The 60,948-nt window shown below is 39.0% G+C and overlaps 1 protein-coding gene and 2 non-coding genes across 4 annotated transcripts; 2 read left to right on the top strand and 1 right to left on the bottom strand.

Annotated features, from left to right (window-relative positions):
- The first annotated feature begins 623 nt into the window (after window positions 1-623).
- trnas-aga lies at window positions 624-705 on the top strand. Its single transcript has one exon. It is a non-coding gene; the product is annotated as a tRNA-Ser (tRNA).
- Window positions 706-818: 113 nt separating this feature from the next.
- trnag-ucc lies at window positions 819-890 on the top strand. The gene has a single exon. It is a non-coding gene; the product is annotated as a tRNA-Gly (tRNA).
- Window positions 891-33,903: 33,013 nt separating this feature from the next.
- jcada (junctional cadherin 5 associated a) lies at window positions 33,904-59,883 on the bottom strand. Of its 2 annotated transcripts, none has more exons than XM_042510384.1 (5): window positions 59,669-59,883; window positions 45,792-46,327; window positions 41,912-42,850; window positions 37,540-41,129; window positions 33,904-36,164 (listed from the first exon to the last, which is right to left on the bottom strand). In XM_042510384.1, the coding sequence occupies exons 2-5, from the start codon at window positions 46,160-46,162 to the stop codon at window positions 36,130-36,132; spliced, it is 4,935 nt and encodes a 1,644-aa protein (XP_042366318.1). In that variant the 5' UTR covers window positions 46,163-46,327; window positions 59,669-59,883; the 3' UTR covers window positions 33,904-36,129. The 2 variants fall into 2 exon arrangements, with proteins under 2 accessions (XP_042366318.1, XP_042366319.1); XM_042510385.1 differs by lacking the exon at window positions 59,669-59,883 and adding an exon at window positions 59,388-59,482.
- Window positions 59,884-60,948: the final 1,065 nt, after the last annotated feature.

Genomic DNA, 60,948 nt, shown 5'->3' on the forward strand with positions numbered 1-60,948 from the left:
GACTCTGTTAAAGCATGCCCTACAGAACAAAAAGTGGGCTTGCAACAAAGCCACTATGTGGCATTGATGTGCACTTAATAAGAGTCTGTTTTCTCTCAGCCGTGGAGGAAAGTTCTAAACATTTTGGAAAGTTGCTCTCTGGCCATGCTTTTGGTTGTGGCTAAGGCAATGGATTGGAAAACCCTTGTTTCCCTGCGAAGGTTTGAATCCTGCTGACAATGGGCCTTACTGCTGAGCTGTGGGAGCCCCCCAGTGATACATTTGGAGACCAATGCACGTACTGACGCATTTAAGGTGCAACTTATGGGTCTGAAAACGAACAAAGTGATGCTACAGAATCCTCAACTAGAATAAAATCTGCACCTCCGACTGGCTGTCTCTGGATGAGAAGCTGATCTGTTGGTGCGGCAGCTTTGCTGATTCATGTGACTTAGGCTATAAAACAGGGGTCTTCTGCCATTTGAAAAAACCCCAGACTCCCCTGGCTGCAGTTGTGCACAGTGTCACCCACAACACCGGTGCGGTGGACCATCAGTTTTTTGCATGTACTGCTGACTATGCAGTACATGGCTTTGTGCACAGCTGTGGTGGTCTCGGAGGATGGTCAGAAAGCATGTTTTTAGGTTGTCGTGGCCGAGTGGTTAAGGCGATGGACTAGAAATCCATTGGGGTCTCCCCGCGCAGGTTCGAATCCTGCCGACAACGTGAGGCACTTTTGAGCAGTAGGTGCCCGGCGGCAACATTCTCCTTTAAGCCGCTTTTCAGCTTCACTGTCCAGATAAATTTCGAAATTTTCAATGAAAATGAGATTTTGTGTGGCGATGGTGGTATAGTGGTAAGCATAGCTGCCTTCCAAGCAGTTGACCCGGGTTCGATTCCCGGCCATCGCAGTTCTTGTTTCAAGTGGAAGCACACTGATCTGCCTTTTATATGCAGTAAGGCAGCAAATGCCCTACTCTTCTAGAAATCCATTGGGGTCTCCCCACGCAGGTTCGAATCCTGCCGATAACGAGAGGCACTTTTGAGCATTGGGTGCCCAGCAGCGACGTTCTCCTTTAAGCCTCTTTTCAGTTGACAGTGGAAGAGTGCATGCTTTGCATGTATGAGGCCCTGGGTTCAATCCCTGGCATCTCCAATAGGTATTATGGAACGACCAAGGCAAGGCACTCCTAGAAAAGAAGTGAGACAATCAGTCTGTCGAGGGAAGCCCTACAGAGGGCTTGCAACAAAGCCAGTGTGTGACATCGATGCGCACTTAATAAGAGGCTGTTTTCTCTCAGCCATGGATTTGTGTGGGTTTTTTTTGTATGTGCTGTCAAGTTTTATGTTTTTTTGTTTATTTTTGTATACTTTGTTTCTGGGATTTTCTGGTTGTGTTTTCCTTGACTATTTTTTCCAATGTTCTCTTTCCCTTTTTATTTTGTATTTTCAGTCCTCATGTCTTATGTCTGATTCTTACCTCCTGTCTTTGTGTGTTTCCTTGATTTGTTTCACCTGTCTCCTATCAGCCTGGTCTGTCTTTCCTTTTTAGCCTTTCCTGCAAACCTGTTTTGTTTCAGTATTTTTTACTCCAGCTTTTTGTTTCCTGCCTCACTTTCATTTGTTGGCCAATCCCTGTTTCCAACCTTTTCCCTGTGTCCACCTACCCCAGCATCGTCTTGATTCGTGCCTTTTGTGAAAATATATATAAATTCCCAGCGTTCTTTTGGTTCTGGTTTATTTCAGTTTGGTTTTGATTTATCTTTTATTTGTACTTGTACTCTTTTAGGTTAACTGTTTGTATTTTTGGCTATTCATAATCAGCATTAAATGCTGACTTTTGTTTGTATTCCTGGCTGCATCTTTTAGTTCTGCGTTTGGGTCCACATTAAACCTCGTCCTGACATGTGTTGCAGACAATACAAAGACAGGTAAACCTGATGAATATGGACAGATATCATATGTCAGTATGCCCAGGGGAAAAACAGCTTCACAGTTAAAACAATGGGAGTGAGGAAGTTGAAGGTTGCCTTGCTGAGCATTGATGGCTGTCATTTGACCCGTTTTTAACCAAAAATTCAGTGACTATGACATTTTTGGGAAGAAAATTCCCTGCAAATGTAGATACCACAAAGTATGTGATATGCATGTTAGATAATTAAGTTAAATTAAACATGTGCTGGTGGTGGTTGCCATAAACCATTGCATATTAACTTCTCCAACAGCTAATTTAATCATCTGAATAGTAAAATGCATTCATTCCGTATTACCTGTGCTTGCTTCAAAACTGTTAACAATGAAGTTAAAAACTTATTTTCACATCTATGGTAAAAAAATAAACTCTTTCACAGTCAGCAGAGGGATTATCGGACCCCCCATAGCAGCAGCTCGACAGCAGTACAACAGGAGACAGACACTGCCACACCTAGCAGCTCATGCAGTCAAACTGAGCAGTTATTGTGCTCTTTGTAAGGAGTACATTGCTGTTGACAGCTTTTCAAAACATCTTGCTGACTTCCATGCAGAAGAGTATTGTAAGCAGTGTGGGAAGGAGGGCAGAGGTGCAGTTGGGACGTTGGGATCCACCACCTCCCGCGCCACCACAACAAATCCCTCCACCAACACAACAATCTCTACTGCCACGACAAACACTTTTACCTCCTCCTCCACATGCTCTCCACCTGAAGTAGCTGCTGGTGAACTGGATGAGTTTTTTGCCTAAATTTTGTGGGTCATCACACCAGATGATCAGGAATTAATTGCACAGTGTCTGTATGAGCACACAGGACAGATGAAGCAATAACTGTCCTAGTTCCATCCACCCAGCCCACTGAAGCTCACCAATGCACCACCGGATCCAATGATATACTTCAGGCAGCGGATGTTTCTGTGGGCACTGATACAATTCCACTGAAAGGCCGTCAGTGCAACAGCAAGATGCAGGTAAACCCGATTTGTCTAAAAATCAGGCTTAACTTTAAAACTGATCTTGAAAGGTCTAAAAAAACTGTGCTGATACCTGCAGACACTTTGGTTTATGTTGTAATGTATTATTTGTTACAGGTACGAAAGTAAAAGCATTTACTTCTCGCTCACTTGCTCTCACTTTTCTGATCAGTCATTCACAGCAAAAACCAACCAAGATCTTATGTCATGCATCTTCCCACAGGAGCACAAGCTCAGCCAGCATAAACTCCACCAAAACATTATCAGAGAAGAACGTGTGGAGCTTAGGAGATCCGTTGCCTTATTCAGAGACTGCTGCAGTCCATGTGGGAGCTAACTGACACCTCAGGATTAAGACTTATCAACCCTGACAGCATGGAATGTGTATCGGAAGTGCAACAGAAACATCAGGCCAGTACTTAAGATCCTCCTGGTGTTGAGCTATACACCGAGCTCAGTGCAGGGTTACAAAAGGGAAACAAGGTCCTGGATGCATTTAGATGTGGTAGGGGGTCGTCATCTCTGGAGAGCCCTCCTTGCCACCAGTGTACCTGTATCCCAGGTAAGCAGAAATATAGAGTCAGAAGAACAATAGGGCAATATTTATGCCTTAGTTTTTGGTTGTATATACCTTCTTTTTTAAAAGGTAATTTGATTTTTCGTTTGTTTTATTTTTGCACTTTAAAACCCAGAGGAAGGTAATATCGCATGTAAATGCACTAAATTTGTTTAGATGGATATAATGCCTTTTGCATTCATTCAAAAATAGCATTCAAATGTTATTTTTCACTGTTGTTAATCACAGTAACATAGTAGGGTAGCACCCTGGATAAGACCTTTTTTTCCCCTCTCTCCAGTCTTTATTGTCTGCCTGGTTAGTCTCACCTGTCCCTCATGAGTGTGCTGTCACCTGACCTCCTGGTCACCTGTTTGCACTTGCCAATCAGTCACTCCCTGCGTACAGCAGACAAGTTCTTTTGCTCTTTGTCAGTTCATTGTGTGTGTGTGTGTGTGTGTGTGTGTGTGTGTGTCTTTCAGTGAGTAGTATTAAGATCTACCTGTTACATGCCTGCCTTGGAGCTGCTGCTAGTAAGCCCCTTTTTCTATTTAAATTTATCAGTTCTAAAATCATCCTAAAACAGGGAGATATTAACACAGCAACCAAGTTTACATTTGCCTGATGTTAGCATGTGGCTTTATGCAGCAGTGTAGCCTTATGTCAGCATAACTGGAGCATGTAATCCAATCCAACGTCATCATGGAGCCAAAGTACAGTAAAATAATTGGAAACAGCATTAAAGTCAATTTGAAACCTGTGTTTTTTGCTCACAGGGATTACTGTACTTTTACATATCACTATTTTATTTTAAAATTTGACCATGCATACAGTAAACATCGATCACTGCAATATCATATGACACAAAATAAAGAGAGGCATAATGGGTCCTGTAAAAAGACTAGGATTTTATATTAACAGTACATTATCTGAATCAAGAAAACATGCATTAATGCACTAGATAGTAGATTTAGGAAACGTTAATGATGGTGATAGCAATAATGCTATTGGTCAGGAGTCATGAGGACCAATGATGTTACAGGTGGAGAAGCAGGGATGCACGCTGGGTGCTGGCTTCCTTTGCAGTGTCCATGGGATCCAACAGCACCTTTAGAGCCGTTGGAGTTTGCTAAATGTTGAAGATTGGCTACTGGTGTTCCTTTTAATCTTTGTAGTATGGCTCTTGCTTCCAAGATGGCCATCTTTTAAGTGTTTTTTTTTTCTTTCTTTTTTTGCCTCAATTTTTAATCTCAGTCATATGAACGCTCTAAGACACTCACTGCAAGGGGAGCTCCATGAGAAGATACTAGTCCTAAATAATTGCTCGGTTTGATGAATATCTTTACATTATTAAGAGGGAAAAGAAAGAGCACTTCCTCTGAACTCTTTCAAGTTCATTTAGAATATGTTTACTCTAGCAGGACTGTCATCGGGCTCACTTGCAGTTTTGCATTTTTCACTGGCAAACCTCATGACTTTGTCGATAATGTAGCCTGCAATATGGAAGACAACACATTTCTCCGTTTTTGTGAGGTCAGGTGCTGCTCTGTTCACGGCTATCATCTGTTCCAGTCTGACCAACAGAGTGATTAATTGCTCCACTGTGTCCAGGAAGTCTGCCAAAAAGCTAGTGTCATCTTCGGTAGCTTCCAGACTTGATGCTGATGAGGAACAGCTTCACAGATTTAATTCTCAGTGCATGATGTATTTCCACTGGAGTTGGAGCAGCATTTTAGCACCTCACACAGCTGAAAGCATTGTCAAATTGCTCTTTTGTGAACCTCAATGTTAACACAAACCTCTGTCCTTGTGTCAGCATCTCATTCTGTATGACCAAAATTGAAGATGTCATTATCACCTCTGTCTGCTCTTGCTCTTGTGCCTGTGCGTTCAGTGTAGTTTAACTAATAAATGTTTATTCCGAGCATAAAGACGCACGCCAGGGATGGTTTTGCACTTTTACACATCAGTCATAACTCCCACAGCAAGTGTGTTTTAATTTTAAAACGACATCCAATAGTTGACAAGATTATTATAAGATAGTGACCATATTTTACCAAAGATTAATTTCAGGATCAATTTCATTTCAGGATGGATTTGTGGTAACTGATGTGGTGATTATTACGCCATGTTAGTTTCCTTCAGCTTTTAATAACTTTAAGGGGCGATGTTAATATATGTGGAGATCCTACTGTTCAGAAACAGGAAAAAAATGCAAAGCTTAAAAGGAAATGAGAGTGTCCATCACAGACTGTGCTCCTTCATGTGAGTGTTTTAGATTGAAAAGAAGCAGTAAGTTCTCCCATGTTTCCAGCAGATGGCTCTCTTACTCTGTCACATTATTGGAAAATGAAATGACAAGGCTGCCTGCACTGCATAAACATTCAAAATCAGACTCAACACCTGCTCAACACAAGTTTCTTGTATAAAGAGGGGGACAAAGCTTGAGCAGAGAAACACCTCACACATTTTACACATTTTGGTTTCACAGATGAATAACTAAAAGTTTTATATATATATGTATATATGTGTGTGTGTGTGTGTATGTTTATTAAAATGACTTTTTTTTCCCCTTTTCATTTAAGCCTATAGGGACATTCAAGTGCTGCACAAAAAGTGCTGGAATACAGCAAGGAGCCACAGAAGACGCCCTGAAGGTATGTCATAAAGAAATTTATGAAAATGTCATGTCATCCAAAAACATCATAGAAACATCATCTTAAAAGTGAGATCATTCAAAAACTCATAAAACATCATGGTTTGGTATGTCATTAATTTGTGAAAATGTGACAGTATAGTATGTTGATTAAAAATCCTGAAAAAAAGTTATGGTTTCCTACATCATAGTATGTTGTTGTCAGAGTATGTTGCCAAAAAAAGTATACAGTACAGTATATAGATTATAAAACAATCATAAAAGTGTAATAATATAAAAAAGTCACAATATACTATGTTGTGAAAAAAAAGATTAAAATGTCATAATAAAGTGTGATATTTAAAAAATCATTGAAAAACTCATGGTCTAATATATAATTTTAAAAAAGTAAAAAAAAATGTCATTCAAAAAATCATTGAAAATACGCAATAGTATACTGTGTCACCCAAAAAATGTAAAACACGTTATGGGAAAGTATTTCGACAAAAATCATAATTAATCAACAAAGTATATTGTGTTAAACAAAAATCATTTTTAAAAAGCTGATAACAGGATGTTATGTGCTCAAAAAAATCTTTAAAAAAATATAATTGGATACAATCTTGTGAAAAAGTCATTTAAAAAAAACCCATAATATAGCATGTCGTCCAAAACCCACAAAAATGACATACTACAATATGTCATCAAAAATTATTAAAAGCATTATAGTATAGTATGCTATCACAAAATCATAAACAAATGCCTTAGTAAGAATAAGTCATTCGAAACTGTGTGTTAGAACAGTGTGTCTATAATTAAAAGAAAATGTCAAAATATATTATATCCTCCAAAATAAATAAAAAATCATGGCACAGTATGTCTTTCAGAAACCATAAAACACTTAATATTTAAATATGTGGTCCAAAACTAATAAAGTAATAATAGTATAGTATGTTCTTTAAAAAAATAATGAAAAGATGTCATAGGATAGTATGTTGTGCAAAATTCGGAAAATACTGCCACATTGTTGTATGTCGTCCAAAAATCATGAAAAATACCATAATATATTTTGTTAATCAAAAGTTAATAAAACTCAGGTTCCCAAGATGGCGGCGTGTGGGAAGGTTACGTTTGGGAGAGCTGGTGTGCTAAATTGCTAATATTTTTCATTTTACCCAACCAAATACTTTTACATGCCTGGTTACTTCTCAACTCAAAATGAGTCTAAATACCTACTTTTTGAGACAGTCCGACAACATGCCTCGCAGAAAAACTCAAGTCTCTGAAGCTTGGGACGGACAGACCAGCGAGGCACAAGTCTGGCAAAGGTAGGAAGCAAAAGATTTCAAAGACTCTGGAAAGAAAACTTGTGAGATATATGTCTAAAGACCTTAGAACAACTACCAAAACTCTAGTTAATGACTTAACCAAGTCAAGAATAGTAGTGTCAAAGAAGACAGTCACTAGAGCCCTGCACAGGAATGGACTGCGAGGATGCAGGCCAAGAAAAACTCCACTTTTACAGAAGAGACACCTTCAAGCCAGACTGAAGTATGCTAAGGACAATCTGGAGAAGGATTATGCATACTGAAAACATGTCCTTTGGTCAGATGAGACCAAACTAGCTCTTTGGCCATGGAGACATTGCTTATGTTAGAAAAAAGAAGGGAGAGGCGTATAACCCAAAGAACACCATTCCCACAGTTCAGCATGGTGGTGGGAGTATTATGCTGTGGGGATGCTTCAGTGCGTCTGGAACTGGGAATCTCATCAAGGTTGAAGGAATCATGGAGAAAGAAGGATATTTCAAGATTTTGAAAGAAAACCTCAAGCAGTCAGCAGCAAAACTGGGTCTGGGTCGTCGCTTTGTCTTCCAACATGACAATGACCCAAAACATATGGTGAAGAACTACCTCCAGAAGACCAAAGTGAACGTTATTGACTGGCTTACACAAAGCCCTGACTTGAATCCCACTGAAAATCTGTGGGGTGGACTGAAGACCAGGGTCCATGCCAGAAGACCATCTTGAAAGATTTGCCAAAGAAGAATGGGCTGGGATTCCTCAGGAGATGTGTCAGAGACTTGTTACAATCTACAACAAACAACTGCATGCTGTTATCCAGCAAAAAGGACACACAATTGACTATTAGCATCAGGTGGGCTAATAATTTTGACCCTGGTAGTTTTTGGGTTTTGTGAAATAATTTTGGTGCTGTGTGCAAAGTAAAATGATGCAAGCGTACAAAATAAAACTAGGATGTTGGGAAAAACTGTTAAAAATTTCTTGATCTGGTTAACAACACCAATTTTGAAAAAAAAACTCATTGGGGGGGCTAATAATTTTGTCCTCAACTGTACATATAACACCAACTTTTGGACAGATGTACAAGGCAAACTTTATCACCCTGTTTGAGTTCATTAAACTAGACTTGGAAAGATGGAGTGCCCTGCCAGTCTCTTGGTTAGGTCGTGTTGCCCTCTTAAAAATGAACATCCTCCCTAGACTACTTTACCCAATACAAATGTTTCCGTTTTGGTTCCCCAGCTTTGCCACACTTTGTCTCTCGTCCTTAGAAGGTGGTCTCGACCTCCCAGACATTTGAAAATAGCAGCTCAGTGCCCTTCTACGGATAATAGCTGACTGGGTACACAATACTTGCAACTTCATCCCTTTGGTTTGATATAGAAAGCTCAATGTCCACATACCCCTTCCTTAAAAAAACTGCTATTTTTTAAAAAGTCTAGACTCTTAAAGTCAGCCTACCAACCCTATTACGTGGGTATGCTGTCAGAAAACTGGATGGTAGATTTACAACCACATCTATCTTTACAATATGCGACAATCTGGATTTCCCACCTGGAATAATAGACAGTAATTTTCGTTTTTGGACAAATAAAGGAACATTTCATTTATATAAATTATAGAAGGCTGCATCTTGATGTGTTTTACTCATCTAAGGGAAAAATAATATTCAACAACAGGATTTTTTCCAGTATTTACAGAGGAGGGATTTTTTTAGAAAGGACACGACAATATTTGAGTGTCAAAACATTTCAAACAGCGAGAGGCAGCTGTTCTTAAAACATAGCAGCTCTATCAGCTGTTTTTATAATATACTTTAGACACAACAAACACTAACGGCATGTGGGAAAAAAAAACTCAATGTTAAGATTGCAGATGTTGGAATGATGCATGGAGAAGTGCAAAAACATTAAGTGTATGTAATAGAGTGAGAGTCATCCAGCTTAAGATTTTACACAGAGCCCACATCTCTCCCTCCCAACGTCATAAATTAATTAACCCCAATTCATCCCCACAATGTCCCAAGTGCAAAACAGAAATGGGTAGTCTCACGCACTGCTTGTGGTCCTGCAGAAAAACTCAGCAATTCTGGCAGATCATAGAGTAAGAAATTAATAAGATCCTGTGTACAAACACAAAACTCTTATAACTGACAAACGTAAAAGAAACATTTATAAAATATTAACCTTTTGTGCCAGAAAGTGTATACTTCTGAACTAGATTACAGATAGTTCCAGATAGAAGTTCCATCTAAAATACGATGGTAGAGAGTCATACTTGAATATGTCTCACTAAACTATTTAACCTGTAGACTACACTGCAAAGATGATATTTTTCACAAAACATGGGAACCCTTTCTGATGTACATTCGTTTGAATGTTTCCACTATCCTCACAAGAGGTTTTGTATTGTACATTTGAGAACTTGACCAAGGAAGGAGGAGAGGGAAAAAGTCAGTCTATACTTACTCTGAATTGACCTATGTTCTTTTTTTTCTCCTTTCTATTATTATTATAATTATTATTTTTGTATGTGTGTGTATGTATGTATATACAGTATGTATGTGTGTATGTATGTATGTATGTATCTGTGTGTATGTATATGTGTGTTATATATATATATATTCTTTTTTATTATTATTATTATTGTTGTTTATTATTTTATTAATATTTAATTTATCATTATTATTATTATGATTATTATTTATATGTTTTTTCTCACTTATTTATTTTTGCATTGTCTACTTATCTTTGACCTTTTTTACCTTTTTTTTCTCCACTTCCTTTAAAGATGTACTCCCTAATATACTTGTACAATGTTAATCCTGAACCAGTCACCTATATGAACTTGAATGTGTATGTGAGCCTATTATGTGAGCCTATTATATATATATATATATATATATATAGATAGAATATTTGTTTGTGTGTTGTGTTCCTTTTTATACCTGTTAAAAACTCAACTAAAAATCCTTATGCTGTAGTGTGTAACCATAACAAACTCTAAACAAGTCATAGTATGATATGTTTCCAACAATCATGAAAAGAGTCATAGTTTAGTATGTCAACAAACAAATCATAAAAACTATCATAGTATATTATGTTGTTCACAAATTATGAAAAACATCATAGTATGTCATGTCATCCAAAAATCATTCAGAAAATATCATGTGATAGTATGTTGTCCAAAAATCCTTAAAAACGTCATAGACTAGCATCTTGTCTAAAATCATAAAAAACGTCATGGTATAATGTGTTGTCTAAAACTCATTAAACACGTTATAGTATAGGATGTTGTCCAAAAATCCTTTAAAACACCATACTATAGTATGTCAATATGAAAAAGTTAGACTATGGTATGTCATCCAAAAATCATGAACATCATACTAAAGTAAATCGACGAAATCACACTTAAGTATGTTGACCAAAAGTCATTAAAAATGCCAATGCAGAATGTCCCCCCAAAATGATAAAAAAAAATGCCATACTATAGCAGGGGTATTCAATTAAAATTCAAAGGGGTCCAGTTGCTAAAATTCCCTCCCAGCAAAGGTCCAAACCTCATACCTAAAATCAGAATCACAATTAATTGAACATTTTTACCTCAATTAAGATTAATGAACGATTATTCTGCTTTTTTGTGGTTTGTTTTTTTCCCTCATAGTTCACTGGCACAGTTTCATGTGAACATGGTGTGTTGGAGTGTAATAAACATATGATTCATTATTATTTGTTAAACTGTACAGCATTATATGAAAATTAAAAGCCTCATCTTAAACAAACTTTTGGAAAATTTAAGCACATTGTGCTGATAATAAGCCAACCTCTCCTGACTGCAGGACTCTGACTTCAACTTCTGTGAAACTTCTTTGCTATTAATCATTTTACTCAGGAGTAAAAACTTTTGAGTAGGCCAACTTCTCCTATAGCTGCCGACAGCCTGCCAACATTCCCAGTTACAGAGAGGGTGAAAATAAGGTCATGTGCTTGAGGCCCCAGGCCCCCAAAACATTACATCTGCCCCTGGTAATAATAAGGAGAGCTCAGCGCCAGCAGCTGGATAAGACATGGAACTATGTGTCCTGCTGTTTCTAAGTAATTCATTCAAAGTCTGATTAAACCTGAGAGTAACACAAAGTAATCTGTAGAAGTCTAGAGAAGTCACTTTCCACCTCTGCAAATTTGGCTGTTTCAGACACTTTGGTGCTTTGAGGAGAAGCTGTGCTCTGTTTGTCTGTCTCACTGCACTGCTGTGAGACGCAGCTGTTTGATCCATGATGATGAAATGCTGTGGCTGTCAAACACTCAGCTGTTCTAGAGTCAAAGTCGTTCACTTTTTTACATGATTGTTCAACACTTCTGCTCTTGCTGTTTTTTGGCGTGAAATTTTCCTCGGTGTCATGAGAGCGTGAGACAGAGCCCAAAAGCGTGAGATGCACAGCAGATGCATGGGAGGTGGCAGCCCCTGTGAGGAAATGGTTAACAGAATTAAAAAAAAAAACGAAATACCCAACATGGGCAAGATTATATCAGTTAGAATTTCTGAATGTTGGTTTCGATTATTTTTTGATTAATTGCTCAGCACTACTACTTAAAAGATGTTGTTCTCATTCTTACATTTTATTACAACTTGGCCACGGGTCCGGATAGGACGAAGTTTTGTTATAAACAATGTTATACTTTAGTTTGACAACCAAAAATCATAAGAAACATCGTACTAATGTATGTGGACCAAAAGTCATTAACAATGCCGTAGTATAGTATGTGACAAAAACAAATGTAAAAATGTCCTACAATAGTAAAATGCCATAGTGTAGTATGTGGAAAAACACTGGATTTTGACATGTGGAGACACGTCATAGTATACAATGTCAAAAAAGGGCCAAAAACATCATAATTTAGCATTGCGAAAAGATGGCCAAACAAACACTATAGTGTAGTATGTTAAAAAAAGGTCAAATTTTGACATGTCAAAAAAAATGGCTGAAACAAACATATTATGGCTTGTACAGGCATGTCATGTATACAATGTCGAAAAAAGACCAAAAACATCACAAGTTAGGGTTTTTTTTTGCAATATTTTATGCTATGATATGTCTCAGCATGCTATTTTATACTATAGAAATGGCATTTTCGGTCGTTTTTTTGGCCAAAAATACCATACACACTTGAAAAAAACAACCAGAAATGCAGGCAGAAAGCAAAAAATACAGCAGAAAATGCATGCGAAAAATGTCAAAATATGACATTTCCAAAAAAGGTTGAAAACTCAAAACAGCATAGAATAGCATGCCAAGAGATACATCCATAGCATAGAATGTTGCAAAAATGACCAAAATCACCATAATAAAGTATGTTGATAAAATGATTTGACAAGGCTATAGTAAGGGCAAAAATGTCAAAATGTGACCTGTCCCGAAAACAGCTGAAAACACCTCAAAAGCATAAAAAACGGTGTGCCAAGACATGCCATATCATTGAATGTTGCAAAAACAGCCCAAAACACCATAATAATGCATGTTGAAAAAATGACCGAAAAGGCAAGGCTATAGTATGGAAAAAATTTCAAAATATGACATGTCCCAAAAACACTGAAAACACCTCAAAACAGCATAGAATAGTGTGAAAGAACACGCCATAGCATAGAATGGTGCAAAAACAGCCAAAAACACCATAATAATACATGTTGAAAAAATGACAGAAAAGGCAAGGCTATAGTATGGAAAAAATTTCAAAATATGACATGTCCTAAAAAACAGCTGAAAACACCTCAAAACATCATAAAATAGCGTGAAGAGACATGCCATAGCATAGAATGGTGCAAAAACAGCCAAAAACACAATAATAATGCATGTTGAAAAAATGACCGAAAAGGCAAGGCTATAGTATGGAAAAAATGTCAAAATATGACATGTCCCAAAAACAGCTGAAAACACCTCAAAACAGCATAAAATAGTGTGAAGAAACACGCCATAGCATAGAATGGTGCAAAAACAGCCAAAAACACCATAATAATGCATGTTGAAAAAAATGACCGAAAAGGCAAGGCTATAGTATGGAAAAAATTTCAAAATATGACATGTCCCAAAAACAGCTGAAAACACCTCAAAACAGCATAAAATAGCGTGAAGAGACATGCCCATAGCATAGAATGGTGCAAAAACAGCCAAAAACACCATAATAAATGTTGAAAAAAAAAATGACCGAAAAGGCAAGGCTATAGTATGGAAAAAAATTTCAAAATATGACATGTCCTAAAAACAGCTGAAAACACCTCAAAACAGCATAAAATAGCGTGCAGAGACACGCCATAGCATAGAATGGTGCAAAAACAGCCAAAAACACAATAATAATGCATGTTGAAAAAATGACCGAAAAGGCAAGGCTATAGTATGGAAAAAATTCAAAATATGACATCCCCAAAAAACAGCTGAAAACACCTCAAAACAGCATAATAGCGTGCAGAGACACGCCATAGCATAGAATGGTGCAAAAACAGCAGCCAAAAACACCATAATAATGCATGTTGAAAAAATGACCGAAAAGGCAAGGCTATAGTATGGCAAAAAATTCAAAATATGACATGTCCCAAAAACAGCTGAAAACACCTCAAAACAGCATAAAATAGTGTGCAAGAGAACGCCATAGCATAGAATGGTGCAAAAACAGCCAAAAACACCATAATAATACATGTTGAAAAAATGACCGAAAAGGCAAGGCTATAGTATGGAAAAAATGTCAAAATATGACATGTCCCAAAAACAGCTGAAAACACCTCAAAACAGCATAAAATAGTGTGCAGAGAGACGCCATAGCATAGAATGGTGCAAAAACAGCCAAAAACACAATAATAATGCATGTTGAAAAAATGACCGAAAAGGCAAGGCTATAGTATGGAAAAAATTTCAAAATATGACATGTCCTAAAAACAGCTGAAAACACCTCAAAACAGCATAAAATAGTGTGCAGAGACACGCCATAGCATAGAATGGTGCAAAAACAGCCAAAAACACCATAATAATGCATGTTGAAAAAATGACCGAAAAGGCAAGGCTATAGTAGTATGGAAAAATGTCAAAATATGACATGTCCCAAAAACAGCTAAAAACACCTCAAAACAGCATAAAATAGTGTGAAGAAACACGCCATAGCATAAAATGGTGCAAAAACGGCCAAAAACAAAACACCATAATAAATGCATGTTGAAAAAATGACCGAAAAGGCAAGGCTATAGTATGGAAAAATGTCAAAATATGACATGTCCCAAAAACAGCTAAAAACACCTCCAAACAGCATAAAAAATAGTGTGAAGAAACACGCCATAGCATAAAATGCTGCAAAAACAGCCAAAAACACCATAATAATACATGTTGAAAAAATGACCGAAAAGGCAAGGCTATAGTATGGAAAAAATTTCAAAATATGACATGTCCCAAAACAGCTGAAAACACCTCAAAACAGCATAAAATAGCATGTGCCAAGACACGCCATAGCATAAAATGTTGCAAAAATGGCCAAAAACACCATAATAATGCATGTTGAAAAAATGACCGAAAAGGCAAGGCTATAGTATGGAAAAAAATTCAAAATATGACATGTCCCAAAAAACAGCTGAAAACACCTCAAAACAGCATAAAATAGTGTGCAGAGACATGCCATAGCATAGAATGGTGCAAAAACAGCCAAAAACACCATAATAATAATGCATGTTGAAAAAATGACCGAAAAGGCAAGGCTATAGTATGGAAAAATGTCAAAATATGACATGTCCCAAAAACAGCTGAAAACACACCTCCAAACAGCATAAAAAAGTGTGCAGAAACACGCCATAGCATAGAATGGTGCAAAAACGGCCAAAAAAAACACATAAAAATGACATGTTGAAAAAATGACAGAAAAGGCAAGGCTATAGTATGGAAAAGGCTATAGTATGGAAAAAATGACCGAAAAGGCAAGGCAAAATATGTCAAAATATGACATGTCCTAAAAACAGCTGAAAAACACCTCAAACAGCATAAAATAGTGTGCAGAGACACGCCATAGCATAGAATGGTGCAAAAACAGCCAAAAACACCATAATAAATGCATGTTGAAAAAATGACCGAAAAGGCAAGGCTATAGTATGGAAAAATGTCAAAATATGACATGTCCCAAAAACAGCTGAAAACACTCAAAACAGCATAAAATAGTGTGCAAGACACGCCATAGCATAGAATGGTGCAAAAACAGCCAAAAACACCATAATAATGCATGTTGAAAAAATGACCGAAAAGGCAAGGCTATAGTATGGAAAAATGTCAAAATATGACATGTCCCAAAAACAGCTGAAAACACCTCAAAACAGCATAAAATAGTGTGCAGAGAGACGCCATAGCATAGAATGGTGCAAAAAAAGCCCAAAAACACCATAATAATGCATGTTGAAAAAATGACCGAAAAGGCAAGGCTATAGTATGGAAAAATGTCAAAATATGACATGTCCCAAAAACAGCTGAAAACACCTCAAAACAGCATTAAAATAGTGTGCAGAGAGACGCCATAGCATAGAATGGTGCAAAAACAGCCAAAAACACCATAATAAATGCATGTTGAAAAAAATGACCGAAAAGGCAAGGCTATAGTATGGAAAAAATTTCAAAATATGACATGTCCCAAAAACAGCTAAAAACCTCCAAACAGCATAAAATAGTGTGCAGAGAGACGCCATAGCATAGAATGGTGCAAAAACAGCCCAAAAACACCATAATAATACATGTTGAAAAAATGACCGAAAAGGCAAGGCTATAGTATGGAAAAAAAATCAAAATATGACATGTCCCAAAAACAGCTAAAAACACCTCCAAAACAGCATAAAATAGTGTGCAGAAACACGCCATAGCATAGAATGGTGCAAAAACAGCCAAAAACACCATAATAATGCATGTTGAAAAAATGACCGAAAAAAAAAACAGCAAGGCAAGGCTATAGTATGGAAAAAATTTCAAAATATGACATGTCCCAAAAACAGCTGAAAACCTCCAAAACAAACAGCATAAAATAGTGTGAAGAAACACGCCATAGCATAGAATGGTGCAAAAACAGCCAAAAACACCATAATAATAATGCATGTTGAAAAAATGACCGAAAAGGCAAGGCTATAGTATGGAAAAAATTTCAAAATATGACATGTCCCAAAAACAGCTGAAAACACCTCAAAAACAGCATAAAATAGTGTGCAAGACACACGCCATAGCATAGAATGGTGCAAAAACAGCCCAAAAACACCATAATAATGCATGTTGAAAAAATGACCGAAAAGGCAAGGCTATAGTATGGAAAAATTTCAAAATATGACATGTCCCAAAAACAGCTGAAAACACCTCAAAACAGCATTTAAAATAGCGTGCAAACACGCCATAGCATAGAATGGTGCAAAAAAAACAGCCAAAAAACACATAATAATGCATGTTGAAAAAATGACCGAAAAGGCAAGGCTATAGTATGGAAAAATGTCAAAATATGACATGTCCCAAAAACAGCTGAAAAAACACCTCAAAACAGCATAAAATAGTGTGCAGAGACACGCCATAGCATAGAATGGTGCAAAAAAAACGACCAAAAACACCATAATAATGCATGTTGAAAAAATGACCGAAAAGGCAAGGCTATAGTATGGCAAAAAATGTCAAAATATGACATGTCCCAAAAACAGCTGAAAAAACACCTCAAAAGCATAAAATAGTGTGAAGAAACACGACACGCCATAGCATAGAATGGTGCAAAAACAGCCAAAAACACCATAATAATGCATGTTGAAAAAATGACCGAAAAGGCAAGGCTATAGTATGGAAAAAATGTCAAAATATGACATGTCCCAAAAAAAAGCTGAAAACACCTCAAAACAGCATAAAAATAGTGTGCAGAGACACGCCATAGCATAGAATGGTGCAAAAACAGCCAAAAACACCATAATAATGCATGTTGAAAAAATGACCGAAAAAAGGCAAGGCTATAGTATGGAAAAAATTTCAAAATATGACATGTCCCAAAAAACAGCTGAAAACACCTCAAAACAGCATAAAATAGTGTGCAGAAACACGCCATAGCATAGAATGGTGCAAAAACAGCCAAAAACACCATAATAATGCATGTTGAAAAAATGACCGAAAAGGCAAGGCTATAGTATGGAAAAAATGTCAAAATATGACATGTCCCAAAAAAACAGCTGAAAACACCTCAAAACAGCATAAAATAGTGTGAAGAAACACGCCATAGCATAGAATGGTGCAAAAACAGCCAAAAACACCATAATAATGCATGTTGAAAAAATGACCGAAAAGGCAAGGCTATAGTATGGAAAAAATGTCAAAATATGACATGTCCCAAAAACAGCTGAAAACACCTCAAAACAGCATAAAATAGTGTGCAGAAACACGCCATAGCATAGAATGGTGCAAAAACAGCCCAAAAACACCATAATAATGCATGTTGAAAAAATGACCGAAAAGGCAAGGCTATAGTATGGAAAAAATTTCAAAATATGACATGTCCCAAAAACAGCTGAAAACACCTCAAAACAGCATAAAATAGTGTGAAAAAACACGCCATAGCATAGAATGGTGCAAAAAAAGCCCAAAAACACCATAATAATGCATGTTGAAAAAATGACCGAAAAGGCAAGGCTATAGTATGGAAAAAATGTCAAAATATGACATGTCCCAAAAACAGCTGAAAACACCTCAAAACAGCATAAAATAGTGTGCAGAAACACGCCATAGCATAGAATGGTGCAAAAAACAGGCCAAAACACCATAATAATGCATGTTGAAAAAATGACCGAAAAGGCAAGGCTATAGTATGGCAAAAAATTCAAAATATGACATCCCAAAAACAGCTGAAAAAACACCTCAAAACAGCATAAAATAGTGTGCAGAGACACGCCATAGCATAGAATGGTGCAAAAAAACAGCCAAAAACACCATAATAATGCATGTTGAAAAAATGACCGAAAAGGCAAGGCTATAGTATGGAAAAATGTCAAAATATGACATGTCCCAAAAACAGCTGAAAACACCTCAAAACAGCATAAAATAGTGTGCAGAGACACGCCATAGCATAGAATGGTGCAAAAACAGCCAAAAACACAATAATAATGCATGTTGAAAAAATGACCGAAAAGGCAAGGCTATAGTATGGCAAAAAATGTCAAAATATGACATGTCCCAAAAAAAAACAGCTGAAAAACACCTCAAAACAGCATAAAATAGTGTGCAGAGAGACGCCATAGCATAGAATGGTGCAAAAACAGCCAAAAACACCATAAATAATGCATGTTGAAAAAATGACCGAAAAGGCAAGGCTATAGTATGGAAAAAATGTCAAAATATGACATGTCCCAAAAACAGCTGAAAACACCTCAAAACAGCATAAAATAGTGTGCAGAAACACGCCATAGCATAGAATGGTGCAAAAAAAAACAGCCCAAAAACACCATAATAATGCATGTTGAAAAAATGACCGAAAAGGCAAGGCTATAGTATGGAAAAAATGTCAAAATATGACATGTCCCAAAAACAGCTGAAAACACCTCAAAACAGCTAAAACAGCATAAAATAGTGTGCAGAGACACGCCATAGCATAGAATGGTGCAAAAACAGCCAAAAACACCATAATAATGCATGTTGAAAAAATGACCGAAAAGGCAAGGCTATAGTATGGAAAAAATGTCAAAATATGACATGTCCCAAAAACAGCTGAAAAACACCTCAAAACAGCATAAAAAAATAGTGTGCAGAAACACGCCATAGCATAGAATGGTGCAAAAAACAGCCCAAAACACCATAATAATGCATGTTGAAAAAAAATGACCGAAAAAGGCAAGGCTATAGTATGGAAAAAATGTCAAAATATGACATGTCCCAAAAACAGCTGAAAAACACCTCCAAACAGCATAAAATAGTGTGCAGAGACACGCCATAGCATAGATAGAATGGTGCAAAAACAGCCAAAAACACCATAATAATGCATGTTGAAAAAATGACCGAAAAGGCAAGGCTATAGTATGGAAAAAAATTCAAAATATGACATGTCCCAAAAACAGCTGAAAACACCTCAAAAACAGCAAAATAAAATAGTGTGCAGAGACACGCCATAGCATAGAATGGTGCAAAAACAGCCAAAAACACCATAATAATGCATGTTGAAAAAATGACCGAAAAAGGCAAGGCTATAGTATGGAAAAATGTCAAAATATGACATGTCCCAAAAACAGCTGAAAACACCTCAAAACAGCATAAAATAGTGTGCAAGAAACACGCCATAGCATAGAATGGTGCAAAAAACAGCCAAAAACACCATAATAATGCATGTTGAAAAAAAAAAACCGAAAAGGCAAGGCTATAGTATGGAAAAAATGTCAAAATATGACATGTCCCAAAAACAGCTGAAAACACCTCAAAACAGCATAAAATAGTGTGCAGAGAGACACCCATAGCATAGAATGGTGCAAAAACAGCCAAAAACATAATAATAATGCATGTTGAAAAAATGACCGAAAAGGCAAGGCTATAGTATGGAAAAAATGTCAAAATATGACATGTCCCAAAAACAGCTGAAAAACACCTCAAAACAGCATAAAATAGTGTGAAGAAACACGCCATAGCATAGAATGGTGCAAAAACAGCCAAAAAAACACCAATAATAATGCATGTTGAAAAAATGACCGAAAAGGCAAGGCTATAGTATGGAAAAAATTTCAAAATATGACATGTCCCAAAAACAGCTGAAAACACCTCAAAACAGCATAAAATAGTGTGCAGAAACACGCCATAGCATAGAATGGTGCAAAAAAAAACAGCCCAAAAACACCATAATAATGCATGTTGAAAAAATGACCGAAAAGGCAAGGCTATAGTATGGAAAAATGTCAAAATATGACATGTCCCAAAAACAGCTGAAAACACCTCAAAACAGCATAAAATAGTGTGCAGAAACACGCCATAGCATAGAATGGTGCAAAAACAGCCAAAAAACCATAATAATGCATGTTGAAAAAATGACCGAAAAGGCAAGGCTATAGTATGGAAAAAATGTCAAAATATGACATGTCCCAAAAACAGCTGAAAAAACACTCAAAACAGCATAAAATAGTGTGCAAACACGCCATAGCATAGAATGGTGCAAAAAACAGCCAAAAAACACCATAATAATGCATGTTGAAAAAAAAATGACCGAAAAGGCAAGGCTATAGTATGGAAAAAATGTCAAAATATGACATGTCCCAAAAACAGCTGAAACACCTCAAAACAGCATAAAATAGTGTGCAGAGACACGCCATAGCATAGAATGGTGCAAAAAAAACAGCCAAAACACCATAATAATGCATGTTGAAAAAATGACCGAAAAGGCAAGGCTATAGTATGGAAAAAAATTCAAAATATGACATGTCCCAAAAAAAAGCTGAAAACACCTCAAAACAGCATAAAATAGTGTGCAGAAACACGCCATAGCATAGAATGGTGCAAAAACGGCCAAAAACACCATAATAATGCATGTTGAAAAAATGACCGAAAAGGCAAGGCTATAGTATGGAAAAAATGTCAAAATACATGTCCCAAAAACAGCTGAAAACACCTCAAAACAGCATAAAATAGTGTGCAGAGACACGCCACGCCATAGCATAGAATGGTGCAAAAAAAACAGCCAAAAAACACCATAATAATGCATGTTGAAAAAATGACCGAAAAAAAGGCAAGGCTATAGTATGGAAAAATGTCAAAATATGACATGTCCCAAAAAAAAACAGCTGAAAAACACCTCAAAACAGCATAAAATAGTGTGCAGAAACACACCCATAGCATAGAATGGTGCAAAAACAGCCAAAAACACCATAATAATGCATGTTGAAAAAATGACCGAAAAGGCAAGCTATAGTATGGAAAAAATGTCAAAATATGACATGTCCCAAAAACAGCTGAAAACACCTCAAAACAGCATAAAATAGTGTGAAGAACACGCCATAGCATAGAATGGTGCAAAAAAAACAGCCAAAAACATAAATAATGCATGTTGAAAAAATGACCGAAAAGGCAAGGCTATAGTATGGAAAAAATGTCAAAATATGACATGTCCCAAAAACAGCTGAAAAACACACCTCAAAACAGCATAAAATAGTGTGCAGAAAACACGCCATAGCATAGAATGGTGCAAAAACAGCCAAAAACACCATAATAATGCATGTTGAAAAAATGACCGAAAGGGCAAGGCTATAGTATATGGAAAAAATTCAAAATATGACATGTCCCAAAAACAGCTGAAAACACCTCAAAACAGCATAAAATAGCGTGCAAGAAACACGCCATAGCATAGAATGGTGCAAAAACAGCCAAAAACACCATAATAATGCATGTTGAAAAAATGACCGAAAAGGCAAGGCTATAGTATGGAAAAAATGTCAAAATATGACATGTCCCAAAAACAGCTGAAAAACACCTCAAAACAGCATAAAATAGTGTGCAAAAACACGCCATAGCATAGAATGGTGCAAAAACAGCCAAAAACACCATAATAATGCATGTTGAAAAAATGACCGAAAAGGCAAGGCTATAGTATGGCAAAAAATTCAAAATATGACATGTCCCAAAAACAGCTGAAAACACCTCAAAACAGCATAAAATAGTGTGCAAGAAACACGCCATAGCATAGAATGGTGCAAAAACAGCCAAAAACACCATAATAATGCATGTTGAAAAAAAAATGACAAAAAGGCAAGGCTATAGTATGGAAAAAATGTCAAAATATGACATGTCCCAAAAACAGCTGAAAACACCTCAAAACAGCATAAAATAGTGTGCAGAGACACGCCATAGCATAGAATAAAATGTGCAAAAAAACACCAAAAACACCATAATAATGCATGTTGAAAAAATGACCGAAAAGGCAAGGCTATAGTATGGAAAAATGTCAAAATATGACATGTCCCAAAAACAGCTGAAAAACACTCAAAACAGCATAAAATAGTGTGCAAAACACGCCATAGCATAGAATGGTGCAAAAACAGCCAAAAAAACCATAATAAATGCATGTTGAAAAAATGACCGAAAAGGCAAGGCTATAGTATGGAAAAAAAAATGTCAAAATATGACATGTCCCAAAAACAGCTGAAAAACACCTCAAAACAGCATAAAATAGTGTGCAGAAACACGCCATAGCATAGAATGGTGCAAAAACAGCCAAAAAACATAAAATAATGCATGTTGAAAAAATGACCGAAAAGGCAAGGCTATAGTATGGAAAAAATTCAAAATATGACATGTCCCAAAAACAGCTGAAAAAACACCTCAAAACAGCATAAAAGTAGTGTGCAGAGACACGCCATAGCATAGAATGGTGCAAAAACAGCCAAAAACACCATAATAATGCATGTTGAAAAAATGACCGAAAAGGCAAGGCTATAGTATGGAAAAAATGTCAAAATATGACATGTCCCAAAAAAACAGCTGAAAAACAAAACCTCAAAACAGCATAAAATAGTGTGCAAAAAACGCCATAGCATAGAATGGTGCAAAAACGGCCAAAAACACCATAATAATGCATGTTGAAAAAAATGACCGAAAAGGCAAGGCTATAGTATGGAAAAAATGTCAAAATATGACATGTCCCAAAAACAGCTGAAAAACACCTCAAACAGCATAAAATAGTGTGCAAGACACGCCATAGCATAGAATGGTGCAAAAACAGCCAAAAACACCATAATAATGCATGTTGAAAAAATGACCGAAAAAGGCAAGGCTATAGTATGGAAAAAATGTCAAAAATATGACATGTCCCAAAAACAGCTGAAAACACCTCAAAACAGCATAAAAATAGTGTGCAGAGACACGCCCATAGCATAGAATGGTGCAAAAACAAAAAACAAAAAAACACAATAATAATGCATGTTGAAAAAATGACCGAAAAGGCAAGGCTATAGTATGGAAAAAAATTTCAAAATATGACATGTCCCAAAAACAGCTGAAAAAACACCTCAAAACAGCATAAAATAGTGTGCAGAGACACGCCATAGCATAGAATGGTGCAAAAACAGCCAAAAACACCATAATAATGCATGTTGAAAAAATGACCGAAAAGGCAAGGCTATAGTATGGAAAAAATGTCAAAATATGACATGTCCCAAAAACAGCTGAAAACACACTCAAACAGCATAAAATAGTGTGCAGAGACACGCCATAGCATAGAATGGTGCAAAAACAGCCAAAAACACCATAATAATGCATGTTGAAAAAATGACCGAAAAGGCAAGGCTATAGTATGGAAAAATGTCAAAATATGACATGTCCCAAAAACAGCTGAAAACACCTCAAAACAGCATAAAAATAGTGTGCAGAAACACGCCATAGCATAGAATGGTGCAAAAACAGCCCAAAAACACCATAATAATGCATGTTGAAAAAATGACCGAAAAGGCAAGGCTATAGTATGGAAAAAAATTCAAAATATGACATGTCCCAAAAACAGCTGAAAACACCTCAAAACAGCATAAAATAGTGTGCAGAGACACGCCATAGCATAGAATGGTGCAAAAACAGCCAAAAACACCATAATAATGCATGTTGAAAAAATGACCGAAAAGGCAAGGCTATAGTATATGGAAAAAATGTCAAAATATGACATGTCCCAAAAACAGCTGAAAACACCTCAAAACAGCATAAAATAGTGTGCAAACACACCATAGCATAGAATGGTGCAAAAACAGCCAAAAACACCATAATAATGCATGTTGAAAAAATGACCGAAAAGGCAAGGCTATAGTATGGAAAAAATTCAAAATATGACATGTCCCAAAAACAGCTGAAAACACCTCAAAACAGCATAAAAAAAATAGTGTGCAGAAGACGCCCATAGCATAGAATGGTGCAAAAAAAACAGCCAAAAACACCAAAAACAATAATAATGCATGTTGAAAAAATGACCGAAAAGGCAAGGCTATAGTATGGAAAAAATGTCAAAATATGACATGTCCCAAAAACAGCTGAAAACACCTCAAAACAGCATAAAATAGTGTGCAGAGACACGCCATAGCATAGAATGGTGCAAAAACAGCCAAAAAACACCATAATAATGCATGTTGAAAAAAATGACCGAAAAGGCAAGGCTATAGTATGGAAAAATGTCAAAATATGACATGTCCCAAAAACAGCTGAAAACACCTCAAAACAGCATAAAATAGTGTGCAAGAGACACGCCATAGCATAGAATGGTGCAAAAACAGCCCAAAAACACCATAATAATGCATGTTGAAAAAATGACCGAAAAGGCAAGGCTATAGTATGGAAAAAATTTCAAAATATGACATGTCCCAAAAACAGCTGAAAACACCTCAAAACAGCATAAAATAGTGTGCAAGAGAGACGCCATAGCATAGAATGGTGCAAAAAAACAGCCAAAAAACACCATAATAATGCATGTTGAAAAAATGACCGAAAAGGCAAGGCTATAGTATGGAAAAAATTGTCAAAATATGACATGTCCCAAAAACAGCTGAAAACACCTCAAAACAGCATAAAATAGTGTGCAAGAAACACGCCATAGCATAGAATGGTGCAAAAAACAGCCCAAAAACACCATAATAAATGCATGTTGAAAAAATGACCGAAAAGGCAAGGCTATAGTATGGAAAAAATGTCAAAATATGACATGTCCCAAAAACAGCTGAAAACACACCTCAAAACAGCATAAAATAGTGTGCAGAAACACGCCATAGCATAGAATGGTGCAAAAACAGCCAAAAACACCATAATAATGCATGTTGAAAAAATGACCGAAAAGGCAAGGCTATAGTATGGAAAAATGTCAAAATATGACATGTCCCAAAAACAGCTGAAAAACACCTCAAAACAGCATAAAATAGTGTGCAAGAAACACGCCATAGCATAGAATGGTGCAAAAAAAACATGGCCAAAAACACCATAATAAATGCATGTTGAAAAAATGACCGAAAAGGCAAGGCTATAGTATGGAAAAAATGTCAAAATATGACATGTCCCAAAAACAGCTGAAAACACCTCAAAACAGCATAAAATAGTGTGCAAGAAACACGCCATAGCATAGAATGGTGCAAAAAAAACCAAAACACCATAATAATGCATGTTGAAAAAATGACCGAAAAGGCAAGGCTATAGTATGGAAAAAATGTCAAAATATGACATGTCCCAAAAACAGCTGAAAAACACCTCAAAACAGCATAAAATAGTGTGCAGAGACACGCCATAGCATAGAATGGTGCAAAAAACAGCCAAAAACACCATAATAATGCATGTTGAAAAAATGACCGAAAAGGCAAGGCTATAGTATGGAAAAAATGTCAAAATATGACATGTCCCAAAAACAGCTGAAAACAAAACAGCTCAAAAAGCATAAAATAGTGTGAAGAAACACGCCATAGCATAAAATGGTGCAAAAACAACATAAAAAATAGTGTGCAGAAACACGCCATAGCATAGAATGGTGCAAAAACAGGCCAAAAACACCATAATAATGCATGTTGAAAAAATGACCGAAAAGGCAAGGCTATAGTATGGAAAAAATGTCAAAATATGACATGTCCCAAAAAAAAACAGCTGAAAACACCTCAAAACAGCATAAAATAGTGTGCAAGAGACACGCCATAGCATAGAATGGTGCAAAAACAGCCAAAAACACCATAATAATGCATGTTGAAAAAATGACCGAAAAGGCAAGGCTATAGTATGGAAAAAATGTCAAAATATGACATGTCCCAAAAACAGCTGAAAACACCTCAAAACAGCATAAAATAGTGTGAAGAAACACGCCATAGCATAGAATGGTGCAAAAACAGCCCAAAAACACCATAATAAATGCATGTTGAAAAAATGACCGAAAAGGCAAGGCTATAGTATGGAAAAAAATGTCAAAATATGACATCCCCCAAAAAACAGCTGAAAACACCTCCAAACAGCATAAAAATAGTGTGCAGAGACACGCCATAGCATAGAATGGTGCAAAAAACAGCCAAAAACACCATAATAATGCATGTTGAAAAAATGACCGAAAAGGCAAGGCTATAGTATGGAAAAAATGTCAAAATATGACATGTCCCAAAAACAGCTGAAAACACCTCAAAACAGCATAAAATAGTGTGCAGAGAACACGCCATAGCATAGAATGGTGCAAAAACAGCCAAAAAACACCATAATAATGCATGTTGAAAAAATGACCGAAAAGGCAAGGCTATAGTATGGAAAAATGTCAAAATATGACATGTCCCAAAAACAGCTGAAAACACCTCAAAACAGCATAAAAATAGTGTGCAAGAAACACGCCATAGCATAGAATGGTGCAAAAACAGCCAAAAACACCATAATAATGCATGTTGAAAAAAATGACCGAAAAGGCAAGGCTATAGTATGGCAAAAATGTCAAAATATGACATGTCCCAAAAACAGCTGAAAACACCTCAAAACAGCATAAAATAGTGTGCAGAAACACGCCATATAGCATAGAAATGGTGCAAAAAAAAAAACAACCAAAAAACACCATAATAATGCATGTTGAAAAAATGACCGAAAAGGCAAGGCTATAGTATGGCAAAAAATGTCAAAATATGACATGTCCCAAAAACAGCTGAAAAACACCTCAAAACAGCATAAAAATAGTGTGAAGAAACACGCCATAGCATAGAATGGTGCAAAAACAGCCAAAAACACCATAATAATGCATGTTGAAAAAATGACCGAAAAGGCAAGGCTATAGTATGGCAAAAATGTCAAAATATGACATGTCCCAAAAACAGCTGAAAACACCTCAAAACAGCATAAAATAGCTGTGCAGAAACACGCCATAGCATAGAATGGTGCAAAAACAGCCCAAAACACCATAATAATGCATGTTGAAAAAATGACCGAAAAGGCAAGGCTATAGTATGGCAAAAATGTCAAAATATGACATGTCCCAAAAACAGCTGAAAACACCTCAAAACAGCATAAAATAATGTGCAAAGACACGCCATAGCATAGAATGGTGCAAAAACATCCAAAAAAAACACCATAATAATGCATGTTGAAAAAATGACCGAAAAGGCAAGGCTATAGTATGGCAAAAAATGTCAAAATATGACATGTCCCAAAAACAGCTGAAAAACACCTCAAAACAGCATAAAATAGTGTGCAAGAAACGCCATAGCATAGAATGGTGCAAAAAAACAGCCAAAAACACCATAATAATGCATGTTGAAAAAATGACCGAAAAGGCAAGGCTATAGTATGGAAAAAATGTCAAAATATGACATGTCCCAAAAAACAGCTGAAAACACCTCAAAAAACAGCATAAAATAGTGTGCAGAAACACGCCATAGCATAGAATGGTGCAAAAACAGCCAAAAACACCATAATAATGCATGTTGAAAAAATGACCGAAAAGGCAAGGCTATAGTATGGAAAAAATGTCAAAATATGACATGTCCCAAAAACAGCTGAAAACACACCTCAAAACAGCATAAAATAGTGTGCAAAGAAACACGCCATAGCATAGAATGGTGCAAAAAACATCCAAAAACACCATAATAATGCATGTTGAAAAAATGACCGAAAAAGGCAAGGCTATAGTATGGAAAAATGTCAAAATATGACATGTCCCAAAAAAGCAGCTGAAAACACCTCAAAACAGCATAAAATAGCGTGCAGAGACACGCCATAGCATAGAATGGTGCAAAAACAGCCAAAAACACCATAATAACGCATGTTGAAAAAATGACCGAAAAAAGGCAAGGCTATAGTATGGAAAAAATTCAAAATATGACATGTCCCAAAAACAGCTGAAAACACCTCAAAACAGCATAAAATAGTGTGAAGAAACAAACACGCCATAGCATAGAATGGTGCAAAAACAGCCAAAAACACCATAATAATGCATGTTGAAAAAATGACCGAAAAGGCAAGGCTATAGTATGGAAAAAATGTCAAAATATGACATGTCCCAAAAACAGCTGAAAACACCTCAAAACAGCATAAAATAGTGTGCAGAGACACGCCATAGCATAGAATGGTGCAAAAACAGCCAAAAACACCATAAAATGCATGTTGAAAAAAAAAATGTCCCAAAAACAGCTGAAAACACCTCAAAACAGCATAAAATGTGTGCAAGAGAACACGCCATAGCATAGAATGGTGACCGAAAAGGCAAGGCTATAGTATGGAAAAAATGTCAAAATATGACACATGTCCCAAAAACAGCTGAAAAACACTCAAACACAAAACAGCATAAAATAGTGTGCAAAACACGCCATAGCATAGAATGGTGCAAAAACAGCCCAAAAACACCATAATAATGCATGTTGAAAAAATGACCGAAAAGGCAAGGCTATAGTATGGAAAAAATGTCAAAATATGACACATGTCCCCAAAAACAGCTGAAAACACCTCAAAACAGCATAAAATAGTGTGCAGAGACACGCCATAGCATAGAATGGTGCAAAAAACAGCCAAAAACACCATAATAATATGCATGTTGAAAAAATGACCGAAAAGGCAAGGCTATAGTATGGAAAAAATGTCAAAATATGACATGTCCCAAAAACAGCTGAAAACACCTCAAAACAGCATAAAATAGTGTGCAGAGAGACGCCATAGCATAGAATGGTGCAAAAACAGCCAAAAACACCATAATAATGCATGTTGAAAAAATGACCGAAAAGGCAAGGCTATAGTATGGAAAAAATGTCAAAATATGACATGTCCCAAAAAAACTGAAAACACCTCAAAAACAGCATAAAATAGTGTGCAGAAAACACGCCATAGCATAGAATGGTGCAAAAAACAAAAAAAACACCATAATAATGCATGTTGAAAAAATGACCGAAAAGGCAAGGCTATAGTATGGCAAAAATGTCAAAATATGACATGTCCCAAAAACAGCTGAAAACACCTCAAAACAGCATAAAATAGTGTGAAGAAACACGCCATAGCATAGAATGGTGCAAAAACATCCAAAAACACCATAAATAACGCATGTTGAAAAAATGACCGAAAAGGCAAGGCTATAGTATGGCAAAAAAATGTCAAAATATGACATGTCCCAAAAACAGCTGAAAACACCTCCAAAACAGCATAAAAATAGTGTGCAAACACGCCATAGCATAGAATGGTGCAAAAACAGCCAAAAACACCATAATAATGCATGTTGAAAAAATGACCGAAAAGGCAAGGCTATAGTATGGAAAAAATTCAAAAAATATGACATGTCCCAAAAACAGCTGAAAACACCTCAAAACAGCATAAAATAGTGTGCAGAGACACGCCATAGCATAGAATGGTGCAAAAACAGCCCAAAAACACATAATAATGCATGTTGAAAAAATGACCGAAAAGGCAAGGCTATAGTATGGAAAAAATTTCAAAATATGACATGTCCCAAAAACAGCTGAAAACACCTCAAAACAGCATAAAATAGTGTGCAGAAACACGCCATAGCATAGAATGGTGCAAAAACAGCCAAAAACACCATAAATAATGCATGTTGAAAAAATGACCGAAAAGGCAAGGCTATAGTATGGAAAAAATTTCAAAATATGACATGTCCCAAAAACAGCTGAAAACACACTCAAAACAGCATAAAAATAGTGTGCAAGAAACACGCCATAGCATAGAATGGTGCAAAAACAGCCAAAAACACAATAATAATGCATGTTGAAAAAATGACCGAAAAGGCAAGGCTATAGTATGGAAAAAATTTCAAAATATGACATGTCCCAAAAACAGCTGGCACCAAAAACAGCTTTGTGGTTAGCACTGTTGCCCATAGCATAGAATGGGCAAAAACCCTGGTTCGAAAACACCATAATAATGCATGTTGAAAAAATGACGAAAAAAGGCAAGGCCCTTCTGTATGGAAAAAATGTTTGCACATGTCCCAAAAACAGCTGGGTTCTCTCCGGGTCAAAACAGCTTCCTCCCACAGTCCAAAGACATAGCATAGAATGGTGCAAAAACACCCAAAACCCATAATAATGCATGTTGAAAAAATGACCGAAAAGGCAAGGCTATAGTATGGAAAAATGTCAAAATATGAACATGTCCAGGGTGAAAACACCTCAAAACAGCTTAAAATAGCCCAATGACGCCATAGCATAGGGATTGGTCAAAAACAGCCCCCCCATAATAATGCATGTTGAAAAAATGACCGAAAGGCAAGGCTATAGTATGGAAAAAAATGTCAAAATATGACATGTCCCAAAAACAGCTAAAAACACCTCCAAACAGCATAAAATAGTGTGAAGAAACACGCCATATAGCATAAAAATGGTGCAAAAAACAGCCAAAACACCATAAATAATGCATGTTGAAAAAATGACCGAAAAGGCAAGGCTATAGTATGGAAAAATGTCAAAATATGACATGTCCCAAAAACAGCTGCTGAAACACCTCAAAACAGCATAAAATAGTGTGCAGAAACACGCCATAGCATAAAATGGTGCAAAAATGGCCAAAAACACCATAATAATTCATGTTGAAAAAATGACCGAAAAGGCAAGGCTATAGTATGGAAAAAATTTCAAAATATGACATGTCCCAAAAACAGCTGAAAACACCTCAAAACAGCATAAAATAGTGTGCAGAGTGACGCCATAGCATAGAATGGTGCAAAAACGGCCAAAAACACATAATAATGCATGTTGAAAAAATGACCGAAAAGGCAAGGCTATAGTATGGAAAAAAATTCAAAATATGACATGTCCCAAAAACAGCTTAAAACACCTCCAAACAGCATAAAATAGGTGTGAAGAAACACGCCATAGCATAGAATGGTGCAAAAACAGCCAAAAACACCATAATAATGCATGTTGAAAAAATGACCGAAAAGGCAAGGCTATAGTATGGAAAAAAATTCAAAATATGACATGTCCTGAAAACAGCTGGAAACACCCAAAACAGCATAAAATAGTGTGCAGAGACACGCCATAGCATAGAATGGTGCAAAAACAGCCAAAAACACCATAATAATGCATGTTGAAAAAATGACCGAAAAGGCAAGGCTATAGTATGGAAAAATGTCAAAATATGACATGTCCCAAAAACAGCTGAAAAACACCTCCAAACAGCATAAAATAGTGTGAAGAAACACGCCATAGCATAGAATGGTGCAAAAAAATGGCCAAAAACACAATAATAATGCATGTTGAAAAAATGACCGAAAAGGCAAGGCTATAGTATGGAAAAAATGTCAAAATATGACATGTCCAAAACAGCTGAAAACACCTCAAAACAGCATAAAATAGTGTGTGCAGAGAGACGCCATAGCATAGATGGTGCAAAAACAGCCAAAAACACAATAATAATGCATGTTGAAAAAATGACCGAAAAGGCAAGGCTATAGTATGGAAAAATGTCAAAATATGACATGTCCCAAAAACACTGAAAAACACCTCCAAACAGCATAAAATAGTGTGAAGAAACACGCCATAGCATAAAATGGTGCAAAAAACGGCCAAAAACACCATAATAATACATGTTGAAAAAATGACCGAAAAGGCAAGGCTATAGTATGGAAAAAATGTCAAAATATGACATGTCCCAAAAACAGCTGAAAAACACCTCAAAACAACATAAAAATATGCATGCAAGACACGCCATAGCCATAGAATGGTGCAAAAACAGCAAAAAAACACAATATAATGCATGTTGAAAAAATGACCGAAAAGGCAAGGCTATAGTATGGAAAAAAATTTCAAAATATGACATGTCCTAAAAACAGCTGGAAAACACCCCAAACAGCATAAAATAGTGTGCAGAGACATGCCATAGCATAGAATGGTGCAAAAACAGCCAAAAACACCATAATAACGCATGTTGAAAAAATGACCGAAAAGGCAAGGCTATAGTATGGAAAAAAATTCAAAATATGACATGTCCCAAAAACAGCTAAAAACACCTCCAAACAGCATAAAATAGTGTGAAGAAACACGCCATAACATAAAATGGTGCAAAAACAGCCAAAAACACCATAATAATACATGTTGAAGAAATGACCGAAAAGGCAAGGCTATAGTATCGAAAAAATTCAAAATATGACATGTCCTACAAAAACAGCTGAAAACACCTCAAAACAGCATAAAATAGTGTGCAGAGACTTGCCATAGCATAGAATGGTGTAAAAACAGCCAAAAACACAATAATAATGCATGTTGAAAAAATGACCGAAAAGGCAAGGCTATAGTATGGAAAAAATGTCTAAATATGACATGTCCCAAAAACGGATAAAAAAACACCTCCAAACAGCATAAAATAGTGTGAAAGAAACACCCATAGCATAAAATGGTGCAAAAAAGGCCAAAAACACCATAATAATGCATGTTGAAAAAATGACCGAAAAGGCAAGGCTATAGTATGGAAAAAATTTCAAAATATGACATGTCCTAAAAACTGCTGAAAACACCCCCAAACAGCATAAAAATAGTGTGCAGAGACACGCCATAGCATAGAATGGTGCAAAAACAGCCAAAAACACCATAATAAATGTTTGAATAAATGACTGAAAAGGTAAGGCTATAGTATGGAAAAAATTTCAAAATACGACATGTCCCAAAAACAGCTGAATACACCTCAAAACAGCATAAAATTACTTGCCAACACATTCCATAGTATAGATTGTTGCAAAAACAGCCAAAAACACTACAATAATCCATGTTGAAAAAATGACCAAAAAGGCAAGACCAAGACATGCTATAGCTAAAAACGTTTTAAAAAAACGGCCAAATATGCCAAATCATAGTATGGCTGAAAATGTCAAATTATGAAATGCCCATAAAACAGCTAAAAACTGCTTACAATAGCCTGAGACATGTCATAACATCGGCTGTTGCAAAAACTTTCCAAAACACCATAATAAAGTATGTCGAAAAAACAACCTATAATGCCATAGTACAGTATGGCAAAAAATGTGAAAATATGACATGTCCAAATACCAGCTGTAAACCACATTAAATAGCATGCCGAGACACGTCATGGCATAGAAAATTGAAAAAAAAAAAAAGCCCAAAACATGATAATACAGCATGTCGAAACATATCAATCATAATTTAGTATGTTGACCAAAAATCATCAACCTCCTACAATAGTATAATTACCAAAAATCATAAAAAACATTATACTATAATACCTTGGACCAAAAATTATAAAAAATGTCATACTGTCACCCAAACGTCATTAAAAAAGTCATAGTATAGTATGTCGCTCAAAAATTGTCAACAGTCATCAAAAAACGTCATACTTTACTACTATAGCATGTCCACCAAAAATAATAAAAAACGCTACAGTGTAGTATGTCGACCAAAACTCATCAAACTCATACAGAAGTATAATGAACAAAAATCCTAAAAAACGTCATACTATAGTTTGTCGACCAAAAATCCTAAAAAACTTCATGCTATAGTATGTCGAGTTATTTTTAATATTCAGGAATGTAAAAAAAACAGACAAGTGTTTCATGCAAAGACTTTTATTTATGAATAGTCTGCAGTACTCTACAATAGCACACACTTGTCTCTATTTCTGATCATTCCGAATGACCATTTCAGATATAGACAAATATTGTGCCTTCAAAAACAGTTCCCTTTTCACAATAATCTAAAAATACCTTGTTCTGTTTTAAATATGTAGCATAACTTTTTGAAAATAAAATATACATTATATGAAATATAACAGTTGTTTATTGGATAGACTATATAGTACCAAATGCAATTATATGCAAATACACCTTCTCTCTGTGACTTCTTACGCATTTCATGCACGAAAAAAGAAGGAAAAACAAAAGATGTCGCGCATACAAAAGAAACTGTACATACTCCTGTATGAAAATAGAAAATATCAAAGCAAGATGTGCACCAATAGTCTATTCATGTTACAAAGAACTTGCAGTACAAAAAGACCTACGAGAATGACCAGATAACACATTACCTGGAGCACAGAGGTACGGGTACTGGGTTGGATAACAGGACAAAGACAAAACCTGGCACTGAGCTTTCACTGATGGACTCCAGTCAGAGCCACTACACACGTCTACGACCAGATCCAACAGGTTCAACATCAAACACTGGATCAGAGAGTGACAGGGTCAAACAAGCAAACCAAAAGTTGCAGTTTTAGCTTTGAATTTTGGTAATAAACCCAGGAAATGTAGCTGTCCAATGCATAGCATAAAGTTTGGTTTGGTTTTTTTTTTTCTTTTTTTGTATTGCTACCCCATAAAGTGAAGTGAGTGTAAACCAATTGCCAGTTATGCCCACAACACACAAAAGCACTGATATGTCAACATTAAATTATTGTTCAGATACTGTGATTAGTATTCCAACAACAATGTTCTGTACAGCATCAATATTAAGCTTCTTCAGCTGAATATTATCATTATTGCCAAAACAACTCCAAATGTTTCCATTAAAGCAAAATGAATCACCGATGTCCAGTTAAAAATAGGATTCGTAAACCGACAATACTGGATGTGTGACACACAAATGAAGTTCTCCACAGAAACAGTGTGTTCAAGGCACACTGCGATCAATATAGCTACATCTATCGTTTCCTGCAAAAAAAGCACTTTTGAAATCACACAGATGTGAACAAAAGGAAAACTCCACAGTTAAATATAGACTTCTGTTAATGCCACAAAATATATCTTCTTCAACAGTGAGAGGATAAATAAAAATGACACGAAAATCAGATTTAAGTGTTGCGATTGCTGATGCTGAGACTGACGGTGCCCGGGGTGCCGATGTGAATCCCTCCGAGTGTAATCTCTGATTTTTTGAGGAGATTATCAGGTGGTAACATAGAGCCAATAATCTCAGCAGTGTAAACCCAACACTTGTACCAGAAGGTAGAGCTTTAAAGCAGACGTTAAAATGAGATCAGCTCCTTGAAACGGAGACTTAACTACTCAAATCGTGTCACAAATGTCCTGTATATGACGACTATATTGCTCTTAGTGAAACTATTCAAAGACCACAGTGTTTCTCAATGCAATCCAGGCTCTCTGAGTACATTCTCTATCACACAAGTATAAGAATAAAGAACAGGGGGTTTCATTATTAGTAATACACCCAAAGACTACACTTCCAAAAATCTAGTCTTTTCTTAACATAGATAAGAAAATATACATTTCTTCAGCAATTAAATGACTTAAATTGATATTTTTTATATTCTTAATAAAATCTTATAACTCTTTCTTATTTACATTTGGTGTAGGTTAATACTGATTGTAATGCAATACTGTTGCCTTCTTTTTTTTCTGTTACATTTCTTATGTTTGTTGAGCAGAAGCACTTTTACATTCATATTTCGACACCCAGAGCTCAAGAAGGAGCCCAAGTGCAGACGGGAATAATGACATGCATTTTTCCAAAAGCAAAATAAGACAACTTCAAAAAGAGGAAGTCTGCTTGCTCGAGCAAATAAACTTTTGAGAGAGGTGGAGAGAATGGAAGGCCGAGGACGTCGAGGTTGAAAAGGCCTGGAGAATTGGCACCGGCGGCGCCTTCATTTGGCTGTAAAAAAAATGCTCTCGCAGCACCAGGACAGTCAGTTCTGTGAGAAGTAATGCGTAACAATATTGGAAGGGTCGTGACGACTGACTGAGCCGTGAGGTGAGATGAAAGCCTTTGTTGTTGGAAAAAGCTGTTAACTTGAGAAAGACAGATTTCCACAGTGGCGAAAGCAGTGTCAGGGGTTACACTCTCTCCACTCGGCTGGGGTCGTAGGAGTCTGATGAGAAAAGGGAAAAAAGAAAGGATGAGACAACACAATCAAAACAAGTCACAGGGGTCTTATCTGCCCCTAAAAAGGTGGAAATTAAAAGTACCCTATGGAGTTTTTGACCATTTGTTAGTGCTCATGGATTCACACAATTCCTGTTGGTGGAAAACACAGAAAGTAAAAAGTTACTGTTAACACAATTGTCCACAAAGCATTAAAGGAACAGATCAGCATTTCCTAAAACAGGCTAACAAGCTTTCCTTTTAAGAATGAGATGTACAGATATTAGTCCTGTGTCTGTGCATTTAGGGCAGAGCTGGAGTGGAGACATGGTTATCCTAACTACAACTAAAGACTGGAAGCATAAGGAAACAGCTAAAATGGCACAGTCCTAAGACCTACTAATGTATATGAGTTATGTATATTTTTGAAAAATAAGAATAGGCTGAATATTAATAAAAACACTTGGATCTAATATTTTGTTATTCCGTTCATACTTGTTACTTACTTGTTTCTTCTTACTTAGTTATATTCCACCACACATAAACATTTAAGTATTTTTCCAACTCTAGTAAATGCATTTCTAATAATGTCATTTTTTAAAGTATTCTACTTAATACTAATTACAAACAACTAATATTGTTAACATCACAATTAAGAACTGATCTGTAAAAAAAAAAAAAAGTCAATGAAAATATGTATCAAGGCTTAAAAAGGCACCTAAGTGTATAAAATAAGGATGAAAATAGAACTGTGAATTGTTCATTAAAAAAAAAAATCCCCCTCCTTCCTACAGCAGTCCCAATGTTTTCAAATCCTAGATACGCCCCTGCTAGAGATGTTCCAGATACTGATTCCTGAACTTGGTTATCAGCCGATACTGAGTACCAATCCGGTATCATTACATTTAAAGAAAAAAAAAAAAAACAACAGCTGTATACTACTAACCCCATAAGGATGTGGAATAATTACTCTCTGTGTCAGGTTAAACTCTTTGTAGAACGTGAACAAATACATACAGAGAGTGAATGCTGCTAGAAGAAGCTAGTTTGACATTTCGCTAATTGCTAGGGTTACACTTTTTACCTTAAATAATTTCTTCTTTAAGACTCTAAACACTAGGTGCTAGTGGCTGCACAGCACAACTTGTTGTGTCTGCTACTGTTTTACGAAAACTGCTATTTTTGTGCTGTTTTAAAGTTGTATCAATAAATTACATGGTATCAGATCTGTGCACAGACTTCTGTACTTGCAGATACCTGATCCAGCATTTTAGGCAGTATCAGAGGCATTTCTGATGCTCTAATACTACACTGATTCTGCTTCACTTTGAAGTTAAAACAAGCATATAAAACGGTTAATCTCTGAATTCCTTTGTACCCACCTGAGACAGAGAGCACCTCCTCCTCCTCCATATTCGAGGGGCCACAGGTCCCAGTGCTGAAGCTGACAGGCAGCGTTATTTCTCTCTTGGGAACACTGCGAGGTTTAGGAAGCAGAGGAGGCTTCTGCAGCCGCCTGGTGCGCTGCTTTGGTGTCGGCAACTTTTCTCCCTCAGCGTTTTGTGTCGTCTCAGCTCCTCTAACCTCCACTGGTATCTGTCCGTCTTTCACCTTCTCTGAAGACTTTTCTTTGTCATCCTCCAACATTTTCAGCTCCATCTCTCCATCTGGCTCTTCTGTTTTTAATGTAACAACTTCTTCTTTACTCCCTTCATCGTCTTCTTTTAGTGCAATCTCAACATTCATCTCTTCAGTCTCCTCCTCCTGTCTTTGCTCTTCCTCACATAACTCTTCATTGGTTTCTTCTTTAGGTCTACAATCTTCTTCAGAACCTTCCAACTTGTGTGTTTCATGTGCACATTCATCTAACTTCTCCTCCTCTTTCCCTCCTTCTTCCTCCAGTTTCTTATCCTCTTCATCTTCTTGTTGCTCCACAATGTCCTCCTTTGTCACTTCCTGGACTTCACTGTCCTCTCTGTCACCATCCTGCTCCTCAGAATCTCCTCCAGACTCTGAACCTTTGAGGCTGAGGCGCCTGATTCGAGACACTGAGTCCAGCTCTTTCAGACGGGCCATTCTGTCTGGAGTAGACCTGCCTAAAGATGAAGCAGATGAAGAGGCGGAGGAGTTTAGCTTATCTTGTAGTGATTCGATTAATTTGCATGCTCCACCTCGCCCCCTCCTCTCCACACTGCACATGCTCAGTGCTAGCTTGTCATCAGGGGTTACAGGGAGGGACAGGGGAAGCTTAGGAGGGGGGAACTCGGGCAAATCCAGTACCACCAGGGACTGAAACTCAGTATCTTCATTGTCTTCACCATCACTGTGGTAACTACTGTGCTTTTGTTTGTCTGCTTCTTCATGGTCCTCTCCTGGTTCATTCACCTTGACCTCCTCTTTCTCTGCTACTTGGCCAGTCAAGGCGTCCTCTTCCACTTGCTCACACTCTCCTATCACCTGCTGTGTCTCTTCACCTTGACTTTGTGGTTTCTCTGCTCCAGTGGCATCCATATCGTCCTGGTTGTCCTCTGACTGTTTATCAGCAACACCCAAGGATTCCACTTCAATAGCTATACCCAAGATTCTGGCAGCCCTCTGCTGGATGGACTCATTTTCAGGGATACCTTTTGCACATTTTACCTCATACAGGTTGCTGAGATCCTCTGCAGGTAAAGAATTGGCTTTCTCCTGATTTAGTAAGTTCTCCAGGTGCTTATCTGCCATGGTTAACTCGTTTTTATAGGTCAGAGGCTCAGAGATGGCGTATCTCCCATCACCATCGTCATCCTGTAACACAAAAGAAACCTCCCTGGTAAGCCTGGTGATATGTGTTGATGCCTCTTTCTGAGGTGATCTGCTACTTTCACTCCTGCTTCTGCAGATCCTTAAATTCACCTCACCCCTAAATGCTGGAACATTGTCTGATTTAGCCTCTTTCTCAGTCTCTACATCAGCTTGAAGCTCTTTATATGAATTGTGCTCGGGGCTACCACTATTTTTAACAAGTGCTGTCCTGCTCTCCCATGAGAGCTGCACTGACTGACTAAGCTCCTTAGGATCTAGAGGAGATGGGACTGAGAGGGAGCGCTGCATTGGCTCCCCAGGACCACCAGGAGTCTCTGTGTAGACAGTTAACCCTACATCCCTCAGCAAGGACTCTTGAGGGACCGGGATGTCCTGTCTATAGATATGGTTTGACTCACTGGGTGAAGATAGTGAGGGCAGGAGGCAACTATCTCTAGGGCCTAGGTTGGAGAATATGGATAGCTCATTTGTTGGTGGTATGTTGTTTGTCTGTTGCCTTGAAAAAGCACTCTTCATGTCCATGGAGTCTAGATCAGCTGTAGAAGCAAAAGACTTTGATCTGACTTCTATATGGTTGGGTTTTTCTATGTGCATTGGTGGAAGACTGATTGCTTCCCTGCCTGGTTCTGGACCAGCAGTGAAATGTGCTCCTGATTTAAACCGGCCATATCTCTTATTCACCCCATCTAGATCGTCAATGCTCTGAACCACATTGGGTCTCTTGCTGATTGTGTCTTCCATCTCCTTATTAATGGTTTCCAGTTCCCCAATGGCATCACAGGGTCGTCGGTTCACTGGTTTTAACAGAAACTGACCAAAGGTCACTTGCTCTGCACTCTCTGGGGGACTTGAGTTGCTCTTCTTTGGGGAGGATTGTTGCTGGTCTCCAAGGTCCCGGACCTTTGATGGGGAGGGTGGGTCTTGTTGTGATGGTTGAGGGGATGTTGGTTGTGCTGGGCTGAGGCTGAGACGGGAGAAGGCGCTGTTGCTGGAGGGATTAAGATTTTTCTGGCCTGCCATGGGGTAACCATAAGAGCTACTGTCTGTCCCCACACCGTCTGTGGTTGTGTCTGACACAGACTGAACAGGCTCTTGTCCTCCAGGAGGACTCTGGGGTTCGGGGCTTTTCACCACTGTCAAAGGTGAGCCAGTCTGGGTTTCCTGGTTACGATATTGGTTTCCAGGCCAGGAACCAGCATAGCATAATTCTTTGTCTTCACTGGCTTGAAGTGCCCAGGCATCTATTATCTCCTTCCTTAGAGGAGCCCTCTTGTAGTTCCTCATTGAGGATGTGCTGCTGGTGTGAAAGTAAGAGTAGTGGTGTCTGATGGGCATCTCGTTCACCGACTTGCTCCGCACGTTGGGGCTCTCTTTGAGGCCTACAGCGAAAGTTTCTGTGTTGGTGACAGTCAGGCTTGGTATTGTTTCATTGTTGTTCTGATCCGCTGCTAAGTCTTTGCTAATGTTAGTCGGTGTGTGAACAGGAACAGACACAAGGCAGAAGATGGTCTCACTCACTCTTCTCTTGGTGTTCTCTGGCCCTGAATCTGGGGCAATTTTCTTCACTTGGGTGATGGTTTCTGCAAAGACCTGATCTGAGCTGGACCCCTGGCGAGAACAACTTCTTGTTATTGGGGCCTGGAAGGCTGAAGAGGGAGATGAAGGAGGACGTTGGTTTTTGGGATATCTGTTGTTGCAATTTTGGTCAGTTGCTGGGAAGTTATCGACAGCCTCTTTGTGCAAATCACTGTGCCACCTGTTATTGTCATTGTCGAAGTCGCTAGAAGACGTCGGGTTAACATCATCGGCCAGTTTGGCAGCGATGAAAGGCCCCAATGGCGGGGGCAAAAAGGCACTGTCATTGGATGGAGGCTCTGACACGGTGACGCTGGGAAGCTCATTGCGGATGTGCCGGATCTTGTCAGCGTCCGTCAGGGAGTTGCCACCCAGGGCTGAGGAAATATGGCGGATGCGGGGGTCATCAAAGGGGATGTATTGGATCCCTCCACCAGGGTGCTGCTGGGTAGTATACACGGGATAAAGCTGCTTCTGGCTGGACAAGCTCCTTTCTCTCTGTGGATCAGGCCAGGGACTGGCTGGATGTCTTGTGAACCAGTGAGATCCGTCTGGAGCCACTTGTATTTGCTGGTACATGTCCCCTCTGTACCTAAGGGTAAAAACAACGGAGTTGCACTTTATCCAAGCAACAATGACTTCAAAAAGACAAAGGAATAGAAAAGAAGTGTTAATTATACTGCTCTACTCTAATATCTGTTTAGCAGGTTACAAACTGCTTTTGCAATGTGGATTCATAGTGTCAGAATACATCGGGTACCTTTTTTGCACTTGACAGATTCTTTCATAGATATAAAGCAGAGAACAAGCTATCTTAAAAGACTGGAGCCTATCCATTGTTATTGCATAACATAAAACCTCTCCAAAGAGATCTATCACAATCTGACTTTGCCCTTGCATATAAAAAAATAATGTAGATAGTCTCAAGTCATGATGTCTTTTTTTTTTTTTAGTTTTTTTTAAGAAGAGTGTCATCCAAGATGTACAGGTGTGGCGTGGCATACAGAATTAAGGGGCTACACCCTCTCCAATCATGAACAGTACATTAATTTTCTTACAAGCAACATTTGCTCATATTCATTGATGGTATCTATCAAAGCATTCTTACCCATTCTTAATAAAAAAATATTTTAAAAAATGTGGTAAATGTGGATGATCTGGACTTTTGGCAACTTAACAAGCTAAACATTTCTTACATTCAAGACTTATTTTAGCGTCATGTTTACACTACAGAACTACAGCTTCTTAAAGAAGTCCTGCCGAAGACTGATGATAATGTTACACCAAAGGTTGGTTCTTATACAATCATTGATTAATTTGAAAAGTGCAGCAAATTAATGTGCAGAAGGGATGAAATTAGGTAAAAGAAATTACCTGTAGTCTACAGCAATTTCGCCATATGCCCGCCGCCCTCCCATTATAGGAACTCTTTTATAAGACGGGGGAGGGATGTATCCCGGAGGTCCAGAGTCCTGTGCAAAATAGTCCAGTTGGGGGTCCCCTGTCCTTGATATGGGAAGTGGCGTTCTGTCCCTGGCCTGGGGGATCACTGAGTCTCTCCCAGACAGCATCTCACAGCTTCCCCTAATCTGCTGGTGCATCTCATAAGAGGGAGGTCTGGGGGGTCGGGTGAAGCGGGGCTTTGGTGTCATTGAGAGTTGGTTGGCGCTGGCCGGCCTGCCATTCTCCGGCCAGCGCGGTGCCCTGTAAAAGTCATGGTGTGACAGTGGGTGGCCATTGACCCGCCTGTACAGTTCCAGACCGGACGAGTCTATGTCCACATATTGCAGGCTCTCAGGCTGCAGCATCCTGGGCAGGGACTGGGACTTGGCTTTGGTCCTTGGATGGACTACCATACCCTCTGGTGTCCTGGCATGGAGCCGCTGCTGCTCCTGTGCCCATCGCTCACCCTCATTCTGTGACAGCTGGCGGCCAAAACTCACGGCTGGACGCCACTCCTCTGTGCCAAGGCTCTGGCACTTCCTCTCGCTCGCCATCCTCCACTGATGGAGAGCAGCTTCCCTCTCTCTGGAGCGGGCCTGAGCCTGGACCTGGGCTTGAGCCTGCACCTGAGCTTGGGCCTGGGCTGCCCAGCGCTGCCTCTCCTGGGCTATCCTCTGACGCTCCTCTGCAGACAACTCTTGGCCTCTTGCTTGTTGAGGCCCTTCCGGTCTGACATAACCCCCCTGCCCTCCTCCATGCGACTCTCTGAGGTCAGCATAGTCCAGCAGCACAGTGAAGTCTTGGCCTCTCCTCCTCCAGTAGGACACATCCTTGGATTGCGGCTGAGGACCTCTGGTGCCATCACAGAACCTAGAAACACAGACAAATAGAGGCATCAATCAAAATGCGTGTCGGAGGGTTGAATAGTGTTTTCACCTACACCTAGTATGTTGATATCATTCTTTAAGCGATTACTTCTGTCTCTTACCAATATGAATTCCTGTCATAAAAGACTGCCCCAAAAAGTCTACAGCAGAATTCAAATATCCAGCCTCCGGACTTGTGGACTGAACCCTCGTGGACTTCACTCATACACACTGTGACATGTTCTCTGTCATAAGTCTGCGAGACCAGAGACTGCAAGCCTCTGAAAGACAGGCCCCGAGTCTGTTTCACTTGTTGCCGTGGAAACGTTTGAGTGACAACTACATTCATGTCAACGGTGATTGCTGCTGTCATATTCTATCTGCTCATCTGTCCCAGCAGATAACAAGATATAAATCCCATCTATAGGCTATTTTGAGACGGAACAAAATGACATTAATACTTTTCTATACAATATATAGGCTACACATATTTTCCATGATGTAGTTAAATCTAATTTCTGGCCAAAATGATTCGAGTGATGTTTTAGTACAATAATTTATCATTAGTTTGTTTGTTATTTTTACTTGGCAATTAGAAAAAAATTAGAATGTCACGTCCGTATTGCTATAAATTGTGAATAATTAAACCTGCCAATACTGGTGAAGTCTGCGCTCCAAGTGGACTCTGTCTGCAGTCTGCAGAAACTCTGCTTGAGGCCCTTTGTGGACTGGATGAATTGTGGATTTGGACAGCCCTCAACACTAACAGACTTCCCATAATTGCGCCTGCAAAGTCTGTGACTCTGCAAGTGAGGTGAAGTCTGGAGATTTGGATACAGCCTCCTTTTTTTCCCTATTCTTGATCGATGATGGCAGGCAGTTCAAGCAAGACTTTGAGTGTCGCAGCTATAAACAGCTATAAACACTTTGGCCTTCAGACATGACCAAACTGTGTCATACAAAGTAGTTGATTTAGCCAATGGAATGTGCTTAAATACTCACAACAGAAAAATCTGACTAAACGAATCAGCACTTTGAACAATTAACGCAATCAAATAATCACAACCATTGTTCAAGGTATTCCAACAAATACCTGTCCACAAGATAAGAGGCAAATAACCAACAACAGTTTTCAATGTGGACAGATTTAAAAAAGAAAAAAAGAAGAAGAAAGAAAGCATCTCCCACTAGATGGAGACACATGACCATGAGTAGCAGTGCAATGTCTGGTAATTGTGTTTTTCTATGGGGCATAATGAACACATTACACAATGATACACTGTGGCTGTTAGTCCCGGATGTCCTCCAAGACAGATCAACCATTTAGAGGACGTTTCATTGCCGATCTTCCTATTGCACTGTCCTTTAGCTCCTGTTCTGAGAAAATGGGCAGCATTTCTCTAAAGCAGTGTAAGGAAAGCCTCTGCTATGTCACTGAGAGGATGTTTGATGGCAGACCTGATGTGCTACAACAAGATGCAATGGGTCTCAGCATACAGTCTGATCATTTCAGGCTATTTGCGGAGTGACTGACTGACTGACAACGCAAACAAGACGCAAGCACATGTGTACACCCCCTCGAGGCCGAGGCCACTGAGCGTCCTTGACATTTCCATCCATGATCATCATTGGCCAGAGATGTTTGCTGGGGGATGAGGGGAGACTAGCCATGCCAATCTGCTGAATTTGAGGGCATCTTATGTAAGATGAGTTACCATCATTAGCCTAATTGGGTCTAAGTAGCAATGCCTAATGGGAGTGCCAAGATAGGCCTGTTCCTTATCTAAACTAAAGCTGCCAGGCAAAACGGATTTGGATGCGAGGAGGGAAAAAAGAACGATGAACAAATAACAGACTGAAATCGCAGAACATATGTCTTAGCAATTCCCACATTCCCAACAGAATGCTCTGATAGCACTGGCACAGCAGCGACATGAAAATGCGGATTACTCGTCTCAAAGAATAAAATGGAAAAGTGAAAAAACACCAACACAACCACTGACATTATTCAAGGTCATCTGACTATTTTCAGATGCTCTGTCACTGGCTGGTGGCAAAAAGGGATTAAAGGGAGGGAAAAAAAGAAATTCAGCCAAACAAAATGTAAGGAAAAAGGGAGGAAAAAAATCTGACAAGCCTGCCTAATTGTGTGGACTTGGGAACAGCTGTATTGACTTTGTCTCAGTTACAGCACACTAACCCCCAGAACTGGTGCAAATAGGCAAATTAAACAATCCTGTTTTCAGGAAAAAACAGATTGGCTGCAGCCAGGCGATATCTCTGGATCATACGTTCTAACAATCCCTGCCCGAGAGGGTTTCAATTGCATAACTCCAGACTAAGCTAAATATAGCCTATCCGCCATATACATATTTAAATACACTCTATATGAATCCTGTATTATTGATGGGCTATGCATTATATAAGTAGGTCTAATGCTTGTGAAAGCCAGTGATGCATAATGAGAGGTAGAAAAGGAAAGGGGGTATCCTCAAATCTGGCAACCTGTGTGTGTAAGTTTGGGCATGCTCAAATGGGGCACTCAGCTTTGCCCAAAAGCTGTTTTGATTACAACTCCAAGGTCCCATGTGGCAGATTAAGACTCCAGCACACACTTTCCCTCCCCCTCTGCCCAAAACTTGATTGGGAAGAGGAGGAGAGAGGGGAATAGAGATGAAATGAGAGGAAGATGCACACGAGGGGAAAGATAGAAGCAGGAGAGAGATGAAAAGAGGGACCAAGTAGGAGTGTTAGGCAGTTAAGATGCCAGACAAAGTCCCTGTGCAGAACTCCTTGATGAGGTTTTTAATTTCATTAATCTGCTCCATCAAAGCTCCATAACAATGCATGATTGTGTAATCTATCAATAAAGATTGAGGACAACTTTAATCAGGATGGGACATGCACAGGGGGTCGATCACACAGGAGCACACACTAAGTCTTACCCGCTGTCTGAGGTCAGCGACTCTCCCAAGGAGTGGGTGTCAATTTGGCTCCGATTCTCGCCCTCCCTCCTGGACAGACTCCTGTCACGGGGTTCGTTGTTGTTGTTGGGACAGCCGCTGCCGAACGCTTGGGGCTGCCTGGGTCCGCCACCGTTCCCATAGGGCACCCCGGGCCCTCTTTCATAGCCGTTCACTGTCCTGGGGCCGGGCCTGTTCTCCAGGATTTCATGGTGCTTGCTGTAAGACGGCGGTGAGGACGAGGGAGGCTGGCGGGACGAGGACGCGGGGGCTGGGGTAGGGGTGGAGGAAGAGGTGGTATGCTTGGGCAGTTTGTATCCATGAGAAATGAGGAGGTCCTCCACGCTGTACATGGTCGCATTTGTTTATGCTGGTTTGTTTTCTTTTTTCCTCTCTGCCTTTTTTTTTGTTTTTAGAGAGAGAGAGAGAGGAAGGTAGGTCGGTTGTCAAGGCGTCTCTGCTTCTTCCTTACGTGCAGCGGCAGGATCACCGGCACAGCTGCGCAGCTGAGGCCATCACTGGGAGAAAAAAGAGAGAGGGGGACGACATGAGACAAGAAGACAGACTGAGAAAAGAAGGTGACGCTAAAACCATTACACAGGCTACCCGTGTCCAGTTCTTGTCAAGGGTCCAAACCATATGGACAGTTGAGAGGACGAAACAAAAAAAAAAGACCCCCCGAACCCAAATTCTAAGCCGCCACGACAAAACCGACATCACCCGCCTTCCCAGCAGCCTGTCCCTCCCTCCTCTCTTCTCAAGTCCTCCTAGCAACAACCTTTTTCCATCTCACTCGGAGATCACGGCACCAAACCCGTCTATGTCCACCACTGAGGAGGACGGGGAGGTAAACAAACACCCTCAAAACAACCATAAATAACATGATGATTAGCGGCAACAAGAGTTTCAAAGCCGCTGGTGCTGCAGTGAAATGTCACTGTTTACAGTGGGCTCCCTGCAGACTTCATACAGTGGCTGGAAGCAGCCAACCACTGCTCATGTTTTGCATCAATGAGGCAACCGGGGGATTGTGTTCCTCTCTGCTCACTTCCGCATCCTCTCTATCGACATCTTGTCTCCATCTCAGAGGTATTTGCTGGTTTCAGTCTAGATGTATGAGGGCATTTTTTCAGCTGTATGCCCTCATTTTTTTCGGTCTCGGATAAGGGTTGTGTATATTCCAAAACTGCTACCTTCATTTCTGAATCCTTGAGAAAATTACACACTTAAAATCATTACAAATAGTATAGAATATCTGAAGTGAAATAAACTGAACGGATGATTCAGCATGCTCAATGCCCTCTTTTATGGTGCGTAGAGCTCAAATGACTAGCTGATTAATTGATCAACATAAAATTAATTATGCTATGTAATTTTGCTTGGGCAAAAGTGCCACAAATTTGACAATGCCTCCTCCTCAAACGATATTTTGGGGGGTTTCTTAGTCCACTAATACCCCTTTTACATCAAATTAGCTCTGGTTCTTGAACCAGTGCCTTTCAGGATTCTTGGAACCTTGGTGCTGTCTAGCGAACCACCCCAAGATCCCACAAGTGTTATTTTTTTGTTCTAGCTGAGAAACAACTTTTGAGCCTATTTATTCTTAGTCTAAATGCACTGAGTGGTTCAAAATTAGGTGTCTTAACCAGAACAGAACCAGTTCCACGTTGGTGGAAAAAGGGTATATGATAGTCAGTCAAATAAATTTGGGTTTTTGTCTGTTTGCACAAAATGGAAAAAAAAAAGAAATACCACAATATCTTTGACCAAACACCTTGATGTCATCATTGCATTGCTATATATTTGTGGATTGACACAATGATATGTCTGATAATCATCAGTAATGTGGATAAAATGACAAATATTTGAACAACTACAACAGTCTGATAAGTTTAGAAAATTACACCATAAAAACATAACACAATATGCAAAATCTAAGCGATTTATATCACAATATTGATATAATAGTGATATATTGCCTAATCCTATAATAATGTGTGGAAATGTTTCACTATTTTTCTGGCATTTCATAGACCACACAAGACCGCAAGAAAATAATCAACAAACTATTAAATAATGAAGACAGTTGCAACCCTATTTGTTTGTTTTCCTTCACAAGAACCAACTCTGTAAAAGTTCAAATTAAGCTCGAAGGTGGAATAGTTTTCAAGGGACACTGCAGAAAAAGCCGAGCAAGAGACATTGCAATAACAGTGAGTAAATGCTGATAATCTATAAAGACTGTAAAGGTCAAATTAGGGGCATAAATCACAAGTTCTATTACAATACATTATTGATTCTTTAAACAACGATATATGTGCTGATTTAACAGTCAGCCAAGGTAAGATTTGGACTTGATTCTATTGAGGAGCCTGTGATCAATACGAGGATTATCAGTCAATATCCTCACTGTCTTTTTAATGGCTGCTTACCAGTTGAGTAGTGGAAGGTATACGCAGGTACACCCACCTGTTTCTCTAGCCATATACAGTTAACCCACTTATTAGCCAAAAAGCCACTGGAATTTATTTGAGAGTATACCAACTTCTTCTTTTGTAACGTACCCATCTACCCTGTAGTGTACCCACCTCATCAGTTAGCACTACACTACTGATGCTGACCATTATCTGTTAGTGCTGTTTAAATGTTTAGGAAGGAGGAGCACTAGGACAGAAATAGTGACACATTTATGCCATTGTAATTTGAAAATATAAAAAAAAAAATCTAAAGATTATTACTTTGGACTGATAATGTATCCTTGATCACTGAATCGCTATTGGTCCAGGTCGATGTATCATCACACCCATATGTAAATTAGCATTCTAACTTTTGTTTTCTGCCCCAAAAACTGACTAAAATATTAGCATCAAGGACTGACAAAGAATTGAATTGATGATACCCAGGGTGCATCTGCTCGTGATGTAACGCCCTTGATGAAGTCATGCTTGCTGCCTTGTCAACAGGACAGATGCTGCTGCTGCGGCCCACTCATTCAATACTCTCCACTGGAGCAGACTGCCAACAACCTGGCTGTCCTTAATAAGAAATGGCATTCAGGAACAGCAGTGAGAGACTCGCTGCCAGAATCAAACGCTGTTCAGACAGTTTAAAAGCCAATCATACTATGATCGTTTAATGGTACAGCCAAATCGCTTGTTTTCGGTTCAGACACAGACGGCCGACACAGCCTTACAGAAATGTATTCAGCTGCAAACAGATTAGCATTTGTTTTGCTTCTTAGCATTTGTTTAGCCACGATAGTCCCATAGAGATGACAAAATCCATCTATGAAAGGAGTCCTGACTCAGAGGGCAGCATCACAAGCCCACTCAATTTCCTCTCGCTCCCTCGCTCCCTCCCTCCTCCTTGTACCTGAACCCTAGGATAGCCTACTAGGTGATTAACAGGATCCAAGACCGTGAAATGCCGCTCTCTTTGTATGTCTGGCTCTCTAATACGATTATCTTTTTCATTTAAAGCCTTAAACCTGTTAGTTTTGGAGGATTGACTCTTGGCGCTTATCCAGTTAATACTTTTGTTGAGTTTAACTCTTTCCACTAGAGGCTAGTTCTGAGTTTGGTAGAGAGGCTTTTGTGAACAATGTCAAAAAATGGGTTTTGGTTTTGTTCATCCAGATGTGCATACAGACCTGAGACATAAAGTTTTTCATTGACTGTTATTTCATGAACTGTAGTTGAACCTGTGCTGGGCAACAGGCCAGTGACTACATTCAGTAAGTCACAGAGGGTCTCTAACATACTGTAAATACCTGCAAAATGCAACCCAAGATGATAATATTTGTGGCCGTTTGTCTCTACAGGTTATTCAAACTCTTTGATGTTTCTCTAAAATGTAAACTTTTTTGTCTGTGGTTTGAACTGAGAACCACCAGCAGGTCTCCCAACATGAGATGCCTGTGGACGCAAGACGCGAGACATAAGTATTTTGATTTTACAAGCCACTTAATGCTTAACATTAAAATGCATACTCCACTGAATTCATAGTTTTGAAATATTTTACTCTGAAAAATGTAACTTAATTTAGCACTGAATTTGCCGCTTTCAAATTAAAATATGAATTTTCTTGAATTTCAATTTTAAAAGTTGAATTTGAATATACATTTTTTATGTTAAATTCAGATCCAAAAACTCAAGTTTCAGAGTTTAAAATAAACAAACAATGGATGAATGAATAAATAAATAAATTCAGGTTGCTGAAATTTGATTTGAAAAATATAACTAAAGAATTTTCAAATAGCACCATTTTGGGTTTTCAGGAAAGAATACCCAATCAAGCCTAAATGCACCTGGACTGACTCCTGGCTTAGTCAAATTGAATTTTTCGATCAGAATTTAATAAATCAAATTTGGGCAACCTAAAACTATTTTTTCCACTATTTTTTAAGTTGAAACTTAAATTTTTGGATCTGAAGTTATAAACATATAAAAAAAAAAATGCAAATCAAGACATTTCATATCTCAATTTTTAAAAAGTGGAAAAAGGCCAAATAAAATCAGATACATGGGTTACAAAGCAAAATGTTTCAATGCAATGAATTCAGTAGCTGTTTAGAGTTAAATACATGTGTCTCTTATTTGCTTCCATACACGCCAGACTCGGGGATTAGAGTCAGATTGTTATCACCACCCTCTCCTCCCTGTAGATGAAGCCTATCCCCTCAATCAGGCAAAGGCTTAATTAAGTGAGCCATAGGTCACAGGGCTATGTGCATTAATATGATAATTCACTTTTGTTATGATACTTGCATATTACCCTGTTTTGACTGCACATCCATATGCTGTCTAATCTCACTAAACCCTTAATCTGAGGCAATTGCTCTTGGTGTCATCACTAAATGAGGATTATCTCCATCACCAGTAAAAGTGAGGATTTCCTCCTGTAAAGTGACCTGCTTGCATTCAGTCCCCCAACACTTCCCCACCCCCCATCTCCTTCCTTCCCATGACAAGCTCAGTTTAAATACTGCTAATGCTGTTACGCAACGGAATTACCCATTTTATATCAAATAAAACCTCGGATTCAAGCAACGGTATGCAACAATGGCCGACTTTCATCCCCCTAAACACAACAACATTGTGTTTCTCCACAATGCCTTCTTGTGTGAAAAAGACTGGCATTACAGGCGCTTGAATTTGGCAACTGGCAGAAAAAAACGGGGTCGATCTGCTGTATTTTAATGACACAGCTGACTCACAGAGAGAAATTAATGATAGTTTATGGCTAACATGTGCAGCAAAGTAAGCTAAAAATAAAAAAGAACCACATGAGACACAGACAACTCTCACACCAGCCTCCACATTTTCTCTAACAAGCCACTGTACACTACTACTGTAACATCATTTACATTTACTACGCAGTCAAAGATGTAAGAGCGCCGCTTTTGAGGTCAAGTGAACTTTTGCCGAGGCCGCGGCTTGTTTATTAAAAACAGATACAAGCATTTTTTTTAGCTGTGTGAGGAGGTGGAGCCTGTGCCCTTACTGGTGGCTACACCAGTGGCAGGCTGCAGGGGCATGACGGCTTGCAGGTTGACAGTTTGGTGTCAGCTCCTTATTCATGGCCCAACTGAGATGAGGGCATTCTGTGAAGGTGGGGAAGCAGAGGGAGAGCATGGGTGGCAGATAATGCAGGACAGAGACCTAGTTCAGGCCTCGGGGAGGACAGAAGTGCAGAGTCAAGAGGGTGTTGGTAAATAGTTAAGATTGCAGGCATGGGGTACGGACTATGCAAATAAACTCTATAGATAGTACGCAGCAATGACAGTCGATGAAAATAAGAAGCATAAAGTAGAAAAACAGAAGATGTTCTTCACTGTGGTCAAAACAAATTAAGCAAAAGTGATTACTGTTGTCCTGAAGAAGACACTGAGATGTGTTAAAATAGCACAGCCTCTTTAAAAGTAAAGAAGTACAGACAAAAACAAATCTGGATTGAACAGGCTCCAGCATAAAAACACCACAACAAAAGAAATCTCATACGCCAGAGCCTGGAACCAAAAAGACGATTAGCCTGCTTCCTAAAATATTCCACAAGAGCCGCACCTCTCCACCACATTGTTCCCAGTCTCCTTGGATCTATAACAACTGACCCGAGTGGGAGTGTACTTGGCTAGTCTCTGGCCTGCATCTGTTAGGACTGTGCACGCACAGGGATTTCTCAGGGATGACAGCCCATCACATTCAGCAAACAGCAACGGTCCGCCGATTGTTTATCTATGTGACATCACTGTGTCCAGCGGAGGGGCCGTCTCTCTTCCTGAGGAAGTGCGTAGTCGTGGGGACGGAGGAGAGCCGACGGTGTCGCAAATGTTTCCAATCAGGCTCTCTGCGTGCTTCTGTTTGTCCCGGGGAAAGAAGTTGGAGGCCTGTTTTTGGCTGGGGCCAGAAGAATAAACAGCCTAAGGCCGTATTTTACCTACACTGACCTCCAGAAAGCACAATGTTCTCCACTTCAGGTGGACTGTAACTCAGCAACATAAAGTGAGCACATATTATCTGGGGAGTTATAAGCCCTCTGGACACTCACATCTATCACAAAAATCCCACTGGGCTCAGGAGCCACGCAACTACAGTTTAGGACAATGATGACCTATTGCAACAATGACAAATTAAAGGAATACTAAACCCACAAAATGACCATATGTGTATCAGTTACTCAATGAGTGTTAACACTGAATTCTTGAAGAAATCTTTGTGTTTCTCACATGCCTCCACAGTGAATAAAAAATCCAAAATAGGTTAACATTCTTCATGAATTTAAGTAAATCGGGACTGCATTAAACAAAGCAAAACTATTTCAAAATATGTGTTTACAAACAACTCGTGCAATATGATTCAAGTGTCACGTATTGATTGGTATGCTGAGTACTTCCACATGCATTTTCACTAAAACATTACTATTTAAAAGATACCAATATAATATGCATGGCTAAGTAGCGTGCCTTGGCACATGCATGCTCTGGCACGCTCAGGGCTGGATAATCGTAGGTAGAAGTGTTTGATATGATAACATTTTGATGAAAGTGCATGCTTGGGAAGCACTACGCAACAACTGGTTAAATAAGCCATGGCTTATACTGCATGAGTCAGGCTGTTCTCATGCACTGTTAGTACATATACCTCAAGAAGTAATTCACCATAATTTGTATTTACCAGACGAGAACAATCATGAGTAATCACTTATGTATATCCCACATATTTGGGATGGCTGTGATCACATGACCAGTGTGCTGTCTGAAGTAATATAAAGACCCAATATCTGCAAACAAAGTTGGAGTAGTTGACAGATCAACAAACACCAGATTTTCTCCCAAAACATCTGTGTTTGTGTCCTGTGTGAAACCATGTGAACTTTGACTTTAAGATAAATCATTATCATGTTTCTTTTCCTAATCCTAACCTATGCATCTTTACTTGCCTTAACCCTAACCACAGCTCTATGTTAAATACAAATTTAACGTTAAGCACATAAAATAATTTATGGGGAGCTAATTGTTAGATATCATCTAAACTGCTGTATGGGGATATGTTGCACAAGTTGTGTTTTTAAATAGATGTTTTGAAATAGTTTTGATATTTTGTGGTCTCCAATGAATTCACTTTATGGAGACCGTTCGCCTTTTTGGATTCTTTGTCCCCTTTAGAGGCATGCAAGATATACAAACAATTTTTTGCAGGGGAAGGATTGTTTTAAGGATGAACTTTGGAACAGCTGGAGATTTGACAACTAACAATCGAACATCTGTTTAAATAATAGCAAACAACAAAAAGATTTAACTATCAATAACAAAAGAGAACTCATCACCACATTGCAACCCATGTGCTTTCTGTAGCATCCACGCCCTCCTCGTAGAGAGAGTAAAAACAGGCAGGACCGTGCATTGTGAGTCAATTAGCTCATGCGGAAAGGTTTAGCCAAAAAAACACCCACTCACATTATTTTGTAAAACATATCCCATGGCAACAGTTGTTTTGCTTTTGTGAATGGCAGCTCACAGACAATAGCATGTGGGCTGCAAAGATATTCCCGCTGCATTGCTTCAGTCCAAAACTTATTACAGTCAGACTCCACTGGCAGGGAAATCAAAGGCAGGATGGGATGGGGAGTATGTGAGTGTTGGGAGGAGGATGGTGGTGGTGGTGGGGGGGGGGGCGGGGGTTAGTCCACAATATTCCAACACATCACAGTCTCTGGTTCTGATTCATTTCAGACAGTCAAAAAGTAGTCCAGCCAAACATTTGTCTAATGCAGTATCAGTGTTTCAATCCCAAGAAATCTTTCAATAACAACAGGCTCTCGCACAACAACAGTACACTGACGATGTGGGGGTAATTATATCAATGGACATAATTTCCATTGTATCGCAGGCTTATGCTCAGTTCAGCTGAAATGTAGCGATTTGACGACATGAGATTTCCTTCAACTGAATGCATCCATAGCTGTCATGTGGAGGGAGATTCAGAGCTCCAAAACGCCATGCCAACATTCGAAAATTATCATTTCATACAAGGATCAAAAACAAAACATAAAGGAGAGGTTATTAGGCGTGCTAATCCATCGAGGCACTGTTCTGCAGCACAGTAGGCTTCACCTGCACTGAACTATTCCCAACCCATGCTGTTTCTGAGCATGCCAAACTGGCTTCATGGTAATTAGTGTCTGTCAAGGTCCGGGGCTTGCTAGAGATGACAGTGGCATGGTTTATCAGCCAGAAACACAGTGATCAAAGGGTTAGCACGCTCTGGTTTCCTGTTAATCAGGTGGACTGTGCATGCCTCTTTCACAGTATTATAGCAGGAACGGTAATAAACAACTAGGCTTGGGAGGTATGAAATATTTCATACCTTCCTGAAATTTCACAGTTTGTAAATGACTGCTTAAGTGTGCGGCACTAACACCGCCTCCTCATTTCCATAGCAACTTTGCTGCTTATATCAGCTTTTCAGACTAATAAATACACAATAGAAATCCACAAAATGTTAAGAAAGAGTTATATTCTCACAGCTATTTTCCTCATTAAATAGAGAAATACAATGGTACACCTTTTGAATTCAACTTTGTCTCAGTCACAGAAGACTGATGGGTCTTAATTGCCTCATTAACTCATTTCTAAAACACATTTTATTCAAACTGGACAGAAAAAAAAAATAAGCTGACCCAAATCAACTTGGTTACTCTTGTTAGTGCTCTAGTTAGTAAGTCCACTGTTCCAACAATCAGCAGCTCTGCTCGGTCAAAATAAATCCTTAATTCACCAAGTTCGATGTAAAAAAAAACATGCCGTTATTCCCCACGGTCTCCCTCTGTCTGCTGGCCGCCAGCTCAGCTGCCTTTTCCACTGCTAGATGTATTAAGAAAGTCTGGATACAGCCATGGAGGTGGGGCCCTGTTTATTTCTATTAGAGCTGCTCATTGGCGCATGAAGCAAAAAAAGGTCTTTTACAGGGTATAGAATACCAGGATCTACTGGCCCATGTGACTAAAACACTAGAGACTTACAGTGGCCGAGCACAGACGAATGTGCCCAAGCAGGTAACTTCTGCCGTCGCAGTGACTGACTTCCGGTTTAGTGCTTCACTAGCTTGAATGGTGGTCTAAAAAATTTAATCTTGCGGCTCTTTTAGACGTTCCAAATGTTATCGAAATGGATGGCTTATATCTAGATGGTGAAATGAGTCGTTTTGTGGAGGTTTTGATGCTCACAAAAAATTTTTCCACTGATTTACAGACATCTCTTTCATAATGTAAGTCAATGGGAAAAAGTCTTTCTGGGACCGTTGACACTTTTGGCCACTATGTAAAATTAGCATCAGAGCCTGGTACACTTCAAGGGGGCATGGTTCCACCAGTAGAGACCGGAGACTGAGCTCTGGTAGTGCATGCTGTGCACTACATGCCATGAGTGCTGACGATATTAAAATACATACTTTTGGGATTTCTAAATACCCTAGTATACTGTAATTCTGTGATATCACCCAAGTGTATAAACAACATAAATGTATTTTACCAATCCGAGGCACTGTGCCTCGTCACATCTTGAGCACATCAGGAGTGTGATGTTTAAAGACAGCTGACAGGACATGGCAACTGCAGAATTATGTTGACAGATGACTGTGATGCAGATTACAGGTGGGATGAAAAGGCTCTCCCCCGCAATGTAAGTAAAGATGATGGATGGCCTGGTGCATGTGGAAAAGTGCGATGTAAACGTATGAAAATGAATACTCAGGGTTATCTCAAGGGCTTAATAACCGCACTGGCATAAAAGTGACACACAGAAATCACAAAGCAGGCAGCTCCTCGACCATCTGCCAAACGTATGAACGTCAACCGGTTAAGTATATACACTGACTGTGTATGCCTCAAATTCAGAGCCCTGCTCTCTGAGAGACACACTGGCAGATGTCAGTAGCTTTCACACATTTCTAGCTGGCTTCATCAACCATCCTCCTTCCTCCTGCCTGCGTCACCTCTGCTCTGACATCACATGTGACATCAGGCAGGACCTCCGAGGGGATCCCTGTAGCCGGGCAGATGACTTTCAAAGGGTTTGGCTGTCGCTACCCAATGGCAGAAAAACTCATTTTCTTGATGGCCTAGAAATAAAACTGAAGACAGACAGACAGTGAGAGAGTCTGTCAAACCCCCGAAAGCAACTGCTGCACGCACACAACATGATTACTGGAAAGGGAAAGTCTATCCCTGGGATAACAGAACCGGCTGCAACACTAAGAAGCCAGCCCACACTTATCGCTGGATGTTTGGACCACTCCTGAAAGTTGAACTGGTATGACTCATTTCATAGCCGTGGAGGGCCCCTCCAGTTTCGCTGACCAACCCTTTCCTCCGCTGCTGGAAGGAATTAATGAGCTGCTTCCCTTCTTAATACGCTCCCCGTCCCACCATACCTCACCCCCCTCAGGGCATCTAGCAGGGCCTTGTGTTCACACACCATCCCAGTCTCGAGGATGTGTGAAAGACCTACCACATAACACACAGGCGCCTACGCACATACACTTCAAATTTCTCTTTTCTGTGAAAATACACATTAGCCAGTGTGAGATTTTCATGTATTTTTGTCTTTTAAAAGAGATACTTTTTTTGTTTTTGAAGTGGGGTTGTATGGAGTACTTATCCATAGACATATTATATGCAGTAGATGTCAGTCTGCAAACCCCAATTTTGGAGAGGCAGGCTGACACAGAAGTTATATAATGTACTTCTTTGTAATGGGTATTATCAAAAAAACATATTTTAGCCACCGGAAAAAATGTCCCACCTGAAAAAATCAATATCAGTTTGAAAGTACACCATATTAAAAGTATTTTCTCCCACTACCTTTCCATCAGACAATCCTTTCTGATGGAGAAGCTGTTAATAGCTTCACTTCCACATTATTGCTCTCGTAAAAGCCACCAGACTTCACTGAGAAAAAGAGTGATTTTAGCTCACTGAGCATCAGAGCTGCTGGTCTACCGCTGCCTCAATCAGTTAGTAAGTTGATGTTATTGTGTGACTTTGTTGAATCCAAAATAACCCTTTAAAATGCCAAAGTCACAAAATAACAGAAACAAAATAACCCTTCGAGGCTGTGGCAGTACAACAGCTCCTGTGTTAAGCAATGTTAAATTACTGTTTTTTGCAATGAATTTTGGCTATGAAAAGAGAAAAATAACAGCTCCATTTTCTCATTGGAAATCTATATGACATTGAGGTAAAGCAGTGAAAATCCTCTCAATATGGCATACACTTAAACTAATATTGATTTCTTTTGACGTTTTTTTTTTCTGGGTGGATGAAATACATTTTTTTTGCTGGCCCCCATCCACAGCGGTACATTTTTTAGCTTCCATGTCGGACTCCTGGCTGCTTCTCCAAACTGGCGGTGTATCTACAGACATCTACTTCATGTAATACACTGTCTATTTATAAGTATCCCATTCAACCCCACTTTAAAAAATATGAAGTATCCCTTTAACTCATCAGCTGCTGTTATCTACAAATCCTGCACACTGTTATGAAAATGCCTCTTTACTGACATTTCCTTACAGCTTTTGATATAAGCTCACTGAGCTATGAAAGGTCTTGGCAAGAAGGAACAGATCACTCCCGGGCAATGTTAAGTACTACTTCCATAAATACTATAAGCAACATGACCTAAAATAATCTGACCTGAGGCAGTGACAAACCAAATAAGAAGTGAAGATAAAATAGGAAAACTACACAAACACTTGAAATGATCCATTTACAGCAACATTGTAATAACATCATGTTGAACTTGAACAGATCAGGTGAAATCTTGGCTTTGACAATGTGGCCTCTAGAGGTCCCTAAGTGACAGTAACAATTTATGTGCCAGACCTTCTAAAATTAAAGCCATTAGGCAATTGTGAACACTGTGACATAATTTGAGGTGTGAGTTAAGAGCAGAACAGTGTTTTCTCCATCCAGTCTTGTAGGCTGTTAAATATAACTACGCTGTAAAAACCTTTTAAGCCCAGCGTTCAATATTGAACCATAAATCATGAGCACATAACATTATTTACAAATTTGTGCATCCTGACAGCAGGATGGCTGTTTTGACAGTAAATGTATGCAAGGTTGTGAGGCAGGCGTGCGTGCAGGGAGGATGCATGGAGGGAAGGAGAAGAGAGGTCAAGCAGCAGCCGTCATCATCATGCAAACAGCAGGTGTGACAAAGTGACAACATGCAAACATCAAAGCAGCCTAAACTTGGCATACCATTTGCCATGGGCTGTTTGCAGCTCATTTCCATCGCCATTTGGTGCTCCTGAGCATCCGAGCAGAACCGAGAGCTACTGGACCCCAGTCTTGTCATCATGTCGTTTCGAAATGATTGACAGGCTTGGCATGATGCTAGGCTGGTTCTGTTGCAGGTTGTAGCATACTAGCCTAGCCCTGATGCGCGCAGTTCAAGGATGCATTTGAGAAAGCACGCCAAAATTAAATTAAAACATCTGTCTGTTTAAGCTTTCGTTAAAGTCAGGAATATAATCTTACCTGTTTAACAAGACTTAAGACCTTATCCGGATGAGAAGAGGTCCTTATAAAATTCGGCCAACATATGACCAACTATCCAGACTGTATTACAATAATTGCCCTGTTTTATAACTCCAGCTGCTTGCTGCCGCCCATTACAGCACATAGTGGGAGGAATCCCACTGAGTACATTTAAAGCACAGCAGTTCTACAAGTTAAAAATGTAAATGTAAGTAATAGATGTTTGGAGTAATACAAAATGCCTGCCGAATACAAGCCATAGCCCGAGTGTTTCAATTAAGGCGTTAATGAGTGTTCATTTTGATACAAAACTCCAATCGAGAGCTAGTTCCTAATAAAACTGCGTAATTTGCACGGAGTTTGGCCTCTCTCAGAGCGGAGAGAGCGGCATATAACGGAGCTAGCGCTAGCACTGGGCTAGCTCCATCAGCAATCTTTAACCTTCAGCTGATAGGAGCGCGTCCGCAAATAGTGGCAGTCGCCCCCGCACACGCTTCAAGTTAAAAAATAAACACCGCCATCCTCTCACTCGTTCACCTTTCTATTGACGCCGCCTGAAAGTGCCACAGTGCGGTCCTAAATCCTCTAATCCCCCGGCAGAGGCGGCAGGGACAGCCGGACGAGGTATAGCTGTCTGGGCTGCAAGTTGAGGGACCGCTGGAAATGTTGAACGCAGAGCAGATGCGACTCTCAACCTCTGGGTAGTCCTCGCGGCAGCGGCTCGCCTTCTCAGCATGGGACGGGACATGAAAATAAACGAACCCGAGCGAGAGTCCGGTTTAAAGGCGATGTGTCGCTCGACCTGGAGCTTCTCTTACCTGTGAAATGCGTCGTTGCGTTGCCGCCTAGTCCCCAGCGCTCATCCCCGCCGCTGCTCTGGACGGACTGAGCTGGGATCTGCTGAGGGAACAACCCCTCTACACCACAGCAGCAGCAGCAGCAGCAGCAGCAGCAGCACAGCTCTGAGGAAACATCCCTCTGCTCCAGCGGGGAGGCAGCTGGATGCTGCTCAGCGATAAGGTCACTCCACACTCTGCATTAAGAGACAAAGTCATCAAACCCATGCAGCTTGTCTATTTATCTATCCATCTATTTATCTATCCATCTATCTATCTATCTATCTATCATCTATCTATCTATCTTGTCCTTTAGTAGGCAGACAGGGATTAAATGATTATATATTTTTGACAATTTAATCACTGTAGCTGTAATCACAATGATTAATGTCCACTTATGAAGGTCAATTACTTGCAAATACTTTAATAATATCTGTAAGATTACCTCCAGACGTCTGCTATTTTTATGCTATATCTGTCTTTATGTTAAAACATAGGCCGTACATGCATACAAAGTATGGCATATGCACAGGGTCAATTTTGTATGTATTTTAACACGAAGCCGGTAAGATTATACTTGGTGATGTATAAGTCTGCCCCTTCCAGATATGTTTCCTTTCTGATTACAAATGCAGAGGTTCAACAGGTGGTCAATTACTAAGCAATTAATAAATAATAATTAGAAGAGGATTGAATCATTTTTTAATGTTTTAATTTGGCAGTTTTCAAGAAAACATCCCAAACTCTAGCTCCAGGTTGTTGAATATGAAATCTATACACAAATCTGGTAGAATTTGCTTCATAGGGTCTACACTGCAGAACACTAATCATTATTTTTGTATGACCACAGGCGTAAAAATTGGTGGGGACACCGGGGACACATGCTCCTAAATATTTAGTACACCTGCATTCATAGGTGTAGATTTCGGGCTGTTCCCACAAACAGCTATGAAAAATGAATGCACCCAAATTTATGCTTATCCCACTTATTTTTAAAGGCTTTATTGGGAGTAACAAGGAAGTGTTCCTAAATGGTCTTGTATGAGGCAGACTGGGGTGGTGGATGATGGATTATAGATAGTTATACGAGAATATGTTGGTAGATTTCGAGGGGGACATAGGAGACACGTCCCCTGCATAGACTGTATTAATAATGGATGTAGCTACCGTGACGTCACCCATTGGTTTATAGACTGTGGTTTTGACATCTCGAGTTTGGCATTTCAGCCATTGCAGTCTGGGTTTTTTTGGAGTCATTAGTG

Source organism: Plectropomus leopardus, chromosome 21 (assembly GCF_008729295.1).
Source record: "Plectropomus leopardus isolate mb chromosome 21, YSFRI_Pleo_2.0, whole genome shotgun sequence".
NCBI lineage: Eukaryota > Metazoa > Chordata > Actinopteri > Perciformes > Serranidae > Plectropomus > Plectropomus leopardus.

Excerpts from the sequence above, each read along its gene's own strand:
- jcada (XM_042510384.1), bottom strand. The coding sequence starts at position 46,162 with ATGTACAGCGTGGAGGACCTCCTCATTTCTCATGGATACAAACTGCCC. Across the intron at positions 41,130-41,911 it reads GAAATTGCTGTAGACTACAG|GTACAGAGGGGACATGTACC; the intron begins GTAATTTCTTTT and ends TTTTACCCTTAG. Across the intron at positions 36,165-37,539 it reads GGAGGTGCTCTCTGTCTCAG|ACTCCTACGACCCCAGCCGA; the intron begins GTGGGTACAAAG and ends TTTTCTCATCAG.